A 71331-nucleotide genomic window follows, 5' to 3' on the forward strand; every position below is an offset into this window, starting at 1 on the left:
TAAATTGTTACTTTTGGGTCTTAATTTGTGAGCCACGTGGGGCCAATCCTTACAAATTTGTCCCCCAGCCCACTATTCCATCTCCCTCTCTTCTTTTCCTCTCCTGTGACAAACCACACAACCCTCTCTCTTCAATCTCTCTCTCCCTTGTTGCATCTTTCTTCACCCGAACACCCCACACACATGCATACACACATTCCCTCCGACGAACCATCACCCACCACCATCGTTCGACCTTTCTCTCTCCCTCTCTCTCTCTCTCCTTCTCTGTGAAGCATAGAGACCACCCAAAGTTGCTTAGCACACCCACACGCCAGCAAGTTTCACTGTTCCCGACTAGGTAAGGCTCAAAATGCCATCGCTCATTCTTCCTTTTCAACGTTCTGGGTTATTTTAAGGAATATAAGTATTTTTTGGGGACGTTTGACATAGAAAAAACCAGCTTGGGGATACTTCACCAGATTCCAGCAAAAAACCGAACCTTGCAAGCCATTTTACGGCCGACTCCGGCCATGACTAGCCACGAGATAGATACGTTATTCTTCCTTGTCCCTTGGGCTTTATGTTGGTATATTGTAGGACTCGTTTTAGTTGAGTTTTGGGGTTGAACAGAGCTCGGGAAGCTTCGGCTTTCTTCTTCCTCGAAAATCGGCCAACCCAGCCTGAAATGGGTCAAACCTAATCCACAACCCTAGGCCAGCCCAAACCTTTGGGCCATGGAATCCGACCCAAACTCTTAGCCTAAACTCTGTTACCGAGGCCTAACCTTATTGCCCAAAACCCCCCAGCCCAACCTAGAACCCTGGCCAATGCATGGGTCCGCACATGGGCGCCTGTCTTGGCCGGCGCGCGGAACACACGCCCCTCCACCGGAGGTACTGTGGATGGCGGAGTCGGGGACTTATCTGGCCAACTTTCCGGAGACCTAAATCAGCGCGTGGCAGTCCGGGCCGCTGCCCTATGGCAGTGCGTGAGGGTGCGTGGGGGTACCCGAGGTCCCCCGCTATGTTTTTCGACGTCCTGAATCTCTTTATGACGTCCGTTTTCTGAAATTCAATCGTTATTATAGAGTTTTATTAATTTGTACCTTCATGTGCTTAGGTGCAATTGTTTATGGCGTTTCCATCTTCTCTAGTTTGCACGATTCTTCGACAGCAAAGTGTCTGTGAGTGGACCCCTTCTAAAATGCATATTTTACTATTAGAAATGCATACATAAAAAGCATGATTTTATGGCTACATTTTTTGAAACGTTTATGAGTAAATTGTTTTCACGCTTTATGAATTATCATGCTTTATTGACTTTATGTTCTTTGTGGTATATATGATTGATGACTATATACCTACTTATGAACATGTGTGTGTGTGTGTATTTCAAAATGGAGCTCAGTAACTAAAACGTCATATCGTAAAACCACGTTCATAAGTAGGTATATAGTCATCATATATATATATACACACATATATATACACACACACATTAGAAATATAATGTTAATGTTTTTATGTGTTTATTTAGTAGTTATTCATACGATCTGCCTACGGGCGAATGATACTTATATATTGGCTTCAGTCGGGTGATGTAAGAGCTTACTGGTGAATGATACTACCTACGGGCAAATGATACTTATATATTGGCTTCGGTTGGGTGATGTAGGAGCCTACGAGCGAATGATACTACCTATAGGCGAATGAAGTGTTCTATATGCCTTCGGGCGGGAGATAATACCACTACTTAGCCCACTATATATAATATATGTTTTTGCGAAGGTTTTATGACATGCTAGGGTTTTTGGAAAACCTATTACATATTATGTTATTGAGTTTTCATAAACTTTGGGGGTTAGTACGTTGTTGATTAACTATTTTAGTATTACTTATATATCAACTTGGTTCACTCATGTTTTGTTTTGTGCCCCTTCGGGACTTAGAATCGAGGAGTACAATCCCGGCGTCAAGGCACTCCCACATTGGCATCTTCGAATCCTCTCGGGTGTAGGACCCATCCTTTTGTTCATTCAGTTTTATATTATTCATTTTAATGTCTCGGATTAGTTGTATGCTCTAAACACATTCCACAATTGCATATTCATTATAATTAAATTTACAAGTTTTATTTATGTCGGTTAACTGTTTTTAGTTCTCATGCATCCTAATATGGCTTTGTCACATTCGAGTGTCGGCCAACACATGCCTAACATGGTGTTTGGAGAATATCAGGGTCGGGTGTGTCAAAAGTCATCTCACCTTTTAAGCCCATCTCAACGAGCAATCTCCTTCGTCATGTCTTTCCAGTTTGCCACCACCTCCACTACCGTATCACAAAAAAAACCTCATTTTCATGTCCCACTACATAGCCTAGAAAGCTAATCAAGATTGATTTAGTGACGTCATAAAGCTAGCTATGGCCCAAATTCTCTTTATCTTTGGTCACCATTTGTCTGAAAGGCCAAAACGAAGAGATTTCTTGACAAATGCTTGGATTTGATCAAAAATTAATGCTCTTGTGGGTGTAAAGACACATGTTATAAAATTAGGTTGGAGACATGGAAGGAAGGAGACGGCCACTTGGGACAGCAGATCCGTGCCTGGGTTTTTTATTCCTTATTTTTCTATTTTGCTTTAATACTAGGGGTAGGTTCCATATGGTTATCGAACCAAAACCCTCGTACTAATTACCGTACCAGACTTTTGGTTTGACAAAATCTATTACCATTACTATACCAAATTTTTAGTATACCAAAGTTCGGTATTGCCAAATAGTTCGGTTGGCATGTATGGCAATGGTAATTACCAATTTATTTTGGGACAAAATCTATTTCTATTTTTTTAACCCAATTCAAGGGCAAATTTTTTTTCTTTTTTTTTTTTTTTTTTTTTTTGTACCTTTATCTCATACATTGTAGTTTAAATTCATCTATTATTCATCATTCACAATTCACACATACAATAATTCAAATGATGCATCAAGATTCATGATGAAAATTAAGCTTACAATCCAAATAGAAGTTACGTACCAAAACAAATAGAAGTTAACAATCCAAATAGAAGTTAAAGTTTCAAACCAAATGAAAATTGGAACTAAACTTCAAAAAGTAAAATTCATTGATCAATTCTTCAAGCTTAAGATGTCAAAGCTTTTGGAGGAGGCATTGAATTTGTAGAAGATTGAGCTTGTGTCAAGTCTACATTACAAATAAAGAAAACATATTAGTAGCAAGAAGAATTTAAGTTGAAAACCATATAAAAATTAAAGCATATCTTACTTGTTTCTACTTCTTTCATTTTCTTGTAAAATTGAAGCATATCTTCCTGTGGTTCCGTACAAAAGTTTACTTCATCCATCCTAAACCAATCACTAATACACACTGGTGCCTCTACCATTTTAGGAGTCAAGAATGCCTTAAAAGGGTCCACAACCTTAATCTCTAGGCTAAAAGCATTTTCACTAGCAACGGTAAAAGTGGGGTTTGCAAAGATATCCTTAACTACTTGTGAAAGAATTGAGAACCCTTTTGTGTTTGAATTCCACCACATCAAGAGATCAAAGTCACCAACAACAATATAAGTAGGGTTTTATTTTCAAATTATTGGAATTTTATAAATATATATAAAATATATTATAAATATGCATTATAAAATTATATATTATATAATTTTATAAATGATATATTATATTATATTTTTGGTACGGTATGGTAATACCATGGTAATGGTATCCATTACCAATACCGTACCATGAAATTTCTGTACGGTACAATACTGTACCATTACCGATTGGCACAAAATCGGTATGGCATGGTTGGCAATTCGGCAAAAAAATCCACCCCTATTTAATTCTACTTAGTATTGCAGAGATTTATCCGTGTATCTGAAACACCGGATGATAAATCACATGCCATTATACAAGTGAAATTCTATAATATTCTTTAAAATCAGTTTCGCCCCAACTTTGTCCACTCAAATGGTCATTTTCCATTCCATTTAGTTTTAATTAGTTTTAAAAAAAAAAACTTGCCCCAAAGCGTCCCTAGGTGGTTTTGGAGACGTCAGTAAAATTGCCTCTATTTTGTGGGAGTAATTAGGCTCCATTAAGGCGCACCTGGGTGGCTGAGGTTGTGAAATCCCGTCCCCGGAATTTTAGTATTCATTATGTATCTCGTAATTTAAATTCGTATTTCACATTTATGTTAATTTTATTACTTAATTTTAATTCCGTAAATTTTGGGATTTAAATCGAATAGTTATCGGGTTTGAATTTTCGTAATTAATCTTTAAGATTCATTGACCTTTCGAGGTCACAAGTAACGTTTTCGAATAGATCTCGAAACCACGAGCACATAGGCAGAAACCTTTTGGGAGTCCAGGTTTTAACGGTGTAGTTATGGACATTTGAAGTTGTTACTAAATTATAGATTTTAAGTTTATTTTGAAACTCCCACCTTGTGGGAAAGGGACCAATGAGATAAGAGAGTGAAGGACCAACTAGAAATGGGAGAGAAAAGGAAAAAAAAAAAAAAAAGGGAATGGTTGCTGCCAGGTGGCAACGGGAGAGAAAAGGAAGGGAAGAGTGACCAGTGGGAAGGGAGAGGAAGGAAGGGAAAGGAGAGACCCAAAAATGGTTCATCTTTCACCCTCAAACCACCATTTTTGACTTGGCCATATCTTCTTCATCCAATTCCGTTTTGGGTAATCTTGGTGTCCATGGAAAGCTCTTAATGAGTCTTACATCCCTGCATTGTTAGATTTCCATTTTTCCTTTCCATTTTTCTAGGTCGAAGCCACAAAGTGCCGAGGGTTTTCCGGCGAGTTTTCTCATTTTATGGTGATTTCGACAATGATTACCATCGATCATCACTACTAATAGACTCCCCTCAACCCCTGGAGCAAGGCTCAAGCATTGGATGAGGCGTCGGAGTTCGTTCTGGCGATGAATCGAGGAACACCTATTTCTAGGGTCTCTTGTGGGTTTGGATGAAATTGAGACACTTCCTGGCTAAATTAGACTTGGCCACAGGTATGAAAATTGCTCCCCTAACTGAGATATACTTGCCTGTAAAATTTGGTAATTTTTGGAAATTGTTGAACTTTCCGACAAGTCGGGGTGGCCGACCGCATCCCGCGGCGGCGCGTGACCAGTGGGGCGACGATGTCTTTCCAAGTCCAATTAGATGCCCTGAATTCATAATTGGTATCTGTTTGAATTGGTTTGATTGTTTGAACTTAGTTTCATTATGATAATCACTTGATCAAAATTTGAATTGACGATCCGACCGTTGGATCGTCACCAAACTTTAATGCGTTATAGAATCATTATGATAATCACTTGATCAAAATTTGAATTGACGATCCGACCGTTGGATCGTCACCAAACTTTAATGTGTTATAGAACGTAATATTTGAGGATAGATGGAACTGACGGATTCGGAATCCGACGTACGGATCTTCCCGAATTAGATTTCTAAGTTAGTAAAAGTAAGTGTTAACCGCCGCCTAATTCTAGCAATTGGCTGAGATCCGACCATCGGATTGCGATGAGATTTTAGCATGTTGTTCTTAGAGCATAATTTGGACCTTAGGAAGTTACAGATCTAGATTATGATGTGTGAATCTTACGGATTAAATTGCTAGGGTGTGGACCACACCGTTGATGGTTGGTCAACAGGTTTTGAACCATTTGAATTACTAAAATTAGTATAACTAGAGACTCAGTAAAGCTTTGTGGATTTGTCTCGGTGAGTGACTTTAATATATGTGATATGGTGATTACCCGATTCATTATATTAATATCCTTTGTGGATATGACATGGCTTTATAAATGTGTTTTCTGTTAAAATGTGATTCTTTTATAATTGGCCATCGATCTATTTTTATTAAATGTGATTTGATTCATGGATTGGTAATATTTGTGAAAAAGTGATTTGAATTGCATATTGAATTGTTTTGTAAATTGAGGGCTAGTAGGGGACTATGACCCTGCTTGGTTAATCCACGTTAGGGAGTCACTAATGGTCCTGCTTGGTTAATCCGCATTGGGGGACCATACTACATATGGATCACGCTTGGTTAATCCGCGTTAGGTGATCCTTATGGCCATTTATACTTAAGGGTGATCATGATTGGTTAATCCGCGTTGGGTGATCACTGCCTAACAGTTCTGTAGGTGTGACTCTACTTGGTTAATCCGTGTTGAGGGGTCACTACCTACCTGATTATCTTGACCTTGCTTGGTTAATCTGCATTGGGGGGTCACTAGTGGTCCTGCTTGGTTAATCCGCATTGGGAGACTATACTATATATGGATCGTGTTTGGTTAATCCGCGTTGGGCAATCCTTGTGGCCATGTATGCTTAGGAGTAATCATGCTTGGTTAATCCGCATTGGGTGATCACTTCCTAACAGTTGTATGAGTGACTCTGCTTGGTTAATCTGCATTGGGGGGTCACTGCCTACTTGGTTACTTTCTTAGGGGTAGCTTTGCTTGGTTAATCCACTTTGGGGGGCCACTTCCTGTTTGGTTACTTATGTAGGCTTCGGCCAAACTATGTCCCTCTAACCCTAGTTTTTAATGTACATATGAACGATGGTTTTTTGAGAATCTTGACGGTTTGAATGGGAAAAGTTGTTGGATGTCTGGGTGACTCATTCGAAGTTGATAGAGACTTGACTATGTTTTCATATTTACAAACTTATATTTGAGGTTTATAAACTGTGATCGATGGTCTTTCTTTTTATTGATTATCACATATTTGTATTATTGTCACTCACTCGAGCTCCACAGCTTACCCAAGTTCCGTTTGGCTGATGCACCATTTCCATGATGTAGGCACTGATTTTACATATGACAGGTCTGGATAGATTATGAGAAACTGCTTGATATTTTGGTTCCATTGAGTGGTCCGGAATCTAGGCTCTCGCTCATTCCTATAAGGTTAGTCTAAAACCCTAGATTCGAGTGAATGAGAATTACCCACAATAGACCTTGTTAATATAAAATAGATTTACCATGTTATTGATCATAATCCAAGTAGGAAATTATATAGAGTTCCTTGGTTAAATTTGTGAAATGATATGTTACTGCATTCATTGATTAACATAATTAAATGCTAAGATCATGTATCTTTGATTCATGAATTGATTGATGGGATTGTGGAATGACCTTGGTTATGGTTGTTATTATTCTGATTATTTTAGTTGATCAATGTGGCCTGAGAATAATATGTGCTTCATTGGTTATTTGATATGTTACATACTGTGGATGGAAGTATCGTGCTGAAAACATGGAATTTATATGATGGATGGAATGAGAATCTTGAACGGCATGTTGGTTAGTTTTGTAGCCCTGAACTTGGTAATGTCATGCATGTCAAGTTCTAATAATTGATTACAGAATGCTATGTATTCCAGTTAGAACGCACTAGAATAAATGTCTAAATTAGTGCACGACGAACTACAAATGGCTTGATCCCTAATGAGGGTACGTAAGCAGTCTAACGAGGAGTTTAGATGCAGTCATAAAGTATACAAAAAATTACTATGTGATTCGATTCTCGAGTTGTGATTTGCCATATCCCAGAGGCGAGGTATGTTAAGATACGAGTATTTGGTGATGTCACGTGTCGATCCTGGACGTATGTCGGGATCGGGGCGTGACAGAGGTGTGCCTCAAGGCATTTGATCGGTCATCCTTTTTGTCTAAAAGTTGTCGAAATCTGGAAAGAAAAAAAAAAAGAAATTGAAATCTGGGGTTTTAGTTGCATTCGGAGAAGATGAAGAAGAAGACAAAATTGTTGGCTGATATTTCTTTATTTTAATTTTTTGTTTCTCTAAACTGTCACTTCTGACCAATAGCTATTATCTAGCATATTTCTTTCTGTTTGGTTTTTATTTTTAATACTAGCATATGCTCACACACTTTATGTGTGTGAATGTTTTTTTTATTTTATTTTTGTCTTTAAGATAAGAAAAGGGGAGAAAGAGAGAATGTGAAAATGGGGGGGATGAGTTTTTGTTTTTTTTTTTTTTAAATTAAAGATTTGTTAGGATCACATGTACATTATGTTTTTCAAAAAAATTGTAAAATTTAGTTTGTGCAAAATTATTTTATCTATAATTTTAATTTGTATAGAAGAAAAAAATGCATTTTCATCCTTTTTTAGGTAACGAAAAATTTCATTAATATGTAATTTAGATTATTTTATAAATCTCAAATGACTAAAAGTTGTGCAGAAAGAAAAAAAAAAGACTTTTATACTTTTTAATATTATTTTATAAATACCAATAAACTCAAAAAACTTTTATACTTTTTAATATTATTTTATAGATCCAAAAATTGTGTGGCCAGTTGAAAAAATAAGGCTTGTTTTATTAACACTCCACATTTTGTTGGTTATACCCCACATACTTAATACACCCATATTTACTTTTTAAATTAAAATTTTCTTAACACATCCCACATATTTTCCAATACTAACCTCACACCTCACATCTCATACACCCCACACCTCACATCTCACACACCCCACAATCATCAACTAATTAACCACAATTCAAACTCTTCATCTCTTTCAAACAAAAGAATAATACACATTTAAAAGACAAGAAAGATGAATTAATTGTTGTATAAAATCTCCATCTTGCCGTTTGATTTATAAACCTGTCAAATTTTCTTGAATGATCACGTTGGATTCTAAGAAGCCCAATAGACAAATGATAGGAACTGTTCTTATAAAGTCATGTCAATTCCAACCAGCCAAAAAACATTGAATTTCTTCATTATCAAACAGCCACAAGAATATTACATTTAATTACATCTTAAAATTTTACAACATTCTCCAATTTTCTTCATATTTCTTGGATTCCAATTTGAGCAGGGCTTTACAAAAAGTCAATTTTTTTATTTCATTATTCAAATAATATTTTGAATGTGAAAATCAATTAATGAACAAGGAGCAAAACTTTATTTTTTTTGTTCCGTTCATCAAAAGATATTTTCTTCATCAACATGTGCGTTTTTAGGGGTTTGTTCTATAATGGAGAGTACGAGTAGCTATGAGGGCTCAAATAGTCATTTCATATTTGAGTTACAAGTTGTTTAACATAACATTTTTAAGTGGAATATATTCAAAAACATGTATAGTGTTAATAAATAAAAACCCAAAAAAATAGCATCATTTTGTTTTTATTATTCTTTTGTAACGTTATACATTGTTCTTGTTTTTCTCTTTTAAGACTCTACCTATACCACCAAAATATTATACATAATATATATGAAAAAATTTAGATTCTGTGAGGCTTCACCTCACGCTTCAAGGCTTTCGCCTAGGCCTAGCTATACATGAGACGCCTCGCCTACGCTTTCGCCTTTTAAAATTTTGGTCTCAATTCATTGAACATTTTGTCAAATAGACGTTAAAGTAAAAAGGTGCATGAACATTTCATCTTTGACACCACCTTTCACCCTCATCCTGCCTGTTTAAAAAATTCCAATTCCATTTTTTACAACTGTAGTTCAAACGCTCATTTATCTTCATGCGGAGCAGTTAATATCGGAATGTGAGACTAAATATGGATCATATATCAACGACACGATGGGGATAGACGAGTAATGTGGCTCAATGATGGGGATAGACACTCGGGTGCCAATGCCGACGAAACAAAGCGAGGTACATCACCTACATTTCCCGACACAGACCTCGCCAATACGTAGTTCTCCACATCTTCAATCTCCTTTATTAATCCTTCAACATCGAAACCTAAACAACAGAACACCTTCCGAATCAATCTCTTCACGAAACAGAAACAGAGGGCGGTTTTGGCGATCATTTCTGAAGGTCATCCCATCTTGTTCACTAAAAGATCCATTGCTAGCATTAGTTTCTTCTCGGACACAATCATACACCGTGGTGCCGCCTCAGAGCAGAGAGAACATCCTCGGACCAACCCCACCTCTTAGAAACCTGGCGACTTCGATTCCATACAGACCTATAATTTGATAAGGCAAGTGGTGAAAATACAGCACAAGGGAATCACAATGGCACAATGATGCTTACCCAGGCCATGGCCACTGAGAAAAGGCTAGCTTCCACAGGCACTTATTAACAGACTAAAAAAGAAGAAAGTATTTATATCATCAAGTTACTAGCCGCAGATAGCGATTGGATTCATTGGAGAGATTCCACCAAAAATCTTCCCCATCATTACTATCAGACTAATGCAGACAGCAATTGGAGTCGTTTATCCACACACAAAGCGATTTCCAATTACAAATCTTATCAAAGCCTGATCTTTTGTCCCTTGGAAAATGCAATAATCAGCGACAAGAGCTGCCTTTTCATGTTTAATAACGCAAGCTATGCATAAATTCTTACAAACACAAGGGAACCACAATGACAGTGATACTTTACCCAGCCATTGCCACTGAAAACTAGGATGCTGCTTGTGGAGGAATATCATTAGACATTAGTAGAGCATAACACAGACAACTCGCAGACAATCGATGATATCTGACACAACTGATAATGTGAAAATTCAGACAAGTTGCTTTTGTATTTTTCATCTCCAGAATAGATTATAATGTGTACAATCTACTGAAGGCAGTTCCCAGACGAACAAACTCAAGAACCATCTACAGTTGAAGGCACCACAACCACGGAGCAGCGCATGTCATCATCAAGCTGTTTTCAGATAAGTTAACAAGATAATGCACTGTTAATTTGTTACACCTGGACCTCTACTTTTCCTTGCAGACACTCCCTAATTGAGGTACTTTGTCTATACACTTGGAGTTTCCATCCAAATAGGCCTAGGGAATTGGACAAATTCAGCTGCACATCTCCTAGCTAGTTCCTTACCATGAAATCTAACCCTTGCACATGCCACTTATTTCCCTCCATAGCACAAAGAACTCGAGCGCGCGCGCTGCACACACACACACACACACAACCCTTCCACATGTCACTTATTTTCCTCCAAAACACAAAGAATGCGCGCGCCGCACACACAACCCTTCCGCACGCCACTTATTTTCTTCCAAAGCACAAAGAATGAACGCGCCCACACACACACACACACACTGCATGGAGTTGCAGGTTTTTTCATTCCTTCATTGCTACAATAGATTAGATTGAACCCCAATGAAGCAACATGTGTGTATAATCTATCAAATGCAGTTCCTGTACGAACAAAGTCAAGAACATCAATCTTAAGTTGAAAGCACCACAATCAGGTCAAATCTCAAGTTAATTTCAAATACAACAACAACTACAAAGCCTTTTCCCACTAAGTTAATTCCAAATAAGAAAGTAAATATATAACTAAAGTAGCTAGACAGTGGAACGCTAAGACAAACAAATAATTAACAAATGAATTCATTTCGAGAAAAATATAAAACAGTAGTTAAGTTCACAAACATACAATGCTGAGCCAAAAGTTAGCTCCTACCAATGGAAATGAACAGCGCTGCATCTACGATACTACCACCATCAGATATCCTGGACTTCAACTCTTTTGTCCTACCACCATCATACATCCTGGACTTCAACTCTTCCTTGATACACACTCAATAACTGAGGTACTTCATTTATATTTCTGGCCACAAACCTCTCCAAGAAATACTTCTCCGCAGGCACCAACAAAGAATACAAACTCACATTTTCAATCCCCTTTATCAATCCTTTCAACAATAAAACTTTAACAACTGAACACCTTGGAACCAATCTCTTCTCCAAACTTAAACAGAGGACCAGCGGGCTTTTTGCAATCATTTTTGAAGACCACCCCATCTCGTTCACTAAAAATTCCAGTGCTCGTATTAATTTCTTCTCCGAGACAATCATACAATTAGGCTGACTCCTGAAGGCAGCGAGAACATCATCCTCAGACCACCCCCACCTCTTATAAATTTTGCGACTTCGATTCCATACAGACCTATTCCTAACACACAATGCGTTCATTGCTAACACCGAAGTTGATTTTTGCAGATCAAAACCCATTTCACTAAGCTCATCCACAAGTTGACCAAGATCTTTAGGCTTTAGCTTTAAAGTGCTGGGATGATAAGTAAGCAACAGGGAAATACAGGATTGGGGCATACCTGATTTTTTCAAAACCTCAATATTTGGCGCTACCTTCTTGGAGTGGCCCTCAACGAAAATCCAGGAGCCGCGCTTTAAAACGGAAACGACATTTTTCTGAGAAAGCAGACTCCTAAGGAAATCATAAGTGGGTGCAATCCGTTTCTCCAAGCTCGTAGACAAAAGCTTCGGTCCATATGCCAGAGTTTTTGCAAGGTCCCCCCTTGAAACTCCTAGAGAAGCGAAAAACTCAAGCTTTGGCAAAAGGGTTTTCTCCGTATTGGAGTTAAGAACTGGAGAGTGATTCCTGACGATCCTGGAGATCTGGGTCTCAGATAATCCATGGTTTCTGAGAAAGGACAAAACGGAGTCTGCTCTTTTGGGGGATCGCAACTTGACCCACTTAGACGCTGAAATCGCACCTTCCGGGGACAGCCCACATGAGTTTATGAGGTAATTGACTGTGAAATCATGGTGGGTTTCTGAGATTTCTGAGGTGAAGTGACTGCAGAGTAGCAGATTTTGAAGAGGAAAATGTAAGGGTTTTACATCTCCAACGACAAATCGTTTAAATGTGGAAGCAACTATGCAGGAAGATGGAGAATAACAAAATCTGAGAGTAACGACTTTCAATTTGGAAAGCAATACCATCGTTTCAGTTAATAATAGATGATCAATTTCAAATTTGGAACTGGCAACGGCCCCAAAAACCCCTACCAGGTCTTCCGCTCACTGGGCTTTTGGTTTTAGCATATTTCAATTTCATTTCTTTTCCCTTGGAGTTTAATAGAGGTTAGGTTTTAGTTGTGGAATTTATTTAATTATTATTTCTAACTATTTGTTATTCTATATTTTTTTTATCATTGGTAGATGGCGCATTATCGCAATAATTGAAAAAAATTATGCTTATGTCTCTTTATGCGGGGACGATCCACACCGATTCGTTTTTTTTCTAACAATTAAATATTTAGCCTACTAACACTATCATTCTACTTACAAAAAAGTTGGTCATGTCTTGCATATGATTCAAACTCAATTTCTCTTGCTGGAGTTATACCATGCCGTGCCTATGCCTACATGCTTAGTGTAAAAGTTACTGGTAAATGGGTTCAATGCCGTGCCTATTGTTAAAACCCAAAGAACCACAAGAAACCTGAGCAAGGAGAAAAACTGATGCACACTATTTTCAGGAAGGATTTGCTTATTAATTCAAAGATGATAATGGCCTTTTAAAAGGCTTTACAAGATAAAGGAATGTAAATGCAACAGCCCACGATTTTACAGCTCCTAGAATCGTGGTATTTGACTAAGCTTGAAACTGAAAGTGCAACAAACCTGTTCCTAAGAATCAGGCATTTATTAACAGCTACAAAACCAACTACGTGAGTAGCCTTAGAAACAAAGAAACCTAAGCCAACAACTTTAACATCCTCCCTTAAACTGAATACCAAGTTATTCAGTTTACTGTTGGATAAGAACCAACACCCATCAAACTTCGCAATTTCACGAACACATCAAACTTCAAGGGCTTTGTAAAAATATCTGCAACTTGCTCCTGGGTTGAACACTGAACCAATTCCACAGTTCCCTCCTTCGTAAGATCACGAAGAAAATGAAAGCGAACATCAATGTGTTTGCTACGACCATGCAAGATTGGATTTCTTGAGAGTTTGATGGTTGATACGTTGTCACAGAATAACACCGTAGCCTTGCTTTGATCATAACCTAGTTCCCTTAGAACTCTTCTTAGCCAGATAGCTTGACAAGCACCGGACGCTGCAGCAATGAACTCAGCCTCAGTGGTGGAAAAAGTGACCACTGGCTGTTTCTTCGAGGACCAAGATACAGCACCTGAGCTCATTAAAAACACATACCCCGAAGTGCTCTTCCTGTCATCTTGATCACCTGCATAATCACTATCCATGTATCCCAGAAGCTCTTCATTTCCTCCCTTCTTATAGAACACCCCGAAACCAATAGTCCCTTTCACATATCTCAATACTCTTTTTGCTGCCTGTAAATGCATTTCAGTAGGCCTCTCCATGTACCTACTGATCAAACTCACTACATATGTCATATCCGGACGTGTAGCAGTCAGATACATAAGACTTCCAACAATTTGTTTGTAAAAAGTGCTGTCTACCCTAACTCCACCTTCGTCCTTCACCAGCTTGAATCCAGGAACTACTGGATTATTCACTGGATTGCATTGATCCATTCTGAACCTGTCGAGCACCTCCTGCGCATATTTTCGTTGCCCAATGAAGATACCATCAGATCTCTGCGATACCTCAATGCCAAGAAAGTACTTCATCTTTCCAAGATCCATCATATCAAATTCTATCATCATAGACTGTTTGAAATCTTTGAACATAACTTCATCATTTCCAGTAAATATGAGATCATCAACATATAGACAAATAATCAAAACTTTACCTCCCTCTGCTGTTTTGATGAACAAAGTATGTTCATATGGACACTTCTTGAAACCTTCATTAATAAAGTAAGTCTCTATACGGCTGTACCAAGCTCGTGGAGCTTGTTTAAGACCGTACAAGGCTTTCTTAAGCTTGTACACTTTGTGTTCTTGTCCCGTTTTTTCATAGCCAGGAGGCTGAGCAACAAAGACTTCCTCATTTATCTCTCCATGCAAAAATGCAGACTTGACGTCTAGTTGATAGATCTCCCATCCCTTTTGAGCAGCCATCGAAATCACAACTCGAATCGTGTCTAGTCTCGCTACAGGTGCAAATACCTCATCATAATCTATCCCATACTTTTGGCTGTACCCTTTTGCAACGAGTCGCGCCTTGTATTTGTCGACTTCTCCATTCTCATTGAGTTTCGTCTTGTAGACCCACTTCACCCCGATAACTTTACTGCCAGTTGGTAACTCTGTAAGTTCCCACGTATCGTTTCTTTCTATTGCCTCGATCTCCACGTTCATGGCTGCCCTCCATTTCTCATTTTTTACTGCATCTTCATAAAACATGGGATCACTGTTAATGAACAAAGCCAAGTTGACAAAGTCTTCTTCCTCAGAGAGGCCTTGCCCACTCTCATAATCATTCATCCATGTTGGCGGTCTTCGTGTCCGTGCCTCATGAGGTGAATCTTCTTGAGCACCATGATCCACCTCTTCGACATCTTCACTGTCTTCAGTTTCACCACTGTCCTCATATTCTTCAGTGCTACTGATTTCTGACTCCTCATTTGCATCAACTTCTGTCTCTACTTCTTCATCTGTTTCCCACTCAAGGTTAGCAACAATGGCTTCCTTGTAGCAAGCCTCCCAATCCCAGCTTTGATCTTCTTCGAAAACAACGTCTCGGCTTACAATTATTTTCTGAGAGATTGGATCAAATAATCTGTAAGCTTTTGACTCGTCACTTACCCCAAGAAATATGCATTTCTGACTCTTATAGTCAAGCTTTATCCTTCTATTGTCAGGCACATGAACGTGCGAGATACATCAAAAGATTCTGAAATAGTTCACTGATGGTTTGACTCCACTCCATGCTTCTTCTGGTGTCTTGCTTCTCACGGCAAATGTGGGACTTCTGTTGAGAATATGCACTGTCCAATTAACAGCTTCAGGCCAAAATGTTTTTGGGATATGCTTTCCAGAAAGCATACTGCGAACCATGTTCATAATCGTCCGATTCTTCCTCTCGGCAACTCCGTTTTGCTGGGGAGTATATGCAGCTGTCAGTTGTCTTCGAATTCCATTCACATCACAAAACGTTGTGAATTCTTGTGATGTGAACTCCCCCCCACGATTAGTGCGAAGAGTCCTTATGTATGCTCCTGTTTCCTTTTCAACTCTAGCTTTGTAATTCTTAAAGACAGCAAAAGCTTCAGATTTTTCAACCAAAAAATATACCCAAGTCTTTCGACTAAAGTCATCGATGAAAGTAATAAGATACCGTTTTTTACTGTTTGATGTTGGATTTATAGGCCCGCAAATATCAGCATGTACTAGCTGAAGGATTCCAGAAGCCCTCCATGCTCTTTCCTTTGGAAATGCGTCCCTTCGTTGTTTCCCCACCAAGCAATCTTCACAGACTTTAAAGGGAGTTTTGAATTCTGGCATACCCTCCACCATTTTCTTTTGTTGAAGAACTTTAAGACCACTCCAGCTTAAGTGCCCATATCGACAGTGCCATAGTTGGGATTGGTCTGTGATAAGAGAGACAAGACACCTTTGTTCCTTTATCTGACACCGAGCAATGATAATGAACATCCTGTTGTGTGACATTGACGTTTGAATAATTAAACCCCTCTCAGGATGAAAAATCTTGCAGGTTCCATGTTGCATGAGAACCGCAAGACCCTTCTCTTGGAGTTGCCCAATGCTCAGTAGGTTGTTCCTCAATTCTGGTACGTAAAACACCTCGGTGATCACGTGCATGATGCCATCAATCTCCATTCGAATGCTCCCCTTTCCTTGTACTTCCATGCGTGCATCATTTCCCAGTTTAACTGAGTCCTGGAGGTTTTTATTAAGATCACAGAAAAACTCTTCCCTCCCACACATATGATTACTACACCCTGAGTCCAAGAACCAAAAACAGTCACTTCTAGCCTTGTTGTCATTCACATATGCCATGAGTAGCATTTCTTCACTTGTCTCAGCAATGTTTGCCTGTTTTTCCTTTTTAGGGCACTCCCATTGAAAATGACCAAGCCCATGACAGTAGTAGCATTCAACCGTGGATTTGTCATACCCAGACCGGCCACGTCCTCTTCCTCTTCCTCGATAAGAACCACGACCCCCACTCCGTCCTCCTGGCTGAAATTCATTTGTGACTTGCAATGCTTGTTCATCCATGGTATGCCTACTCATTCGTTGTTCATGGACGAGTAAACTACTTTGAAGTTCGTCAATGGACAGAATGTCAATATCATTGGACTCCTCTATGGAGCACACAACATAATCAAATTTAGGCGTCATGGACCGTAAGATCTTCTCAATGACCACCACATCACCCATCTGTTCTCCATGAAATCTCATCTTGTTGGCAATGGTGAGTGTTCTTGCAAAATAGTCATTCACTGACTCTCCTGTCTTCATGTGAAGTACCTCAAACTCTTTACGAAGAGCTTGCAGTTGTGCACGTTTTACACGAGCCGTGCCTTGATATTTTTGCTTCAAGGAGTCCCAAATGTCCTTCGCTGTGTCCTTCTTCAAGATTGTCTCCAATATCGATCGATCGATAGCTTGAAACAGATAATTCTTCGCCTTTAGATCTTTAAGCCTGTGCTCCTCGATCGCCTTCTTCTGTGTCTCTGTAGGATCCACTCCTTCTGCTGCTGCAGGAATCCCAACTTCCACCAGACCCCAGTACTCTTTGGATCACAGAAAATTCTCCATGAGCATGCTCCAATGATCATAGTGCCCATCAAACTTAGGAATGGCTGGCTGCACGAAACTGCTTTCACCAGCCATATTGTTACTCCTTCTCACTGAACTCGTGTTTGATTTAAGACTTTGATCAGGCCCCGTGGTGGGGCTCTGATACCAGATGTTAAAACCCAAAGAACCACAAGAAACCTGAGCAAGGAGAAAAACTGATGCACACTATTTTCAGGAAGGATTTGCTTATTAATTCAAAGATGATAATGGCCTTTTAAAAGGCTTTACAAGATAAAGGAATGTAAATGCAACAGCCCACGATTTTACAGCTCCTAGAATCGTGGTATTTGACTAAGCTTGAAACTGAAAGTGCAACAAACCTGTTCCTAAGAATCAGGCATTTATTAACAGCTACAAAACCAACTACGTGAGTAGCCTTAGAAACAAAGAAACCTAAGCCAACAACTTTAACACCTATGCCTATGCCTATGCCCACATGCTTAGTGTAAAAGCAAACTCACATTTTCAATCTGCATCAGCCCTTTCAGCAACGAAACTTTAACAACGGAACACCATTGCCAATCATTGCCGACGGCCAAGCCATCCCATCTTTTTCACTAAAACGTCCGACAGTCATACAGCGTGGGTGCCGCCTGAGAGCAGAGAGAACATCGTCCTCAGACCAACCCCACCTCTTATAAACTTGGCGATTTCGATTACATATGGACCTATTGTTACCACACAACGCTCTTATTGTCTCTAACGACATTGATTTCAGCAGATTAAAACCGATTTGCTTAATCTCATCCGCAAGTTGACCAAGATCTTTACGCTTTAGCATAAAAACGCCGGGACTCTGAAGCATCAACGGAGAAACGCATGATTGGGGCATACGTGATTCTCTTAAAACCTCAATATTTGGCGCCACCTTCTTGGAGTGACCTTCCACGAAAATCCACGAGCCCGACTTGAAAACAGAAACGACATTTTTCTGAGAAAGCAGACTCCTAAGGAAATCATAAGCGGATGCAATCCGTTTCTCCAAGCTCCTCGTCAAAATCTGCGGATTATAGGACAGAGTTGCTGCAAGGCCCTTTCTTGAAATTTGCAAAAGACCTGAAAAATACTTGTCAAAAGGGTTTTCTCCGGATCAAATTGAAGTAGTTCTGAGCGATTCCCAACAAGCTTCGAGATCTGGTCTCGAAGAAAGTACAAAAGGAGTCCGCTCTCTTTGGGGACCGCAGCTTGACCCTCTTGAAGGCTAAAATCACATCTTCTTGAGACAGCGCACGCGAGTTTGTGAGGCAATTGACTGAAATCATGGTTGGTTTCTGAGATTTTTGAGGTGAAATGTCTGCAGCGTAGCAGATTTTCCTCTTCATAATCTGCTACTCTGCAATCTCAGAAACCAACCACGATTTCACAGCCAATTACCTCATAAACTCACGTGCGCTGTTCTGAGAAGGTTCGATTTCAGCCTCCAAGAGGATCAAGCAGACCTGCGGTCCTTGAAGCGCATCATTTTGGTTATAATTCTGACCATATTTGTTGCAAATAGACTTAAATACCCTCACAACAAAGTAGAGTGCAATTGTCAACTCAAACGCACAAGTTGCAAGGATTCAAATTTACATTTCTTTCCTTCATCATTTGTTTTCCCCATCATTTTTCTTCAATTTGCCCTTCATTTTTTTCTTGTACCAAACTACCCATTAATTTGGTTGATCAATTAAGTTACGCGAAATTAAATTCACTGATTGGTGCTAAAATGAGTGAAAAGTACATTCTTGCATTTTTGGTTGATGATTCTTTATTTTGGATTCAATACTTTACAACTCGTGTCCAACAATCAATTCAAAAAGGATGATGCCCGGCTAGGACCAGCGCTTGCTTCCCGACTATTGCATCAATTGTAGCGGCTCAAGCTTGTGTCCGACTATCACAACAATTAGTATCTTACTAGAAACTCAACTAGCACACAGTTCTGTCTCCACGCCTTTGCCATTCGATCTCCCTTGATCTCCATTCAGTCTTCAAGTGGAAGTGGCACAACACTTACGCGGCCATCAATCACCTTTTTAACCTTGCAATATACTAATGCGATAACGCATAATGTATGAAATGAAATGATTTTTTAAATCAATCAATTACGAAAACCACAAGGCACATCCATAAATGATTTCTACTTAAGCGTAGGAAAAACCAATGATCAAAAACTAATTTTTTCTCTAAAAACAAACGGCTACAAAACTGGTTTTTCTTCTCTTAAAATACTTTGGAAAATGCTCTCTGCTCAATGGCTGCTCTAAGCTATTATATATATCGGATTCAAAACTAACACATCCTTATCAACGTATTCCGTAGCTAGATGAAAGAACTGGTAATCATCGAAGATATGTTCACTAAAACACAACAGATTTAGAAGTCAAAATGGTTATAAGGAGCAATGCACTTGGAGTCTGGACTCCGGGTCATACAAGCGGCACGCCTGAGGCTACTTCATTTCTGTGCTAATCTAAACTACTCTTGCATTGCAGTCCTTATCTTCCTATGGAATTCCAAGGAAATATATAATTAGAACATGCATCAAATTTAACACAAGTTATCTAAACAGTGTGGCCCAAAACCTGTTTTTCCTTCCTCCAGTAATTTTAATTCAGGCATGGAAACACAATTTCGCCATTCAAACTAAACTATGGACGACTCAATGTTCAGTTTGATGAACTATCTCTAGCTTTAGAAGTCCTATTCCAACCAGTAATCCAGAAAATAAACATGAACTTTTAACAGAACTGCCCGCCATCTAGTTTCTTCCACTTGGTTCTAATGGTGTTTGCAAGGCAAAATCTCTTGCTCTCTTCCTCGTTCACTTTCCTGCAGCACCTTGGCCAGCCTATATGTAGATTGTGACAGCACCAGACAGATGGGGAAACACTTCAAAGTCAACTAGTGAAGCCATTCACAAGAACTGTGGCTTGAGGTCATTTTCCACGATATCATTTGTAGTCTTATTCATAATTTGAAAGGAAAATTAATGAAAAGGCTGGCTAAACCATTGAATCATTATCTCAAATCCAAACTCCTCCACTCAGCATTACAACTCTAACGAATCAGTATAACACATCTTGTCAAAGCTTCATTTTCGTTTTTCAATAAGCAAGCATTACATAAACTGAACGCTAACAAGGCTAACACAAAGACAATGAAAGTAATAGTTTAGGCAGCCATTGCCACTGAAACCAAGGCTGGCTAGCTGTTCTTGGAAGAAAATTACTAAGTTAGCAGAGCTAAACAGCTAAAGCAGCTATGCAGCAGAATGCAAACACAAAACAAACAAGTATTCGTTTTTCTTTGGCCAAGACTAACATCTGAACTTATTTCTACAGAAATATGAAGAGTGTGTTGGCATAAGTAAAACAGTAGTTAACGAACGAACTTACAAAACTGGGCCAAAAGCTAGCTGCTACCATTGACAATGACGAGCACTGCATCTCCTACCAACATCAAACATCCTGGGCTTCCACTTTCCCTTTATACACGCTTAACAATTGAGGTACTTCATCTATATATCTGAACACAAACTTATCCAAGAAGCACTTCTCCGTAGGTGCCAATAATGAACTCAAACTCACATTTTCAATTTCCTTTATCAATCCTTTCAACACCAAAACTTTCACGACCGAACACCTTGGTATAATTCTACTCTCCAAACTGAGACTCATGACAGTCGGGTATTTGACAATTGATCTCTGCGGCCATCCCATCTTGTTCACTAAAAAATCCATTACCGACGCTATTTTTGTCTCCGACTTATTCATACAGAACGGGTACCGTCTGAAAGCAGAGAGAACATCATCCTCAGACCAACCCCACCTCTTATAAACTTCGCAATTTCGATTCCATACCAAGTTACTATCGTTAAAGCGCAATAATAATACACACATTGCATGCACAAAAGTTGATGTTTGCATATTAAAACCCATTTGCTCAACCCTATCCACAACCTCACCAAGCAGTTTAGGCGTCAGCGCAAAAGCAGTGGGTTGACGAGCAAGCAACAGAGAAATGCAGGATGGGGGCATACCTGATTCTCTCAACATCTCAAGATTTGGCACCAAATTCTTGGAATAGATAAACCATGAGCCCCGGCTCAAAACCGAAACGGCATTTTTCTCAGAAATCATACTCCTAAGGAAGTTGTAAGTGGGTACAATCTGTTTCTCCAAGCTCACACTCAAAATCCGCGGATAATTTGCCAGAAGTTTTCCAAGGCCCTCCCTTGAAACTCCATTCGACCTGAAAAACTCAAGCTTTGGCAAAAGGGTTTTCTCCGGATTGGAGTTAAGAAGTTGTGTGCATGACCTGACGATCTTGGAGATCTGGGTTTCGGAGAATCCATGGCTTCTGAGGAGGGACAAGACGCAGTCTGCTCTTTCTGGGGATTGCAACTCGAACCACTTGGATGCTGAAATCGCACCTTTTGGGGACAACCCACATGAGTTTATGAGGTAATTGATTGTGAAATTAGGATGGATTTCTGAGATTTCCGAGCTCAAGTGTCTGCGGAGTATCGGATTTTGAACAAAGAATGTGATTCTGGAAGCAGCAACTATGCTGGAAGATTGCGAATAGCATAATCTGAGTGTTTGCAGCATACTAGCGGTGTTAGTAGAGTGGAAGCAACTGTGCCGATGACGATCAAATTCAATTGGAAAATCCCCAAAACCCTACCGGCTAATACTTCCCCTTTTTTTAAACAATCAGTACTACTACTATGGTTGGTGCTTTTCTCTTTCGCTTACAAGGGATGTTTTAGATTCAATTTTCGATAAAAATGAATTTAAACTACCTTATTTCTCTTTTGAGCAGTGTGAGGTCCTTGTTTATATAAGTTTTTAGATTAATGATGATAGAATAAAAAGAGTGTATTCAATTGGGAGTTTGAGATAATTTAATAGATTTATAAATTTATAGACTTCTAGGGAGTTCAATTGATTTTATGAGATTCCATGTAAGGGGGTGTATTCAAATGAGATTTTGAAGCATTTTAATTCTTTTAATGAATCTAGGGGTCTTTAATTAAGATTTTAAGTGATTATCTGAAATTCAAATCAGAATTTTAAGATAGTTAATTAAAATTCTTAGAAATCTGAATGTATTCAATTAGTATTTTAAAGCAGTTTATAATATTTCAGGTGTATTCAATTAAAAATTGATTTTCAAGAATTTGAAAAAGTCTAGGAATTCGAGGGAATTGAAGAGATTTCAAAGTGTATTTTAAGCATCCACAAATCTCATCCTCCCCATGAGATTTCGAGGGAATTGAATCAAAATTTTAAATGAAATCTCTACAAATCAATTAAACTCTATAATATTCTATGGATTTATAAATCCATTAAAATCTCTCAAATTCTCAATTGAATACAACATTTTGATTCAATTCTCTCAAAATGTCACATCCCGGCCCGGGGCGGACCACTTCCCGGGCCCGCTCCACCACCGTAGCACGATATTGTCCGCTTTGGGCCTCGACCACGCCCTCATGGTTTTGTTTCTGGAAACTCACACGAGAACTTCCCGATGGGTCACCCATCCTAGGAATGCTCTCACGCGCTACTCGCTTAACTTCGGAGTTCTCATGGAATCCGAAGCCAGTGAGCTCCCAAAAGGCCTCATGCTAGGTAGGGATGGGAATATACATATAAGGATCACTCCCTTGGGCGATGTGGGATGTCACAATCCACCCCCCTTAGGGGCCCTACGTCCTTGTCGGCACACCACGACCAAGGTTAGGCTCTGATACCAAATTGTCACATCCCGGCCCGGGGCAGACCACTTCCCGGGCCCGCTCCACCACCATAGCACGATATTGTCCGCTTTGAGCCCCGACCACGCCCTCATGTTTTGTTTCTGGGAACTCACACGAGAACTTCCCGATAGGTCACCCATCATGGGAATGCTCTCACGCGCTACTCGCTTAACTTCGGAATTCTCATGAAACCCGAAGCCAGTGAGCTCCCACAAGGCCTCGTGCTAGGTAGGGATGGGAATATACATATAAGGATCACTCTCCTGGGCGATGTGGGATGTCACACAAAATCTCATGGAAGATGTGAGATTTGTAAATGCTTAAAATACACTACGAAATCTCTCAAATTCCCTCGAATTCCTCAACTTCTTCGAATTCTTTAAAATCAATTTCAAATTGAATATACCTGGAATGTTATAAACTTCATTAAAATCCTAATTGAATACACCTAGATTTCTAAGGTTTTTAATAACCCGTCTTAAAGTCCCAATTGAATACACTTTGAATTTTAGAAAATCATTTAAAATTTTGATTGAATACCTCTAGATTCACACTATGTTTAAATGAGGAAAAAAAACATAGAATTTTGATTAAAGTTAGAATTTGCAAATTGACATGCACGAATTTCTTTGTTTGAATTCATAAACATAGAAATTTAGAATATCCACGTGGAAAAAAAAAACTTGGAATTTGAGACATCCAATTCTCAAGTTCAAATTCCATGTAAATAAGTATCATTTCTCAATTTATATTATAGAGAGTTTTAAAATAAATAAAAAATTCGTATTTAATTATATTGTTCTTTAACCAAATAAGAAAATTCACAAATTCTAGAAAATAAAATTTCGTCATTTCAATTTCTGTTATTTTAAAATTCCTTAGTAATTTTAAATTTCTTCATTCAAATACAGTATAAAAGAATTAAAATCCATCAAAATCGTTTTTTTTTTTCTCGAAATCAATAAGGAGTATGATTCTCTCTTCTCCGTTTTTCCTCTCATCTTCCCTCCATCCCTCTTTGAACGGGTTACGCTAACATCTTATATTAACTTTTTTTAAAAAAAAAGAGAAAGACAAAATAAAGAATGTGAGATGAGAAGACATAAGGAAATGGAAAAAGAAAGGGAAATAATCTTAATCCAATCAATAAACCACCTAACTAAAGTGACAATCCATTGGCTATTTTGTGGCTCCCTAATTCATCCTTAAGTCCTCATCCCATGGCCACCGGCTTCCAGCTAAGGCTGAGGGTCGGTGGCCGCCCCACCTCTCCTCCTCCTAGCCTCCCTTCCTTCTCCCCTTCCCCTTTTTCGTCTCCATCCCCCCTTCTCATCCTCCTAGCCCTTTCACCCCCCCTCTGTTTTCTTTCGTCATTTTCGCCTCCCTATCCCTACTATTCTCAGCCTTCCTCCCACCTCTACTCTCCCGTGCTTCCTCCATAGTTTTTCCTTTCATCTTCCCCCCCTCGGTGTTTTTCTCCTTCGTCCCTCTCTCCCCGCTTCCCCCTCCCCCGCACGCGTCTTTTTTCTCCTTCATCCATCCCTCCCTGCTCCCCCACCCCACAAGGTTTTCCATCGTCGTCCCAGGGGTTCTCTGGTTCCCTTGGATGGCTCTGCCATTTTGTGGCTTTGGAGGGTGTTGTTGGCTGCCGGGTTTGGCGTTGCGGCGACCCGGATCTGGGTTTCGTAGTGTCCCTCCTTCGCTGGGGTGTGATGGGCTTTCGAATATGTAGTGTTCTGTCCGCGGTGGACTTTTTTTTTTTTTTTTTGTGCTCCCGGTGACATGGTTGCTCACGGGTTGTTGTGCAATGCAGGTCTATTGCTCCGGGTGTTTTGGGCTCCCCGAGGGCTTTGCTCTTGGAACTATCATTTCTGTCTCATTTGGGTTCGTTTTTGGGGGGTGTGGTTGGTGGCTTGGAGACTTGGATGGGATAATGCCATCTGCCTTCCTTGTCGGTCGTCACTACCCTTCCCTCTGCTACAACCCACACCAGACGGCGGCTCCGACGGTCATCTCTGCACATGATCCTGCTCAGTCTTCTTCCAATGCTGCACATGTGACTCCACTGTGGACATGTTGGATTTATTTTATTCGTCCTATGCATGTGTTGGTCGCATGCTCTTTCGTTTTTTAGTCTAGCTTTTATGACTGTTCTGTGTTGCTTCAGCAATTGGTTTGTGTCGCGATTTTGTAGCCTCGCTGTTTAGCGTAGGTTTTGGTGAGGGTTCAGTGCTTGGTATGCCACTTATGGGTCTATCAATCTTGGGACTCCTCATTGTAATGATGAGTTTTGAGTGATTGTCGTTTAGGGGTTTTAAAGTTATTTGTAATTTGTGCTCATTACCTCCAGATCAAGAAATTGATCACTGAAGCTTATGTACCCATCTGGCATCCTTGTAAGTGGTTGGTTATTAATGAAATTCTCATTTCTTTCAAAAAAATAAAAAAAAAATCCTATACGAAGTTGTATTGAATATTGAAGCAAAATGGAAAATAAGGAGCCAAGAACCCATCGTTACTCGATCAAACAACCAATCCCAAATACCCCAATGTCCTCGGTTTCAGTTTCGAGAAGAGATTGGTTTGAAGGTGTTCAGTTGTTAAAGTTTTGTTGTTGAAAGGATTGATACACGGGATTGAACATTTGAGTTTGGGTTCTGTGTTGGTGCCTCCGGAGAAGTGCTTCTTGGAGAGGTTGTGGTCAGATATACAAATGAAGTTCCTTAATTATTGGGTGTGTATCAAGGAAGAGTTGAAGTTCACGATGTATGATGTTCGCTGGTCAAATGAGGTTAGATATTGTTATAGTTTTAGACGCCTTGGTGTAGTATCGTAGAAGCAGTGCTGTTCATTTCCATTGGTAGCAGCCAACTTTTGGCTCAGCATTGTAAGTTTGTGTCCTTAACATGTTTCTATAGAATTGAATTCAGCTGTTAATTATTGTTTGTCTTAGGATTTCACTGTCTAGCTACTTTAGTTATATATAGGGTTCCACTGTCTTATCTGAAATTCTTGCCAGTGGTCCTCCATTTCCGCTTCCGTTTCGAGAAGAGATTGATTCCAAAGTGTTCCGTTGTTTAGGTTTTGTTGTTGAAAGGATTGATGAATGAGATTGAAAATGTAGAGGACGTCTTGGCGAGGTTTGTGTCGGGATATGTAGGTGATGTACCTCAAATATATAGTGTATATATAAAGGAAAAGTTGAAGTGTTGGTAATATAACAATTTTAGCCCCCTTGATGTAGATGCAGCACTGCTTTTGGCTCACTATCTTTCATATTATAAGATGACTGGCATCCGCAGATCTTTATCACACTGGAAGCCATACAAACACGTCGTTTGTATTTTAAACTTTGTACCTTACTGCTCGAGTGCAGACTTCAGTGCTTCTTGGCGAGCATTCCTCTTATTTTGTTTGAGTTCATCCAAATTTTGTTCATTCTTTCAAATAGATGTTAAATTTAAGGAGCAAGTGCATTTCGTTTTTGACACAACTCGTTGTGTCATTCATATATGACAATATCTGCTCATCTATCCCCACAAATCATGAAATACGTCTGCAGCATATCCCCATCTATCACTATGGTATTGAGCCACATTACTCATCTATCCTCGTCATGTCGTTCATATGATCAATATCTAGTCGATGCTCCGACATTAACTGCTGTGTACCAATCCACAACAAAGACGGATGGGGATTTGAACTACAGTTGTCAAAAATAAACTTGGGATTGTTTTAGCAGAAAGATTGGGGGCAAAGAGTTGTGTCAAAAATGAAATGCCCATGCGCTCTTTTACTTAAACATCTGTTTGATGGAATGGACGAAAATGGTGCAAATTGAGTCTAAATAAGACGAAAATGCCATATTTAATCTAGGATTAAGCCTGGAAAGCAATGAAATTTGGAAGAAAATGCCATATCACATCTTCTCCAATTGTATCCTGAGAAAACCCTTTTGCCAAAGCTTGAGTTTTTTGCTTCGTTCGGAGTTTCAAAGAAGGACCTTGCAACAATACTGCAATATGAACCGAAGCTTTTGGCTATGAGCTTGGAGAAACGGATTATACCCACTTATGATTTCCTTAGGAGTATGCTTTCTCAGAAAAAGGTCGTTTCCGTTTAAGCCGTGGCTCCTAGATTTTCGCTGAAGGCCTCTCCAAGAAGGTGGCGCCAAATATTAGGCCTCGTTTGGTATATCGTATATAGAACCGGATAGTACTAATAATACGGAATCAGGTGTTTGATGCTCTAACGTATTAAATAGTACCCGGACTAGATATCCGACCCCACCACTTTGGTACTCCTCACACCCGGCTAATTATCCTCCCCAAAATCGATGTATTATTAGTCCGACTCTGCTTGGCCAAGTTCCTTTTCTGTCTCTCTTCTTCTCTCCGTCAGAGCAACTCCCCTTCCTCCCTTCCTGAGATCCGTTACGACCTGCAAGGTCGATCCATCTCAACCACAAACAATCCAAATACTACAAAAAGGTCTCTATATAACTCTCACACAAATCTGCAGAAAAAAATACCAGACTCTCTCTCTTGAAATGAAGGAAAGCAGAACGAGCTTCAACCTTTGAGCCTCTGAGTTTTCTGGATATTCATCCATGTCTTTTTTGAGTTTTAGGGTTGTTCTTCTTAGGATTTATTGGGTTATCAGGTATGCCCCAGCACTGCATTTCTGTGTTGCTTACTTGTCACCTCATCGCTTTAATACTAAAGCCTAAAGATCTTGGTCAACTTGTGGATGAGGTTAAGCAAATGTGTTTTAACCTGCAAAAATCAACTTCTGTGATGGCAATAAACGCATTGTGTGCTGCCATTAGGTCTAATTGGAGTCGAAGTTGCGAAGTTTATAAGAGATGGGGTTGGCTGAGGATGATGTTCTCTCTGCTTTCAAGCGATACCCCCATTGTATGATGGTGTCCGAGAAGAAACTAATTCTAACAATGGAGTTTTTAGTGAAAAAGATGGGATGGCCGTCAGTAATGATTGCGAAATCACCAGTGTCACGTGTTACAGTTTGGAGAAGAGATTTATACCCCGGTGTTCAGTTGTTAAAGTTTTGTTGCTGAAAGGATTGATAAACGGGATTGAAAATGTGAGTTTGTGTTCTGTATTGGTGCCTCCGGAGAAGTGCTTCTTGGAGAGGTTTGTGGTCAGATATATAGATGAAGTTGCTCAGTTACTGAGTGTGTATCATGGAAGAGTTGAAGTCCAGGATGTATGATGTTCGTAGGTCAAAAGAGGTTAGATATTCGTTATAACTTGAGACGCCTTGATGTAGTATCGTAGATGCAGTTCTGTTCAGTTCCATTGGTAGCAGCTAACTTTTGGCTCAGCATTGTAAGTTTGTGTTCTTAACTAGTGTTTTATATTTCTCTAGAAATGAATGGTTTTTTTTACTTTGTTCGTATGGGAATCGCCTTCGATAGAATGTACACATATGTTGCTTCCATTGGCGTTCAATCTTAATCTGTTGTGGCGATGAAGGAATGAAAAAACTTGCAACTCTGTGCAATATGTGTGTGTGTGTGTGTAAGGGGGTAGGGAACTAGCAGTGGCAGTGCAGCTGAAGTTGTCCAGTTTCCTGTGGCATATTTTGACGGAAACTCCAAGTACATAGAATGTACACATATTTTGACGTAATTTGTCCAGTTTCATGATTTGCCTTTGAAACTGTCATTTGGTCTTATTTTATTCTTTGAAACTGTCATTTTGGTCTTGTTCAGTCTTGATTCACACTATTTTCGTCCATTCCATCAAATAGACGTTAAATTAAGTAGCAAGTGCATTACATTTTTGACAAAGACGGACGGGGATTTGAACTACCGTTGTCAAAAATAGAATTGGGATTGTTTACAGATTGTGGGTAAAGAGTTGCGTTAAAAATAGTTCAAATTCATTTTTGGCGAGATTCGAAATTAAGATTTCTTACTTATAAGTGACCTAGCATCAAATGGCACAAAAATGACAAATTAGACAAAACCAACTTCAGAAAATAAATGTGATTAAAAGACAAGAGTGGAGGTGAGATAACAGGAGAGAGAAAGGAGAAGTGACCAATTTGTTCGGTCTGCTACGAAAAGTCTTAGGGAAAAATAGGACAGCCGTGGATTGGATTGAATGGCAATCCAACGGCTCTCAAGCCTCTTCAATTGCGTAGCATCCAATTCGGCGCAGTATTGAAGCAAAATGGAAAATAAGGAGCCGAAAACCCATCTTCCCCGATCAAACCACAAACCACCATCCCAATTAAAATTTGAAATTGGTCAGCTGTTGACATGGTGGGGCTCTATAAATTGAAGGCAGTCACCCTCCTCAGATTGGGTTACCCGCAATCTTCTTCTTCCAGCGTAGTTGCTTCCACATTTGAACGATTGGTTGTTGGAGATGCAAAACCCTCACATTTTCCTCTTCAAAATCTGCTACTCTGCAGACATTTCACCTCAGAAATCTCAGAAATCCACCACGATTTCACAGTCAATTACCTCATAAACTCATGTGGGCTGTCCCCAGAAGGTGCGATTTTATCATCTAAGTGGGTCAAGTTGCGATCCCTCAAAACGGCAGACTCCGTTTTGTCCTTTCTCAGAAATCATGGATTCTCTGAGACCCAGATCTCCAAGATGGTCAGGGCACGCCCAATACTTCTTAAGTCCAGTCCGGAGAAAACCCTTTTGCCAAAGCTCGAGTTTTTCGCTTCTATTGGAGTTTCAAAGGAGCACCTTGCAAAAACTTTGACATTTGAACCGAAGCTTTTGTCTCTGAGCTTGGATAACCGGATTGCACCCACTTATGATTTCCTTAGGAGTCTGCTTTCTCAGAAAAATGTCGTTTTCGTTTTAAGGCGCGGCTCCTGGATTTTCGCAGAAGGCCACTCCAAGAATGTTGCGCCCAAGATTGAGGTTTTGAAAAAATTAGGTATGCCCCAGTCCAGCATTTCTCTGTTGCTTACTTATCATCCCAACACATTACAATTGAAGCTTAAAGAGCTTGGTGAACTTGTGGATGAGGTTAAGCAAATGGGTTTTGATCTACAAAACTCCACTTCGGTGAAGGCAATACACGCATTGGGCGGTAGCAATAGGTCTGTATGGAATCGATGTCGCGAGGTTTATAAGAGGTGGGGTTGGTCTGAGGATGATGTTCTCTCTGCGTTCAAGAGGCAGCCGCAGTGTATGATTGTCTCAGAGAAGAAATTAATGCGAACACTGGAGTTTTTAGTGAAAGAAATGGGGTGGTCTTCGAAAACGATTGTGAAAACCCCACTGGTCCTTTGTTTCAGTTTCGAGAAGAGGTTGGTTCCAAGGTGTTCAGTTGTTAAAGCTTTGTTGCTGAAAGGACTGATAAACGGGATTGAAAATGTGGGTTTGCGTTCTTTGTTGGAGCCTGCGGATAAGTGCTTCTTGGAGAGGTTTGTGGCCAGATACATAGATGAAGTACCTCAGCTATTGAGTGTGTATCAAGGAAGAGTTGCAGTCCAGGATGTATGATGTATGTAGGTCAAACAAGGTTAGATATTGTTCTAATTTGAGAATCCTTGATGCAGTATCGGAGATGCAGTGCTCTTCATTTCCATTGGTAGCAGCTAACTTTTAACTAGTGTTTTATATTTCTCTAGAAATGAATTCAGCTGTTAATTATTTGTTTGTCTTAGCATTTCACTGCCTAGCTACTTTAGTTATATATCTACTTTCTTGTCTGAAATGAACCTGAGATTTGACCTGCTCCTCTCCCTGTGATTGTGGTGCTTTCAACTTAAGATTGATTGTTCGTGACTTTGTTCGTCTGGGAATTGTCTGTACGCATATGTTGCTTCTATTGGCATTCGATCTAATCTATTGTGGCGATGAAGGAATGAAAAAACTTGCAACTCTGTGCAATATACGTGTGGGCGCGCCCGTTCATTCTGTAATTTGTAATTTGGAGGAAAATAAGTAGCCATGTGGAAGGGTTAGATTTCCAGGTCAAGGATTGTTATTTCTGGCTGCAAATGATCTTACTATAAGAGCTTATTGTCATTTCTGGCAATCAAATGTTCTAGAAAAGAGAACAGAACAACCGGCGTTACCTATGTCAGCAGTCTATCCATGTCAAACCTTAATCCACATAAAATAGAGAACAAAACGACCATCATTCTCCTTAACATAATAAAGCAAGGGAACAATGTATGCTTACATGGTGCGACTAACGAGAGTTTGCAGCGTTTACAGGATAACAGCAGGAAAATCATATACAAGCAATTCTTCCCTCATCGCCTGCAGTACCGAATGCAATACATGGTGACATCCGTTTAAAAAGAACCACCAAGGGCTTTCACATGGATTCACTCATCCGCACAGATAACAGTAGCCAAGCGGCTCAACGTTACAAATCAGATCAGCTCAATCCTGTGTCCCCTGAAGAACCCAAACAGTAGCCACAACCACTGCATTGTTTTTTTAATAAGACAAGCGTTACTTAAATTGCCGCCCCCTTCCTTACCCCAAAGTCCGATGAAGGGGAATAATAATGACAGGATGATACTAACCCAGCCATAGCGACTGCAAAAGGCTAGCCGCCTGCGGAGGACACTATACTGCAGACCACCATTGATATCTTAGACACAGACACAATGAGATGTAAAACCAATGCACACAAGCACGCATACTGTTTGCTGTTGCCATTAACCGATCAAAAACTAAATGAAATTTTTAGTTTTATTCACTGCACTTCGTAATAGATTGAATTGAACCACACCACAATCAACGATGGTTGTCAAATGAGAGAAGCTGAATTGCACGTCACACTCATGTAATTAGAACATTGTTTAAGGGAATAGTTTTTAGTATACAAGACATACCCTTAAAATACAATGCCAAAGCTGCTACCAGTTGTAGTGCTGCATCAAGTGGCTGGAATTTGCAATCTCTCCAATTTTCATCTGTACTCATACATCCTGAATTGCAGCTTTCCCTTGGTACACACTCGACAGTTGAGGGACTTCAGTTTGATATCTGGTCACAAATCTCTCCAAAAATTGCTTCTCCGTAAAACACAACACCGAACCTAGATTCCCGTTTTCATCCATTAATCCCTTCAACATCAAAACTTTCACAACCGAAAACCTTGGGATAATTCTCTTCTCCAAACTGTAACCCATGGTCACAGGGGCTTTAAGAATCATTTGCGACGACAATTCCATCTTGTTCACTACAAATTCCATGACTTGCATTATTTTCTTCTCCGACTTGGTCATACAACATGGGTACCGCTTGAAAGCAGAGAGAACATCATCGTCAGACCAACCCCACCTCTTATAAACTTCGCAATTTCGAGTCCATATGGACTTACTATTGGCACTACTCAAAGCTTTTATAGCCATCACAGACATTGATTTTTCCATATCAAAACCCATTTGCTTAACCTCACCCACAACTTGAGCAAACTTTTTACGGTTTTGCATCAAAGCCTGGGTAAAATGAGCTACCAACAGAGAAATACATGATTGGGGCATACCTGATTCTCTTAAGATCCCAATATTTGGCTCAACATTCTTAGAGTGGCCTTCCAAGAAAACCCGCGAGCAGTTCCTGAAAACTGAAGTAATTTTTCCCCCAGAAATCATCCTCCTGAGGAAATTGTAAGTGGGTAGAATCTGTTTCTCCAAGCTTCTTGCCAAAAGCATCGGTTCATGCTCCACAGTTGTTGCAAGGTCCTCCTCTGAAACTCCAAGCGAAGTGAAAAACTCAAGCTTCGGCAAAAGGGTTTTCTCCGCATTGGAGTTAAGAAAGTGTGGGTACGTCCTCACCATCTTGGAGATCTGGGTCTTAGAAAATCCATGGTTTCTGAGAAAGGACAAAACGGAGTCTGCTCTTTTGGAAGATCGCAACTTGACCCACTTAGAAGCTAAAATCGCACCTTCTGGGGACAACCCACATGAGTTTATGAGGTAATTGACTGTGGAATTGTGGTGGGTTTCTGAGAGTTTTGAGGTGAAATGTCTGCACAGTAGCAGATTTTGAAGAGGAAAATGCGAGGGTTTTAGATCCCCAACCCTACCAACAAATCTTTTAGTTTTGGAAAAAAGTGAATAACCCAATCTGCCCGCCTTCAGGTTGAAGAGGGCTGCCATGTTAGACGCCGCCGGCACCGATCAATTTGAGGTGGAAAATCCAAAACCTCGCCGGCTCTTCCGTGCAAAGGGTTTTAGCATTTCATGTTTTTTTTTCCTTACGAGTGCCAAATTCTCTTTTATTCCTTGTGAAATATTTATTTTATTATTTTATTAGATGTTAATGAGACTCATATATTAAAAAATTTAATTAAATATATTTGACTCATTTTTTGTTTGTTGTAAAAAAGACAGTTAGAAAGTAAGGAGTCAAATGATTCACATGTCACATCATATATCGCATGTCTATTGAAGATTACCTAAATATCTTTTAATTCTATTTGACATATTTGACATCTCCATTAAAGATGGTCTTATGTTTTTAACAAGTTATCAATTTGATTCTTTAAGTTTCAAACTCATCAATTTTATCCTACAAAGACAGTCCTCCCTAATTTTCATGCCTTCCAACTTAATTTTCCTATGCCTTGCTGCATATCTATTTTTTGTCTTATTTTTTCTTTTTCGTTAATAAATGCCTTCTTGGTGAGATTATTTGTGAGTATTTCTTAATGAACATTTTAATTTTGAATCGGTGTGTTACTAGCTTCTCCTAGGTCTATTTTGTTGTAACAATATATTTGTTGCTGGAGTCGATATTACTTATTATCGATGAGTGTCATCCCGTTCGCTATATTCAAGATTGTGTACGTAGATTTTCACAAATGTCAATTTTCAAAGTGTTTGACTTTTTCATTACGAATGGAATTCCTTTGACTTTAGAATGTGAGTTTGAGTGTGAAAGATTTTAAGATTTTGATGCATTCCTTTGCTTATTCTCGAACTTGTCTCGTTCTCAAATCTACTATTACGATTATAACTAGTTTAGGCCAATGACCTCTTAGTTTTGTTAGAAACTTCTTTGAATTGAAGACCTCAATAATACAATAAAACCGGTATCATTTTATCCTAAAATGTTCTAGCTCACAAAAAGCGAAAACAAAATCATAAAACAAATAAAATTAAAATTAAAAATCGTAAGAAAAAAAATCACTTCACCAAAACAAACAATCAAAAGAGCAAAAATAAAAAACCTGTTGCAACTTGCAAGTTACACGACGACAAGACACAACCTCCTCTCTCTCTCTCTCTCTCTCTCTCTCTTTCTAGTTTATCATTTTATCCTAAAATGTTCTAGCTCACAAAAAGCGAAAACAAAATCATAAAACAAATAAAATTAAAATTAAAAATCGTAAGAAAAAAAATCACTTCACCAAAACAAACAATCAAAAGAGCAAAAATAAAAAACCTGTTGCAACTTGCAAGTTACATGATACGACAAGACACAACCTCCTCTCTCTCTCTCTAGTTTCTCTCTCTAAAAAGGCTAAAACCCTTTTTTCTTTGTTTGTGTTCTATAATGTGTTATATTCTGACTGATTTGTATATGTCACCGTGCATGTGTGTGTGGAAAGTAATTTAATTTCTTGGTTTGTGTGGTAATTCTGGATTGTTAGTTCATAAGGGTATTTTGCGAGTGTAGGAAACTCTTGTGGATGTCGATTTAGTAGGTAAAGTTATGTGCTTTATGATTCATTAAGTCAAGGATTATGATTTTGTTGAGTGGATGCATATTTTAACAAATGAGCATAGAAGCAGTCCTGCTCACAAGAGCGGAGTCAAGAATTTTCAATTGGGTAGGCTATCCATATTTTTCGTTCTTTTAGGATTGGACTTATACTCTTGAGAGGCTAGAGACTAAATGCACATGAGTTTAATGCTATTAGTTTTAGGTATGGTTTGGGGTTGAGGTAATTTAAAAAAAAGCTGGTATGAAAAAAGCTAGGAAAGTTTTTGGTGTTTGGTAAACTTCCAACTTTAGTTTTTTTTTTCCACAGTTTTGGGTGAAAAAAGCAAAAAAACAGAAGCAGCAAAAGGCATCTTTGAAAAACTAGCTTTTTAGCTTTTGCGCAAACCTAAACGCAGAAGATGATGATGATACTGAGTTGGGAGTCTTGGATTCGGGTCTTTCTCGAGATGTGAAAAGCATTGTCAACATCTTAAGTTTACAGAGCGAGTCGCTGGGCTCTGAGATGAAGAGGAAGCTCGATCAATGCGGCATAGCAGCCTCGTCAGAGCTGGTGGTAGCGGTTCTTTCATGTGTTCGCAATGATTGGGAAAGTTTGACACTATTCACACTCTCTTGATCATGATCAGGAGGTACTCTTGCGTTCATGATATTGGCAAGGCTATCAATACTTTCTATGCTTATAAACGCTTTCACTTTGATATATATAGGGAATTGCTATTAGCACTTCAAAAATCTCATTTAGCACTTCAAACTTTATATAATTAGAAAGAAAAATACACTTATGAGGAGTGTAGAATGAGATTTTTGGAGTGCTAATAACAATTCCCTATATATATATATAGGATGTTAGTTAATGTCTGTAATTTTGGTTAAAATATGTGTAATTTGTATTGGAATTCAAAATGTTAAAAAAAAAAAATTGTTAACGGGTGACTTATTTGATTAACGAGTTGGGTTTGGGTGACTCGTTAGCTTAACTGGTTGGGTTCGGGTGACCCATTAAATTAATGGGTCGGGTTCAACCTGACCCAAACCCATTAAACTCGACCCATTTACACGTCTAATGATAGGGTCCCAAGAGACATTCTTTGGAGGATTTTAGAGAAAAAAAAAGTACGAGTAACATATATCCAAGATATAAAAGATATGTATGATAAAATAAGGACTGTTGTAAGAACTCATGAAGGATAAACCGAAAGCTTCCCTATAAATGTAGGCTTACATCAAGACTCATCTTTAAGTCATTACCCTTTTGCATTGGTAATGGATGAGTTAATAGGACATATTCAAGATGATATTCCTTGGTGTATGCTTTTCGCAGATGATATAGTGTTGATAGATGAAACTTAAGAATGAGTGTTACATCCCAGTCCGCATAACAAGATATTATCTGCTTTGGGCCACGCCCTCACGAATTTGTTCTTGGGTTTTGGCACGAGAACTTCCTAAGGGGTCATCCATCATAGGACTACTCTTGCCCAAACTCACTTAACTTCGGAGTTCTTATGGGATCCGAAACTAGTGAGTTCCCAAAACGTGTCTTGCAATGGGAGCTGAGCATGTATATATAAGGCATAAAGGATTCTCTCCCGTGGGTGATGTTGGACACTACAGTCCACCCCCTTTAGGGGCCCGATGTTCTCATCGGCACACTTCCGGCCAAGGAGTGGCTACGATATCAAATTGTCACATCCCAATCCGCATAGTAAGATATTGTCCGCTTTATGCTATGCCCTTACGGATTTGTTCTTGGGTTTCAGCACGAAAACTTCTCAAGGGGTCACCTATCCTAGGACTGCTCTCGCCCAAACTCATTTAACTTCAGAGTTCTTATGGGATCCGAAGCCAGTGAGTTCCCAAAATGTGTCTTGCAATGAGAGGTGATCATGTACATATAAGGCATAGAGGATCCTTTCTCCTAGGTTATGTGGGACACTACAAGGAGTAAATACGAAGCTTAACCTTTGGAGAGAAGTATTGGAATCTAAAGGTTTTCTCCTAAATTGGTCAAAGATAGAGTATATGGAGTGTAAGTTCAATGCAAGCAGAAGCTCAAATGAGTTAGGAGTGAGGATTGGAGATCAGGAAGTACCAAAGAGCGATAGTTTTCGCTACCTAGGATTTATCTTATAAAAGAACGAAGAGTTAGATGAAGACCTCAGCCATAAAATACAAGCTGGATGGATGAAGTGAAAAGTGCATCCGGTGTGTTGTGTGACCGTCGTATGCCACTAAAGCTCAAGGGAAAATTTTATAGGACGACAATAAGGCCAGTAATTCTTTGTGGCACAGAATGTTGGGTGGTGAAGCATCAACACGTACGTAAAATGGGTGTAGTAGAGATGAGAATGCTTCGTTGGGTGCGCAGGCACACGAGAAAGGATAAGATTAGGAATGAGGATATCCAAGGTAAAGTAGGAGTAGCCGAAATTGAAGAAAATATGAGAGAAAATCGGTTACGGTGGTTTGGACATGTGAAACGAAGGCTTACTGACACTCCGGTTAGAAGATGCGATTACAGGATTGAGGTTTAGGGCCGAAGGAGTAAAGGAAGACCTAGGAAGACTTTGGAAGAGACTTTAATAAAAGACTTAGAATACTTGGACCTAACGGAAGACGTGACACATAACTGAGCGCAATTGGGTTCTAGGATTCATATAGCCGATCCCACTTAGTGGGAAAAGGCTTTATTGTTGTTGTATTTTCAGATGGTGCATTATTGCTATAATTGAAAAAAGTTGTGCTTATGTCTCTTTATGCGGGTAAGATCTACATTGATTCGCTTTTTCTCTAACATTTAACTATTTAGCCTACGAACACCATCATTCTACTAATAAAAAAGTTGGTCATGTATTGCATATGACTCAAGCCAAATTTCTCTTGTTAGAGTTATAATCTTATAAAAATGGAATCAAACTCAACTTTTCGGCCAGTAGTGAATTGCTTAAGGATTTCATGATCGTCCACTATTAAACTTGATATCAATGGTACAAATTAAATAACACGAAAATCACATCCATTTCTCCACCTTTGATATCAAACCCAAAAGTGATGGCTCGTTCATTAACGCTTTAAACACAATTTTTTGTTTTGCAGATACAAAAAACGTGTAAAAAAATATTTGACATATTGTTTTGTAAAAATGAACTCAAAACAATATTTAGCCTAAGTTCTGTATAACATTAAATTGATGTTTCCTCTGTCTTTCAAGAATAATTTTCAAAATAATAGAACATAAAACATACATTATAAAACAAAGTTAGAGTTTAGTAAATAAAATTATGTATACCACCACCACCGCCACCACACAACCTTCTCCACCATCCCACAATCATCATCACCACCACCATGACCATCTTTGACACCACCATCACTGACACCACCATATCCTCCACCGCCATCACCATGCCACAACAACATCCACCGTCTCACCATCACCACAATCAACAACACCACCACCACCGTCTTTCCATGACCGTCGCCACCATCACTGCCACCACTACCATATTTTACATCGTCATCACCACCTATATTGTCTCACCGCTACAACTGCCATTACCACCACCACCACCACAACCACCACCATCAATACATTCTTCAATCCATTACCTTCACCATTGCCACCACCACTCCACCATCTTCACCATCTCCACCCCATTACCCTCACCACTACCACCACTCCAACCACCATTGTTACCAACACCACTCTTTTCTCAACCACCATGACCACCATTACTATCACACAAATTTATATGTATTGACTTTTAGATATTACCAGACACATTTTCACTATTTTTCATTACCAAATTAACTGTCTAAAGCATTATCAAATCATAAAAATCGAAATTCCTATTTTTGGTTTTCATTTACGAAACAGATTTTCCAAAAATTGTTATGCAAGATGGTAATGGGCCTAAATGACCATACATTCTTTGATCAACTGTTAACCAACAAAATTATGATAATGATTTGGTTGGTCGCAGCTTGGTAGGATTTTTACCACCAATAAAAGTAGGGATAAAAACACTTAAAAATACTTGCAAAAGAACAAGGTAGTCGTAGTATAGTAGCTCAAACAAGGTTTTGAAAAAGGTTGATTTTATAACCTAAAATATTAAAAACGAAATTAATTAAAAAGATTAGAAAATATGCAATATCAAAGAAAAGGAAAAGATTTTTTTTTGAAAACCAAATTGTAAAAGCCTAGGGTTTCGCCGTCACCTTAACAATTCTATGTAGTTTTACGGATTACTTCTGAATTACATATGCAACTTTGAAGGTTAGGTTTTCCTAATGCATCTTCTCCTCATGATATTCAAGCAATAACTTATATCTAACATGCAATCCGTCTATGATATTCAGATCAAATATGAACATGCAAGACTCATTAAATTTTGTGAAAACCCTTTGAAAAACCACGCAACCCCTAAGAGCATGATATTCGCCTTAGGTGAAATTACAATTATTAACCACAAGAAGCAATACTCAATCCTACGGTGAAATTCTGATCGAATTGTATCCGATTACTTATCTAAACATCTTAATGATAGTTAAGCATTAAAACATAGGGACAGTTTAAACATAATAATTAATAATTCAAAGTATGCATGAATAATATCATAAGCAATTGAATAAAGACTACATATTCATGTTAAGGCTCATGGCCTCACCCTAGCAAACAAAGATTTAATTATGCGCAACCATAAAATAAAAGGAATTTTAAATTGAAAAAGGATAGAATACACCTTGAAAGAAAAAATACAAAAGTTCTCTAAATTGATGCGTCTCCCTTTTTTTAAAAGCCTAATGGCTAAATATCTTTATTTATACTACTTCAAAATAAAACCCTAAAAGGTCTTAGAATAAAACTATGAAACATAATAAAACAATAAACTAGCAAATAAAAGGTTTCCTATTTAAACTGAAATTCGAACTTCTCAAAAAATAAAACTTTTGACCAACCAAATCAACTACGATTTGGGCCTAAAAGGTCTCTTTTGAAAGCTGAAGACGCCCCTACAAATCCTTAGAAGGAATCTTCCTACAAGTATGCCATTTTGACCTCTAAAATATCTAAAACATCCAAAAAGGTCAATTTGGGAAAGCTACGTCTTGGGCCTTAATTTCATTGCCACGATCAAACGACTAAGTAGAAAAATCTGAAACTTTGATACAATCATCTTGAAGGCTCATGAACATCCTCCAATTGGAATCACTCCAAAATTCATCCATGTAATTACTTTATGCTCAAGAGAAAGTCGAATGTCCTATATTAGAAATATAATTTAAAGAATCAAAATCTCACCTAAATAACCAATAAATTACAACTAAGAATAGGGTCAAATATATAGCATAATATCGACTTATTACAACTCACAAGAAAAATGAAGGTCTATGTGAACGACATGATTGTCAAGTCTTGGGCTTATTCCTTTTTAGCGGCTTACAAATGAATGTAGCCTGTTCAAAATGGATTTGGATCTCAATCGGACTCTCTTCGTAAGAATCTTAGTGATCCTTACATCTTATCCATTACCGTACATTGTGCAGCCACAATCATTTTGAATTTTTTTTAATTTAAAATTAAATACAAACAATACCTAATTAAAATGACCGCACGATGTACGATGAACGGATAAGATGTGAGGATCTGAAGATCCTCACAAAGAAGATCCGAGGAGAATTCTCATATGTCCAAAATATCCTAGATTTCATTCTCCGTCTTCGGTACCGACATATGTTGATTATTTCTTTTCCTTCGCAATAAAAGAAAAGGAAAACTAATGAAAAGAAAGCCAAGAAAGCCACCTCCTAATCGATTCCCATATATCGGCGGACAGATTCTAACATGAAACGGTTGCATTATAGGTGCAGAACGCAATCGGATGCATTTTATCTACGCAAAAAGCAATTTCCAGACGAGTCTGCATCAAGCTCTAATGAATCTGCATTACAAATCTTATGAAAGACTCAGTTTTGTTTTTTCAAAATAACACAAGCGTTAAATAAATTGCACCCTCAATCCTTATGGTCTCACAAAGAAAGCTAACACAAGGGAATCACAATGACACAATGATACTTCACCCGGATACGTTATTAGCAGAGCAGAACAGGGACAAGAGAAGCAGCATACGCGCACATTCTACCGAAGAACGTACTTCATCCATATATCTGGCAACAAAGCTCACCGAGAAGCACTTCCACGCGGGCACCAAAATTTGCTTTTCATAAAAAAAATAACACTTACAACATTCAATGCATCGAAGCGAGCATAACAAGACCAGATCATATTGATGGAGTTGGACGTAATAAGAAAGGTATCAACAAACAACTTCTCCATATAATTCATCTATACAGAGCTGAAGGAATGACTGATACCCTCCCAAGCCATATAAAGGCGAGCAGCCCTCATAGCAATAGCAAACGGCCTACTTATAGCTCTCTTTTTTCCCCGGAAAATACAGTTTTTTCAGGTGTCTCAGAGCGCGATGAACACGGGTTTCTAGAAATGATACAAAATTGCAATTGCAACAAGTGAACAGCTCAAACCTGGTCATCTAAAAGGAAAAGGAAGACACAAAAACAGTAAAAAATGAACACCATTACTAAATCTCTCTTTCTGCAGAATGCATTGCACAGCATCCTGTCGTGTCCTTGGCCAGTGCTTTGTGCCGAAGCCTACCAGATCACGATTTACAACAATCTGAGACTTGCGTGATTCCAGAATGCAGCTCATATGAAATATCAGAATCAGTTTAGATCATCAAGCTTGAAAATCAATGAATATACATATATAGATTAATTCAACACTACGTCGTTGAAAGCAGAAACTTGTCCAGTAGCCATGACATAAGTCTGCATGGCAGAAGTTAGCAATATCGTGAATAAGTAAATACACGACTCTGTGGTATTCAATAATAGGATACCACCCTGTGCCTATGCCTTCGTGCTAAGTGTAAAAGTTACTGGTAAACGGGTATGCTGCAGTCCCTAGCAGTAAGGTATAGGAACGACATATGTGTAAGACCGATCTGCAGATGCCAATCATCCTATGCAAATTAATAAAGATGCGCACGTCCATTATTTCCATCTTAAAATACTAAGCAAAAAGCTATAGATGCCACCACTGACTGCATACACATCAATTGTTCTCTAACCCTTTTAAACTACGTACCAACATCATCATCCTGGACTTCAACTCTTCCTTGATACACACTCAATAACGGAGGTACCACTTCTATGAATCTGGCCACGAACCATTCCAAGAAGAACTTCTCCGACAGCACCAACACAGAAAGCAAACTCACATTTTCAATCTGCATCTGCCCTTTCAGCAACAAAACTTTAACAACGGAACACCATTGCCAATCATTACCGACGGCCAAGCCATCCCATCTTTTTCACTAAAACGTCCAACAGTCATACAGCGTGGGTGCCGCCTGAGAGCAGAGAGAACATCGTCCTCAGACCAACCCCACCTCTTATAAACTTGGCGATTTCGATTACATATGGACCTATTGTTACCACACAATGCTCTTATTGTCTCTACCGACATTGATTTCAGCAGATTAAAACCGATTTGCTTAATCTCATCCACAAGTTGACCAAGATCTTTAGGCTTTAGCATAAAAACGCCGGGACTCTGAAGCATCAACAGAGAAATGCATGATTGGGGCATACCTGATTCTTTTAAACCTCAATATTGGTTCTGAGCGACTCCCGACAAGCTTCGAGATCTGGCTTACAGAGAATGAATCCATGGTTTCTGATCAAGTACAAAAAGGAGTCTGCTCTCTCTGGGGACCTCAGCTTGACCCTCTTCGAGGCTGAAATCACACCTTCTCGGGGACAGCGCACGTGAGTTGATGAGGTAATTGACTGTGAAATCGTGGTTGGTTTCTGAGATTTCTGACTTTAAATATTTGCAGGCATTTTCGTCTTCATAATCTGCTACTCTGCAGATATTTCACCTCAGAAATCTCAGAAACCAACCACCATTTCACAGTCAATTACCTCATAAACTCAAGTACGCTGTCCCGAGAAGGTGCGATTTCAGCCTCCAAGAGGATCAAGCTGAGGACCTGCGGTCCTTGAAGCGCATCGTTGTGGTCATAATTCTAACCATATTTGTTGCGAATAGACTTAAATACCCTCACAACAAAATAGAGTGCAATTGCCTGTTCAAACGCAGAAGTTGCAAGCATTCAAATTTACACTTTTTTCCTTCATCATTTGTTTTCCCGATCATTTTTCTTCAATTTGCTCTTCATTTATTTTTGTACCAAACTACCCATTAATTTGGTTGATCAATTAAATTACGCGAAATTTAATTCACTGATTGGTGCTAAAATGAGTGAAAAGTACATTCTTGAATTTTTGGTTGATGATTCTTTATTTGAATAAATTACGTTTTACCTTTTTAAGTTTAGGATCAATTTCAATTCCTTATAACATCTTTAAATCATTTCAATTTCATATATTTACTTATCATTTTATTTCAATTTCATACATCCGTTAGAAAATCTATTAAGGTAACAGTTAAGTGATGACGTGACAAATATAGAATTCGCACTTGTGCTGACATGACTGCCACATTTATGCCACGTAGCTAAACACTTAATAAAATATTTAAAATATTAAAACAATAATAAAATAAAATAAAAAAACAGAAACCCAGAAATCCCCTTCCCCCTTCGTCTTCCCCACCCCACAGACGGCCTAGCCCAAACCCGCCGCCGTCATCCAACCAGATCGCCATGGCCTATAGCAATATCTCCCTTCTCACCTTCGTTCTTCACCTTCTCGACAACGGAAAGGATGAAGAACTTCCATCGCCATCGGATTTGATAGGAAGATGAACAGCCACAAAAATTTGTTGAAACTGAACTAGGTTAACGTAAAGCTTTTGTGAACACAAAGTGTATTGCACTGATAAAACTCGGGAGTATTCTTATTAAACTCAAAGACAACAACTAGCTATTATATAGCTTTACATCAACAGGAAAGTGAAATAACAACCCACGATAAACAAGCCCTAGAATCGTGGTGATCGACTAAGTCAAAACAGAAAACAAACAAACTTGTCCCTCAAGTGTAGGAGGGTTATTAGCACGTCCAGGAATAAACCCTAGAATAAAGGAACCCTATCATCAAGAATCTCGGATAACTTCAACATCCTCCCTTAAACTAAATATCATTGATATACAGTTTATTCTAGGGCATTTTGCAAACACCCATTAAATCTCGCAGCTTCTGAAATACTTCAAGTTTCAGCGGCTTCGTCATTATGTCTGCTATCTGCTCCTGCGTAGAACACTGCAGCAACTCCACCACCTCATCTTTGACAAGATCTCGAAGGAAATGAAACCGTATATCTATATGTTTACTGCGACCATGCATTACTGGATTCTTTGAAAGCTTAATGGTTGAGACATTATCACAATAAACCACTGTCGGACCAGTTTACCTCAAATTCAAACTACTCAAAATCCTTCTTAACCACACTACTTGACACGCACTTGAAGCTGCAGCAATGAATTCTGCTTCAGTGGTGGAAAAAGTGACCACTGGTTGCTTCTTCGAGGACCATGAGACTGCTCCTGAATTCATCATAAATACATAGCCTGACGTACTCCTTCTGTCATCTTGATCACCAGCATAGTCACTGTCTGTATAGCCGATAATCCCTTCATCTCCTCCCTTCTTGTAGAATACCCCAAACTCAACAGTGCCCTTTATGTACCTTAAAATCTGTTTGGCTGCCATCACATGAGTCTCAGTAGGATACTCCATATACCTGCTGATTAGGCTTACGGTGTACATAAGATCAGGTCGTGTAGCTGTTAAGTACATAAGACTTCCAACCATCTGCTTATAAAATGTGCTATCTACTCTTGCTCCTCCTTCATCACGAGAGCCTGCTTGAGCCTATACAGCGCCTTCTTGAGACGATATACCTTGGCTTCGCTTCCCTTCTGTTCATATCCAGGTGGTTGTTCAACAAAGACTTCTTCATTAATCTCTCCATGCAAGAAAGCTGATTTGACATCGAGTTGATAGATCTTCCAACTCCTTTGTGCAGCAAGGGAAATAACCACTCGAATTGTATCCAATCGTGCCACTGGTGCGAATACTTCAGAAAAATCTACTCCATACTGTTGGCTATACCCCTTGGCAACAAGCCGAGCTTTGTACTTGTCCACCTCTCCATTTTCATTTAGTTTTGTCTTGAAAACCCACTTTACTCCAATGATTTTTCCTCCTGATGGTAGGTCAGTCAACTCCCATGTATTATTCTTCTCTATTGCTTCTATTTCTCGATCCATTGCTTGTTTCCACTTCTCACTCTTCATGGCTTCGCAATAAGTAGTGGGATCGCCGTTAGTAAACAAGGCTAGATGAGCCAGGTTCATATTTTCTTCATCAGAGAAACCTTCACCAGTGTCATAGTCTCTCATCCAAATTGGTGGCCTTCGAGCTCGTCCCTCTTGAGGTGCACTGCCTTCATTTGTGACATCTTCTGATTCAAAGAAGCTATCATCAGCCGACTCATGAGCTTCAGATTCTTCTTTATCTTCTTCTTCATTTCCTTCATCTTCTGTAATTGTTTCTTCATCAAGATCAGCTAATATAGCTTCCTCATGACTTTCATCCCAAATCCATTGTTGATCTTCCTCAAAAACCACATCTCTGCTTATAATAATTTTGTTTGAGACAGGGTTAAACAATCTATAAGCTTTAGACTCTTCACTTACCCCCAACAGTATGCATTTGATGCTTTTGTCATCAAGTTTCACTCTTTTACTATCAGGTACGTGCACATGAGAGATGCAACCAAGGACCCTAAAATGCTCCACCGAGGGTTTGCGCCCACTCCATGCTTCCTCAGGTGTCTTGCTTTTCACAGCAAGGGTTGGACTTCGATTCAACACATGTACTGCCCAGTTCACTGCTTCTGGCCAGAAAGTCTTCGGAATATGCTTCTCTGATAACATACATCGAACCATATTCATGATGGTTCGATTCTTTCGCTCAGCAATGCCGTTTTGTTGAGGCGTGTAGGCAGCTGTCAACTGTCTGTGAATGCCATTCTCATTGCAAAAATCTGTGAATTCATGTGATGTGAACTCACCTCCTCGATCCGTCCTCAAACTTTTTATGAATGCTCCTGTTTCCTTCTCCACTTTGGCTTTATACATCTTAAACACTGCAAAAGCTTCTGATTTCTCCACCAGAAAATAAACCCAAGTTCTTCTACTATAGTCATCAATAAAAGTTATGAGATATCTCTTCTTACTGTTTGAGATTGGGTTTATGGGACCACAAATGTCAGCATGTATCAATTGAAGGATCTTCAAGGCTCTCCACACACTTTCCCTAAGAAAAGAGTCACGATGCTGCTTCCCCACGAGACAGCCTTCACACACTTTCTGAGAAGCTTTGAACTTTGGCAGCCCCTCAACCATATTCTTCTGTTGTAGCACCTTCAATCCGCTCCAACTTAAATGTCCATATCGACAATGCCAGCGATCTGCCTGATCTGTAGTTGTCAAGGAGAGACAACTTTGTGTCTTTACTGGACAGCGAGCAACCAAGGCAAACATCCTATTGTATGTCATATCAGTTTCACGTATGAGACCTTTCTCAGGGTGGAAGATCTTACATTTGCCATGTTGCATTAGCACTGCAAGTCCCCTCTCTTGTAGTTGACCGATGCTCAACAAGTTATTATTTAATTCAGGTACAAAGAAGACTTCTGTAATCACATGCATGGTCCCATGCACTTCCATTCGCACTTTCTCTTTGCCTTGCACACTAGACTGAAGTTGTTTCCCAGCTTGACTGACTCTCGGAAATTGGCATCCATTTCAATAAATGCTTCCTTGATACCACACATATGGTTACTACACCCAGAATCAAGGAACCAAACATGCTCCATCTCAGCTTCCTTGATATCCACCTGCGACATTAGCAGCATTTCTTCCTTTGTTTCTGCAAAATTAGCCTTAGAGTCCTTAGCCTTCTTAGGGCATTCCCACTGAAAATGCCTTAGCTCGTGACAATTGTAGCATTCCAGGATAGACTTGTCGAACCCAAATCTACCTCTTCCTCTTCCTCTTCCACGATAGAAGCCACGACCACCACTTCGTTCTCCTTGTTGGACTCCAGTGGTTACTTGGAGAGCTTGTTCATCCACCACATGCCGACTCATCCTTTGTTCATGCACAAGAAGACTGCTCTGAAGTTCATCAATGGACAAAGTATCCAAGTCATTCGACTCCTCGATCGAACAAACAACATAGTCAAATTTTGAAGTCATAGACCTCAAAATTTTTTCAATGATCACTATATCTTCCATTCTTTCTCCATGCACCCTCATCTTATTAGCTATAATGAGTGTTCTTCCAAAGTAATCATTGACAGTTTCTCCAGTCTTCATATGTAATACTTCGAACTCCTTTCAAAGTGCCTGCAACTGAGCACGTTTCACACGCGCTGTCCCTTGATACTTCTACTTCAAGGAATCCCATATGTCATTCGCCGTGTCCTTCTTCAAGATCATTTCCAGGATTGAACGATCAATGGCCTGAAACAGGTAGTTCTTGGCCTTAAAGTCTTTCAACTTCAGTTCCTTCAGTGCCTTCTTCTGCAAATCACTAGAGTCAGCTCCTTCTGCGACTGTAGTAATTCCTGTCTCCACCAGATTCCAATACTCCTTGGAACGCAGAAAGTTTTCCATAAGCATACTCCAGTGATCATAGTGCCCATCGAGCCTCGGAATGGCAGGTTGCACAAAGCTATTTTCGGATGTCATGTTCTTGTTCTCTTATTCACACAACTGTGTTTGCAGATTTTTGGTCAGGCCCCGTGATGGGGCTCTGATACCAGATGTTGAAACTGAACTAGGTTAACGTAAAGCTTTTGTGAACACAAAGTGTATTGCACTGATAAAACTCGAGAGTATTCTTATTAAACTCAAAGACAACAACTAGCTATTATATAGCTTTACATCAACAGGAAAGTGAAATAACAACCCACGATAAACAAGCCCTAGAATCGTGGTGATCGACTAAGTCAAAACAGAAAACAAACAAACTTGTCCCTCAAGTGTAGGAGGGTTATTAGCACGTCCAGGAATAAACCCTAGAATAAAGGAACCCTATCATCAAGAATCTCGGATAACTTCAACAAAATTCAAATCACCAAATACAAATCAAGTCAAACCAAAATTTGATCAATACATCATCCCCAAATGGCTGGATTAGATGAACTTAGATAAAGCTCACTCCTTTATCAATGCCCAAAAGGGCTTCTCCGCCGACGACTCTTCCTTGGAGCTCGACCCTTGCGATTCCTGCACAGTAAGCACTTTTGGCTTCTTTTTTTTTTTGCAATTCGAATAATCAAATTTTGAATTTTGGGTTTCTGGAAATTGTGGAAATTTGATTTCTGGGTTTTGGGTTAAAGCTATCGATCGGTGGAACGGTGAACTTGCTGGGCAGATCGTTCATGTGAGAAGGTGAAGAAAGAAGGTGAGAAGGGATAGATTGCTGCAGGCCATGGCGACCCGACTGGACGTCAGCAGCGGGCTTGGGCTGGGCCTTCTAGGCCCGGGAATGGTGGCGAAAGGTGAGGTAGAGAGAGAGGAAGAAGAAGGTGATTAGAGAGAGAGAGTGTGTGTGTGTCTTTGGGGTGAGGAAGACGAAGTGGGAAGGGGATTTCTGGGTTCTTTGTTTTTTTTTTTTAGCACAAATGAGGATCTCATATTTGCCACATCATCACTTAACAGTTAACTTAACAGATTTTCTAACGGATGTATGAAATTGAAAAAAAATGATAAGTAAATGTTTGAAATTGAAATGTTTTAAAGATGTTGTAAGGAATTGAAATTGATCCCAAACCTGAGGGGATAAAATGTAATTTACCCTCTTTATTTTGGATTCAATATTTTACAACTTGTGTCCAACAATCAATTCAAAAAGTGCAGTTCTGTCTCCACGACTTTGCCATTTGATCTCCCTTCAATCTTCAAGTGGAAGTGACACAACACTTACGCGGTCATCAATCACCTTTTTAACTTTGCAAGATACTAATACAATCACGCATAATGTATGAAATGAAATGATTTTTTAAATCAATCAATTACGAAAATCACAAGGCACATCCATAAGTGTAGGAAAAACCAATGATCAAAAACTAAGTTTTTCTCTAAAAACAAACGGCTACAAAACAGGTTTTTCTTCTCTTAAAATACTTTGGAAAATGCTCTCTGCTCACTGGCTGCTCTAAGCTATTATATATATCGGATTCAAAACTAACACATCCTTATCAACGTGTTCCGCAGCTAGATGAAAGAACTGGTAATCATCGAAGACATGTTCACAAAACACAACAGATTTGGAAGTCAAAATGGTTATAAGGAGCAATGCACTTGGAGTCCGGACTCCGGGTCATACAAGTGGCACGCCTGAGGCTACTTCATCTCTCTGCTAATCTAAACTACTCTTGCATTGCAGTCCTTATCTTCCTATGGATATGGAATTCCAAGGAAATATATAATTCAAATATGCATCAGATTTAACACAAGTCAACTAAACGGTGTGGCCCAAAACCTGTTTTTCCTTCCCCCAGTAACTTTATTTCAGGCATGGAAACACAATTTCGCCATTCAAACTATGGACGACTCAATGTTTAGTTTGATGAACTATCTCTAGCTTTAGAAGTCCTATTCCAACCAGTAATCCAGAAAATAAACATGAACTTTTAATGGAACTGCCCGCCATCTACTTTCTTCTACTTGGTTTTAATGGTGTTTGTAAGGCAAAATCTCTTGCTCTCTTCCTCGTTCACTTTTCTGCAGCACCTTGGCCAGCCTATATGTAGATTGCGACAGCACCAGACAGATGGGGAATCACTTCAAAGTCAACTAGTGAAGCCAATCACAAGTATTATTTGTAGTCTTATTCATAATTTGAATCATTATCTCAAATCCAAACTCCTCCACTCTGCATTACAACTCTAACGAATCAGTATAACACATCTTGTCAAAGCTTCATTTTTGTTTTTGAATAAGCAAGCATTACATAAACTGAACGCTAACAAGGCTAACACAAAGATAATGACAATGATAGTTTACGCAGCCACTGCCCGCTGAAACCAAGGCTGGCTAGCTGTTCGTGGAAGAAAATTACTAGGTTAGCAGAGCTAAACAGCTAAAGCAGCTATGCAGCAGAATGCAAACACAAAACAAACAAGTATTTGTTTTTCTTTGGCCAAGACTAACAGCTGAATTTATTTCTACAGAAATATGAAGAGTGTGTTGGCATAAGTAAAACAGTAGTTAACGAACGAACTTACAACACTGGGCCAAAAGCTAGCTGCTACCAATGACAATGACCAGTACTGCAGCTCCTACCAACATCATACATCCTGGATTTCCACTTTTCCTTCATACACGCTTAACAATTGAGGTACTTCATCTATATATCTGAACACAAACTTATCCAAGAAACACTTCTCCGCAGGTGCCAACAACGAACTCAAACCCACATTTTCAATTTCCTTTATCAATCCTTTCAACACCAAAACTTTCACGACCAAACACCTTGGTATAATTCTACTCTCCATACTGAGACCCATGACAGTCGGGTATTTGACAATTGATCTCTGCGGCCATCCCATCTTGTTCACTAAAAAATCCATTACTGACGCTATTTTTGTCTCCGACTTATTCATACAGAACGGGTACCGTCTGAAAGCAAAGAGAACATCATCCTCAGACCAACCCCACCTCTTATAAACTTCGCAATTTCGATTCCATACCGAGTTACTATCGTTAAAGCGCACTAATAATACACACATTGCATGCACAGAAGTTGATGTTTGCATATTAAAACCCATTTGCTCAACCCTATCCACAACCTCAACAAGCAGTTTACGCTTCAGTGCAAAAGCAGTGGGTTGACGAGCAAGCAACAGAGAAATGCAGGGTAGGGGCATACCTGATTCTCTCAACATCTCAAGATTTGGCACCAAATTCTTGGAATAGATAAACCATGAGCCCCGGCTCAAAACCGAAACGGCATTTTTCTCAGAAATCATACTCCTAAGGAATTTATAAGTGGGTACAATCTGTTTCTCCAAGCTCACACTCAAAATCCGAGGATAATTTGCCAGAAGTTTTCCAAGGCCCTCCCTTGAAACTCCATTCGACCTGAAAAACTCAAGCTTTGGCAAAAGGGTTTTCTCCGGATTGGAGTTAAGAAGTTGTGTGCATGACCTGAGGATCTTCGAGATCTGGATTTCGGAGAATCCATGGGTTCTGAGGAAGGACAAGACGGAGTCTGCTCTTTCTGGGGATTGCAACTCGAACCACTTGGATGCTGAAATCGCACCTTTTGGGGACAACCCACATGAGTTTATGAGGTAATTGATTGTGAAATTGGGTTGGATTTCTGAGATTTCCGAGCTCAAGTGTCTGCGGAGTATCGGATGTTGAACAAAGAATGTGATTCTGGAAGCAGCAACTATGCTGGAAGATTGCGAATAGCATAATCTGAGTGTTCGCAGCATACTAGCGTGTTAGCAGAGTGGAAGCAACTAAGCCGATGACGATCAAATTCTATCGGGAAATCCCCAAAACCCTACCGGCTAATACTGCCCTTTTTTTTCAACAATCAGTGTATATTGGAAGTTGTCATTTATTACTATGATTTAATAGTTTTATATTCGTTTATATATAAGGGGTTTTAAGTTTCATTTTTATCAAAAACGAATTTAAACTACATTATTCCTCTTTTGAGCAATGTGAGATCTTTGTTTATATGAGTTTTCAAATTAATTTGATGATAGATTACGGAACATGTATTCAATTCGGAGTTTGAGAGAATTTAATGGATTTATAAATTCATGGATTTCTTGGGAGTTCAGTTGATTTTTTGAGATTTCATATAAGGGGGTGTATTCAAATGAGACTTTGAGATATTTTAATTCTTTTAATGAATCTAAGGGTATTCAATTAGGATTTTAAGCGATTCTCTAAAATTCAAAGTGTATCCCATTAGAATTTTAAGATAGTTAATTAAAATCTTTAGAAATCCGGATGTATTCAATTAGAATTTTAAAATAGTTTATAACATTTAAGGTGTATTCAATTAGAAATTGATTTTAAAGAAATTGAAAAAGTTCAGGAATTTGAGAGAATTGATGAGATTTTGAAGTGTATTTTAAGCAACTTTTTTAGAGTTTTTTTTTTTTTCAAGCCACATGGAGTTGCTCTGAGAAAGTCAGAGGTTTGGTTTGGCGATTCACGTTTGGAACCCTAGAGGTGTGATGGCGGCAAGGTGCATAGGAGTTTCGAGAGGTTCACGATCAGGGGCATTTGTAAAGGGTTCTGATAGTGCACAAAAGGGCTAGGTTTTGCTGCAAAGGAGATTCCCTCATGGTAATTATGTGCGTAGGGGGGCGAGTTTAGGAGGGAAGGACGTTGTGCAACATCGTGGTCCTGTTGCTAGCATGGCGTTGGATCGCGAAAGGCAAGAGGTAAAGCAGTTGGGATCCCGGTTTGGGGCTAACCTTCGTTTGACTGATAAGGAACAAAATGGAATTGCAATTGATAAGAAGGCTACTGATGGAGTGTTTTAGGGTTTCAGTATACCATGGTTACAAAGGTTCTGATGTCTAAGGATGTGAATGGTGAAGCCTTCATAGATTGTTTCACGTCGCTTTGGCACAAAAGAGAGGGTGTCTCTATCCGTGATAATGGTGACCGTAGATTTTTTACGAGGTTTGTCGGGCAACATGATTTGGAAAAAGTGGTGGATGCGGATCAGCCTTCGACCTTTAAGAATGACCTAGTGATGGTGGCTGATAGAACGGGAAATGGTCTTAATCGTTGGACTGCATTCTCTTGGGCTTTTTTTGGGTGCAAATTCACAATGTTCCCCCATTGAGTATGACTGTGGTGGTAGCGGAATGTGGGTACTGTCCGTAAGGTGGATACGTCGGTCAGTCGTGATTGCATTGGTTGATTCTTTCGTGTGAAAATTTGATTTAATGTAAGTGAACCTCTCATGCGTGGGATGTTTGTGCATTTTTCGGATGATGGAAGGATTTGGGTAGATTTGAAGTATGAACCACTACCGCGATATTGCCTTATTTGTGGCTTTATGGGGCATACAACGAGAGCTTGTCGGGATAATTTGGAGGACGATAGAGAGGCTGGGATGGATTCGGTGGTTCTGGATGAGACTTTCGAGTATCAGGCTTGGATGCAGAGGTGGACCTTCGTGGTAACTCATTGAGATTCAGTTTTCGAGGCGGTGGATCAGGTGTTTCAAATAGGGGGCGAGTTAGTTTGGCACAGATAAGGATAGTATGAAGTACTGATTGGGGTGGATCGAAAATGAATGGCGAGTCTTCCATAGTATCAGGGACTCCAGCTACTTCTGGGGATAGTGGGGTCCAACCTGGAGTTGCTAGTAGTAGGCGGATGGATGACAGAGTGGTTAACACGGGACGATCCTTAAGCAAGGTTGGAAGTGCTATGCACCATCATGCGCCAAAGGGTATTAACCTTGCTGCACAAATTCGTCGTCAACGAGTGAATGAGGAGGAAGCAAGGAAAAGTCGAGAAAAGGCTTATGATGCAAGATTAATCGGTTCGGGGGGTGTGATTACGGATGAATCAGTGGATGTGGTCTTTCACAGAATGCTGGAGGAGGATGGATGGATTAACTTTGTATGTGTATCGCAGGAGAACGGGAAGGAGATTGACTTAGATATTGCAGCACAAACTGGGAAGGGTGGGAAATGTGACTTAGGAGGCAAGGGAATAGACTTGGTAGTGCATACCGAACGTGTAAAAGTGAAAGGAGGTTTTGAGATTTTTGAGGATGATCCCTTTGATCTAGTTTCTATTATTGAGGCAGTGATGAAGAACCAAAAATGAAGGAAAATGCCTATTCATGATGTCACATCCCGGCCCGGGCCCCACCACATCACGGGCCCTCTCCGCCACTGTAGAACGATATTGTCTGCTTTGGGCCCCAACCACACCCTCACGGTTTTGTTTCTGGGAACTCAAACGAGAACTTCCCAGTGGGTCAACCATCATGGGATTGCTCTCGCGCACAATTCGCTTAACTTTGGAGTTCTGATGGAACCTGAAGCCAGTGAGCTCCCAAAAGGCCTCGTGCTAGGTAGAGATGAGAATATACATATAAGGCTCACAGGATCTACTCCCATGGGCAATGTGGGAAGTTACAATCCCCCTCTTAGGGGCCCGACGTCCTCGTCGGCACACCATAGCTAGGGTTAGGCTCTGATACCAAATTGTCACATCCCAACCCGGGCCAGCTCCACCACCATAGCACGACATTGTCCACTTTGGGCCCGACCACGCCCTCACAATTTTGTTTCTAGGAACTCACACGAGAACTTCCCAGTGGGTCACCCATCATGGGATTGCTCTCGCGCACTACTCGCTTAACTTCATAATTCTAATGGAACCCGAAGCCAGTGAGCTCCTAAAAGGTCTCGTACTAGGTAGAGATGGGGAATATACATATAAGGCTTACAAGATCCACTCCCCTGGGTGATGTGGGATGTTACACATGAGGTGGAATATGTGGAACCTGTTGAGTGTTATGAACCTCAAAGGAACCGACCAAAACAATCATTGTTGTCTGAGGCGGAGAAGACCAGCCTTAAGGGGTCTCCCAAGTCCCCATGAATGGAACTGTCAGGGTATCGGGCGTGACTTGACAATTGACGACCTGTTAGAGCAAAATAAGCTTCATACCCCCGACATAGTGATTCTGTTGGAGACTAAAAATAGAAGTAATCACTATGTTTATTTGAATAGAAGGCTTGGGATGGATTCTATGCATGCTGTTGAACCAAGGGGAATTGCTGGTGGTATGTGCATTTTTTGGAGGAACTATGTTTTACTGGTTAAATATGCAAATTTTTTCCTTGAGGTTGGTATATGTGACGGGGAAATAAATGAGAATTGGAGGTTGTTCGCGATTTACACGAGTACGAATGATAATAAGAGGAAAGACCAATGGCGAATGCTATCTAATCGGATTAAGGCTGCAAGGAACAAATGTTTGCTTATTGGGGATTTCAATGATATCATTGATGATTTAGATAAGGAAAGGGGGAATTACAGGTCTGTGGTAAGTATGAGGAATTTCTGTGACTTTAGTGTAGGTAACAAGCTCCTTGACTTGGGCTTTATGGGGTACCCATTTACTTGGAGGAATCGCAAGGATGAAGGCCCTATACAGCAGCGCTTAGACCATGGGTTGGCGACGAGTGGTTGGGTTGATGTGTATCTCGAGGCAAAAATTATGCATGAAGTCTTAGAGGGGTCTGACCATGCCATGCTTATTTTGGCTACGAAACCTTCGACGTTGATTAGGAAGCGACGGTTTATTTATGATGAACAAGGTGAAAGAGTGTCGCGGGGTTGTGAAACAAAATTGGAGTCGTGGGTTTATGGGCTCGCATGCCTTTAGGGTTGTGGAAAAGTTGAAATGGGTTCGCCGTGGATTGCAAGAATGGAGGAAATCTAATAGGTGGAACTCGAAATCTCGTATTGATGCTTAGAAGAATGATCTAAGGCAGGCTTATAAAACACCGGCATTTGCAAATGATGATGTTCGCCGTAAGGAGGTGGAGCTTAAGTCGATGCTTAAGGAGGAATAGAGGAATTGGAGGATTAAATCATGAACTCAGTGGATTCAGGAATGGGACAAAAATACTAAATTTTTCCATGCTCAAGCGGTGAAATGACGTCGATGTAATAAAATACTGGGTTTGGAAGATGATCAGGGAGTTTGGTGCACCGAACCATCTCAGGTGGATGCGATTGCAGTTGGCTACTTTCAAAACCTTTTCATGTCGTGTAGCTCATGTAGAGTCTTAGAGATTACGGAATGTGTTGAGACTAGGCTTACGGCAGCGGATTAGAGCCAACTTTTGCGACCTATATCGGAAAAGGAGGTGCGGCAAATTGTTTTTCAAATACCAGCTGATAAGTCGCCTGGACCAGATGGCTTTATGGGTAGTTTCTACCATGAATATTGGGATGCTGTGGATATGGTGAAGGCATTTTGGTTCTCTGGGAAACTATTACGGAAATTGAATCATATTCACTTGGTTCTAATTTCGAAAGTGCTTAGTCCGCGAATGATGTCTCAGCTAAGACCGATATCTTTGTGTAATGTGGTCTCTAAGGTGAGTGCAATGCTTTTGATAACTCGTATGAAGATGGCTATGCCATAGCTTATTAGTGCAAATCAGTCGGCTTTTGTGACTGGGAGACAGATTCAAGATAATGTTTTGGTGGTGCATGAGATATTACATTTGCTTAATCCACTTTGAGATGGAGATGAGGTTTCAGTGGCAATGAAATTGGATATGGCGAAGGCTTATGTTCGTGTGGAATGGAGTTACTTATTAGCGATGATGGAAGCTATGGGTTTTCCATTTGAGTTTTTCCATCGAATTGCGGAGTGCATTACTACAGTGTCCTACAATGTGTTGGTTAATGGAGCATTTACTGGGTGCATTTAGCCACAGAGAGGGTTGAGGTAAGGAGATCCTATGTCCCCATTTCTCTTTCTAATTTGTGCTGAGGGGTTCTCGGCATTGTTACATCCGAAGGAGGAGCCAAGAGTTTTACACGGAGTGCAAGTGGCACATGTTGTGTTGCCTCTTTCTCACTTATTCTTTGCAGATGATGAGGTAATTTTCTGTAGGGCTGAGGAGGAAGAGGTTCAGGTATTGCTAAGTTTTGGTGGAGGGGGAATAAGGATAAAGGTGGCATGCACTGGGTTTTATGGCAGAAAATGAAGCAAAGCAAGAAGGCATGTGGGTTAGGGTTTAGGGACTTATTGGCCTTTAACCTAGCTTATCTAGCAAACATTGGGTGGCGAATTATGCTTAATCCAAATACATTACCAGATCAAATTCTTAAAGCTAAATATTTTCCGGATCGACTGTTAGACCTCATAATATTTATTTTCCAAATGTGACCTACCAACTACTATTATTTATTCAAGCCATGTAGTTTGTACATATCCCTCCAATTCTTGTTGACAGCACATAGCTTTACTAAGCTATCCCTACATTACACATGTCAAGTTTCCTATGTGCCCATATGAAATATACGACACTGCATCATGTGAGGTGTCACTCAGCTTTTCATGGCTTTTCGTGCATACCATCCACACATCCCTTTTTACAGTTCAAATGGTTGAAAAAATGAAGACTTAAAGTCAAACGAATTGAATACAAATATGCCCTATAAATTCTCTCGTTAACCATCCCCTTAGATTTTTTTTTTTTTTTAATTTTTTTTTTCCCCCCTTAACCGCCTAATTTTGAGCAATATACTCGAGTCATTTGCAATCAAATTATTGTTCTGGTGGTGAGATACATGCCGCCGGAGATATCAGTTTAACGAAATTCAAGATGCTTAACCAAATACATAACGGGAAACAACAATAAATATCCGAAAGATACTCATCCGGAATGGCCAAAGTCTGACCAACCTTGTGTCGTCGATGATAAAGCAGATTGACCTTATTCTCAAAAACACATGAGCATTACACAAAGAAGCAAAAAATCTTAATGTCTGAGAGAGGCGCTGCTTCAGCTGTGAGATTCAATTGGCTCCTTCTGTACCGCTTTCTGTACAATCTCACTTTGTTCCTTCAAATGAACTGAATAGAAACCAGTGGCTGATGCAGCTGATGGAGCACGGCCAATATATTTGACGTCGTCGATAGTTCCTCTACCCAGGGACTTCATGGCAGTGCTAAGGCGGGGTGCAATATAGCTGTAGGCACCCATGTTCATCGGCTCTTCCTGGACCCAAACTATCTCAGCATCTGCAGGAACCAAATAAAGAATGTGTCAACCTCGTGATGTCAGCAAAATTGAGCTCCCAGAAAAGAAAACAACGCTATCACCCTGAGCCTCATAAACATTATATATATCACCAGAATGTTTCGACATTCCATTAATCCTTATTTACAGACCACATACTTGGATATCGCTTCAGCTCTCGCTGGATGAGGTCATACGGGAAGGGGCAAAGCTGTTCCACTCTACAAATTGCAACATCCTTTGCTTCAACCTTTCTTCGCTCGTCATCAAGCTCATAATAAAGCTGCAAGGGAATACAGGATAGAAGATGGAATTAAAATTTGTCCCTTGAACCAGGTTAATGATACAAAATTACAAATCATAATTATCTACAAGTCAACATATGATATACTTCTGTCAGGTTTTGCATTTCATACTCCAAGGTCTGCTGAATTGATTTATATAATGGTAAAACTATAATGCAATTAGAAGTCAAACAACATGTACACGTATGCATGTGTGTGTTTAAATGTTTATATACGGAGGAAAATTAGGAATAATATACCTTGCCAGAGCACAGAACCAGCCGTCTAATACCCTCCTCAAGATCAGAGTGGTGATTCTGGTCCTTGATGAGTCGCTTAAATCTAGTCCCCTGCTTGTCAAAACCTGGGTGGCCTTGCACATCATCAAACTCAGATAAATTTGATTTGCAGTCCTTGTGCCGTAGCAGGTTTTTAGGAGCCATCACAATAAGAGGCTTGCGGAATTCCCTGTGTATCTGAGAAATGAGACAAGGTTAGAACATCCAGAAACTTTCACAATACTGGATAATATATTTTCTTTTCATCAAAATATTAGAACATGCAGAAACTAGTCAAAATGCTGGAAAATACTGAAACAAAATATTTCCACTCACCTGACGACGCAGAACATGGAAGTAGTTGGCAGGAGTTGTCACATTCACAACCTGCCAATTGCATTCCTGAATTTGCTTTCGAAGTGTGGGATCCATCTCAGGTATGACAAAAGGATTGTCATCACTCATCTGTACAAACATTCGTGAACACATATTAGATCAGGATGCATGCCTGACACTACTATTGTCTAAAGGAAAAGAGAAATAAGGGGGAAGGAGTGAACTATATTTGACAAAGGAATACCTGAAGAAATCGCTCCAGGCGGGCACTAGAATGTTCAGGGCCCTGGCCATCGTAACCATGAGGAAGCAGCACAACAAGCCCAGTTTGACGAAGCCACTTGGACTCCCCACTACTCAAAAACTGATCAAAGATAACTTGAGCTCCATTGGCAAAATCACCAAATTGAGCTTCCCAAATCACTAATGCATTTGGACTCTCCATCGAGTAACCCAATTCAAATCCAAGTACACCAAACTCTGAGAGTGAGCTGTACACACACAAAGACAATTAGATGAAAAATTAAAAACGTATTTTTCAGTGTATCACAAGTCATGGTATGACAAAAAGGTAAAACTATTTGCCTATATTATTCAATGCATCACAAGTCATGGTAGTCCAGCAATCTTAAAATCTTTAGGATGGAGTACAGCAGGTATATATTCTAGCAGGAACAAAAAGGTAAAACTATTTGTCAACATTAATCTCTCATTAGCATAATAAGAGCAAGAAAAATAAACCATAGAGAGATGTGAGAAATGCTCATGAACAAGAGAAGTAAACCATGGCGTAATGAATAAAGCATGTATATCAAATAGATTGCTGGGAACACAAATAGCCCCTAAAGAGGGTCTGTCACAAATGTAGACATCAAAATACAACAAAATTATGGCCAAACGCCACCATTTCTTCTTTAGATTATATGGTAAAAGGGAATGCAGCTGAATCCTAAAATTCTGGGTCACTACGTTACCGCACAAACAAACTCTGGACTAAACCTAACAGACCAAACAAAAAAAAATGGTCAAAATCTTCTATGCATTTATGGAGATTTTAACAAAACTCTGTACTAAACCTAATCAAGCATTACCTGTTGCTAACTGTAAACATTTCCTCATCTTGGCCAGCCGTAATATGGTCAAGAGGACAATACTTTTCCCCAGTTTCCTGGTCGTGAAGAACAGAATGCCGATGACTAAATGTACCTCTTTCAACATCCTGACCACTCAGTCGAACATGGTTACCTTCTACTAGTAGTGTAGCAAAGGCAAGTGCTTCAGCAACTGCCCAATCAATCCCTTCACCAGTCTCAATCATTTTTCCACGTTGTTCATACACCTTGTTTACTGCTCTGTGAGGTTTAAAAGTTTCTGGAAGGGCAGTGACAGCTTTGCCAACACTCTTCAAAATCTCTGGTTTTACCCTGCACAGGAGCATAAGGAATTCACTAAAAAATACAATCAGATATTGCGAATAACAGATGAAACTGATATAAGACAGTGTTATACCCAGTATTCCGGATACGAGAAATCTGCTCAGGTGACTTGAATCCAGACCAATGAGATGAAAGCCAGTCCCTTCTTTGAGGAACATAATCCTTGCTAGACAAGAACTCTTCATTGAGAATTGAATTAACCTTGTTTTGTATCCTTTCTATGTCTTCTTTGGTCACTTGTCCAGACTCTAGAAGTTTGTTCTGGTAGATTGTTAGAGCTGAGGGATGATTCCGAATAACCTGTGTACCCAGAATTAGGTAGAAAAATCAGGAGTCAGCTTTGCACATCTCAGTAGCTGCACTTTATAATAATGCAGGACACAACAAAGAAAGAACTTTGAGACTTATCATGAGAATAAGGTACAAATTTCTTCAATAAATGAACAAAATAAAAATATTAATTAACTGGAAACAAGGTCTAACCTTGTACATTTTGGGCTGTGTGAAAGATGGCTCGTCAATCTCATTATGCCCAAATCGACGATAGCACACTAAATCCACCACAACATCAGAATGGAAAGTCTGGCGCCATTCAGCGGCAAGCTCACAGACATGAACGACTGCCTCCATGTCATCACCATTTACATGGAAAATAGGGGCATTCAATGCTTTGGCAACATCAGTACAATACTGAGAAGATCTTCCCGACATTGGGTCAGTTGTGAAGGCAACTTGGTTGTTCACCACGATGTGTATAGTCCCACCAGTGGTATAGTTCGGAAGAGCACTTAAATGCAGAGTCTCATAGACCACACCTTGTCCAGCAAAGCTACCATCTCCATGAATCAAAATGCCCATATTCTTGGTCCTGTCCGCATCATTTGAATAATACTGCTTTGCTCTAGTTTTTCCGACAACGACAGGGTCCACAGCTTCCAAGTGACTTGGATTTGCAACCAAAGATAAATGAATTCTTTTCCCAGCTCTTGTGGGTCGATCATAAGAGGTTCCCAAGTGATACTTGACATCACCAGTCCCAGTGTAAAGCCCAACTTCATCCACAGGCTTTGTACCACCACTAAATTCACTAAATATCTGACGCAAAGGTTTCCGCACCACATTACCCAATACATTTAGTCTGCCTCTGTGAGGCATTCCAATTACTATGCTCTCAACCCCGAGATCAGCAGCCCTATCAAACATCTCCTTCATGCCAGGAATAAGAGTTTCTCCACCTTCAAGTCCGAACCTCTTTGCTGTTGTCCACTTAGTAGCCAAGAAGTTCTCAAACTGTGTACTCCAAATAAGCCTATCAAGAATAACCTCACGGCGCTGCCTATTGTATTGCATGGGCATAGGAGTCTCAATCTTGTTTCTCAACCAGTTACATCTCTCACGATCTGCAATGTGCATATACTCATACCCAATGTTCCCACAGTAAGCCTGCTCAAGCCGGGTCAAAATGGACCTAAGGGTCTGCACAGGACGGTTCTCAGACAAAAACCCAGCCATCCTCCAGACCCCCAAAAAGAACTCCCTGTCGAGATCAGCCTCAGTGAACCCATATAGAGCAGGGTCCAAATCATCTGGGATATCTCTCTCCTCTAAACCCAAAGGGTCCAATTTAGCCTTCATGTGGCCATTAACCTGGTATGCCCTCACAAGCAACAACAAGCGCATACTCTCTTGAATGGTCTGCCCCGAAATTCCAGGAGAGGTAGAGGCCTGCCCCACAAAATTCCTAAAGAAATTGTCCCACGACTCATCGACGCTATTGGGATCAGCTTCCCAAGCCCTCTGAAGCCCCTCCAGATAAACACTACTGGTTCCATCCAAGAAACTATCGGTTAGCCTAGAGAGGGGTACAGGGCGTGGAACCGGGGCAGCCCTCGATTTAGATATTGTGGTGTGAAAATTTCGGCTTTGGGACGGAAGGACCCGCCTTCTAGCCGCATAGGATCCACTATTCGACAAACTTCTCCTAATGGCAAGCTTTGCCACACTAGACCCAGCTCGAAACCACGACATAGCTACCAACCCAATCTATCAATCACACAAAATTTATCCCAATTCTACACAATTTTTTCTCCCACTGCTCAAACCCCTCAATCATACAAAACCCTGTACAATGCAACAAAAGACAAATAACAAATTAAATAATTATACCAATTATTATACCTTAATCCACTCATAATACGTGTACGAGTTCATGAACTTGGAAGATAAAAAGATCAAAAATTTGATTCCATTAAATAAATAATTAACAAAATCCAATCAAGAACATATAACCAGTTTGATCTACAGAGAAACGAAATTGTTCCTTGAACTCAATGCTTGGTGGACGAAACGTCGCGGTTCGTTTCGTTAGTCTCTACAGAAACGAGATTAAACTACCGAAAGATGCGAGCTTGGAATCGATGGAGATTAGGGATTTACCTGGAAGTGGGAGGGGAACTGAAAGCGAGAGGTGGAAGGAGTAAGAGAACGGAAAAGAACCCTAATCGCAGGGAAAGCGACGGTGACTTTTTTTAGCTTTTCTGGAACGCTACCTTTTATTTTACATTTCCATTTATTTTCTTTCTTTTTTTCGGTCGATTTGTGAACCAAGGCAAATCTTGCTTCCTACTTTTAAAAAAAACAAACAATTATTGTGGGTGGGTCGGGTAGAGGTCCAAATCTGGCCCAACCTAAGAGCAACTGGACGGGGTTCCGGAATTAGGGTTTACGGTGACCGAGAGGGATAACAAAATCTTATGCATAACACTTAATTATTGAATCGAGAGGGCGTAGTACAAGTAAACTCGTTATATGTAAATTTTGATGAAACAATAAATAGATAAGATGTAAAACCAAATGAAGAGGTGCAATAGAACACAGTAAGAGTACGAAGATCAATTTTGCGATAAATATAGGCTGACTATTGTTTTGGCCAGCAAGATATATTCTTGTTTGGTTGTATTTCAAAGATCCATGGTGGTCTCGAAGTAGGTGCATAATTTAATACAACACTGCTTAGCTCCTTACAATTAGGCGAGTCATTTTTTCTTAACTGCAAATTAAAAGTTTACACATACGATATATGTAGTTCGGCCGTAAGGAGGAAAGACAACTTACATGTAACGAGGCAAGTACATTCCATTCGATACTTTGAAACATCTGTGCCAAGGAAAGGTTCTTATTTCTGATCTCTGTTTGCTAAAAGAAGAGAAATTTGTGAAGCATAACCTGTGGTGTGCATCAGCCCTCACATATAAGGAGGCATATTTGATATATAATCGATCTTTTATTAAAATTTGGATCAACAAAAAAAATCAGGAAGGGAGATTTCAGACAGTGTTATATGAGGATCAATAAGCGCGACGGGATTCAGTTGTGAGACTCATTTGGCTCCTACTGCATCGCTTTCTGCAAAATCTCGTTTTATTCCATATCATGAACCTGAGAAAAACCAGTGGCTGTGGCAGCTGATGGATCACGGTCAATGTATTTGACATCGTCAATAGCTCCTCTGCCCAGGGACTTCATGGCAGCAGTAAGACGGGGTGCAACATAGCTGTACGCACCCATGTTCATCGGCTCTTCCTGACACCAAACTATCTCGGCATCTGAAAGAACCAATAACAAGTGTGTCAACCTCATGATGTCAGCCAAATTTATCCCCCAGAACAATAAACAACAAAAACCGTATCACCAGATTTCACAAAGCCACAGCTAGTACAATTCGATCTTTTTCAACATTTCCCACTAACCTGGTATGCCCTCACAAGCCGGGTCAAGCCGGGTCAATATGGACCTAAGGGTCTGCACGAGACGGTTCTCAGCCAAAAACCCAGACATCCTTCAGACCCCTCAAAAGAACTCCCTATCAAGATCAGCCTCTGTGAACCCATATAGAGCAGGGTCTAAATCATCTGGGATATTTCTCTCTTCCAAACCCAAAGGGTCCAACTTAGCTTTCATGTGACCACTAACCTGGTATGCCCTCACAAGCAACAACAAGCGCATACTCTCTTGAATGGTTTGGCCTGAAACTCCAGGCGAGGTAGAGGCCTGACCTACAAAATTCCTAAAGAAATTGTCCCAGGACTCATCAACACTATTTGGGACGGCTTCCCAATCCCTCTGAAGCCCCTCCAAATAAACACTACTGATTCCATCCAAGAAACTATCATTTAGTCTAGAGAGGGGTACAGGGCGTGGAATCGGGGCAGATTGAGCCTTCGAATTACATAATGTGGTGTGAAAGTCCCGATTTTGAGATGGAAGAACCCACCTCCTAGCCATATATGATCCACAATTTGATAGATTTCTCCTAATGGCAAGCTTTGCCACACTAGACACTGCTCTAAACCACGCCATATCTACCAACCCAATCTACCAATCACACAACTTTTATCTAAATTTAACAATATTTACCTCCCCCAGCCGGAATGTTAAACCTCAATCATAATCCTGTGTGTCTTCACCCTTCAGTCCTATGAATCAAAACCCTTTTCTATAAAAAAAATATAAAATAATAATAATAATAAATAAATAACAATCAAATAATTATGCATATTATCATACTTTAATCCATTCATAGTACACACCAGATTATGAATGCATAAACTTGATTAAAGCAAGTTGAAGGTGTCTTCTTCCTCCTATCCAAACTCTTGGTTCAGTTAATGAGAGTCCGTGTAGGATTTCAACACATATTTTTATAACAAAAAAATAACTAAAATTCCTATCCTTTTTCCCCCTTTATTTCCTCTTCCTATTTTTCCTCTCAACGGTTGAAATGGTAGTAAACCGTAAATTTATAATTAAATAAAAAAAATGCACACATTACTGTTATCTCTAAGGCACACATATACATACATACATACATACATACATACATCAGTAAACTGTAAAATTAGAGAGAAGAAAAAGAGAAACAGTTTGCCAGCTAACTGTTCACGAGTTCTATATCCATTAGAATTCTCTCCCCTCAGATTCTGGAAGGTCCTCCGATTGCTCTCCGCCTCGACGCCTTCAGATTCGGAAGGGGAATTTGCGTCCCCCAATCGAATCCATGGCGGTGAGGATGAACGAGGAAGCTCGGGGTCTCGAGGAAGACGTGCATCGCCAAAATCTGCTGTTGCTAGAATCTGATTGGGTGGGAAAAAGAAAAACTGGGAGGATGAAATGCATGGATCGAATCGGAGTAAGTTCGAATTCGAAGAGCGAGTGTGATGACGTCATTGAGTTGGAGTGCAGTTTTTGCTATAACTGCCATGGCGCCAAAGTCATAGAGCTAAAAGATAGCCAACGGGCAAGTGACGAGCCTGAAAATTGAAGCTTAATTTGGAATCTATGGAAAATGTGGTTTTTTTTATTGTGGGTGGGGGTCCGGGGAGAGGCCGAATCCAGACCAAAGGCCCAATCTTATTTTGTTATTTACACTTTTTTTTATTTTTTTTTATTTTAAATATATATAAACAATGTAATATTCCCAGTTACTTTAAATTTAGAAGAGACAGATTGAAATTCCAATTTTAGAGTGTTAATAATAATTTTCAATTTTAATAAAAAACTCATTTAGGACCCTACAAGGATTGTGAAGTGCACGGAAAATGAGACATGTATTTTTTTTTTTTTTCTTTTGAACAAAAGATAGTGCAGTCTAAGGGAAAGGGAGTTGAGCTTAGCCCCACAATAAGCTGATAATAATGTGGTTTAAATTTAGGGATGACAATTCTAACTGTTAAAACCCATAACCGTGGATAATCACTCGAATGGATTGGATTTGAGTATGAAAATTCGGGTATATTTTGGATATGGGAAAAAACCGTGAATAATATTCGGTTATGACTTTGGATGTGGTTATAAGGGTTCTCAATCCATATCCGTCACAGAATCCGAACCGAATTATATATAATATAATAGTATTTATAATATATATATATATATATATATATATATATATATATTATTCACTGAATCTATTACCTTGATAATACAAAAGATGCACTATGTGAGTTACATTTTGTGAGCAAGTTAAAAAGTTATGATATGAATGAAAATCTAGACTAATAGTACTTATGGAAGATATCAAAAATCAGTCAATATTATCAATATTTAGCTTTAATTTTTATGCTCCACAAAATTCATTCATTAAATCATGGATTCGAGTAAATGGGAATTACCAGCACTAGACCTTGTGAATATAAATTAGATTTACCATGGTTATTACTTATAATCCAAGTAGGGAATTATATAGAATTCTTTAATTAAATTCGTAAAATGATATGTTATTGCATTGATTGATTAACGTAGTTAAGTGCTACGATCATGCATCTTTGATTCATGAATTGATTAATTGACGGGATTGTGGAATGACGATAGATATCATTGTTATTATTATGATTAGAGTTGTTGTTCAGTATGGCTAGAGAATATGATTGTATTTCGTCGTTTGTTCTTTGAAATATTGCATGATATGCATTTTGGTAATGTTGAAAAATGGTGATTTATGTGATGAATGTTCGAGCATAATGAATGATGAACTACAAATGGTTTGCTCCATGTTTAGGATACATATGCAATCTAACGAGCATGTTAGATATAGCCATAAAGTATACGAAAAATCTTTACACAATTCCAGGCATGAGTTCAGCTGGGCACATATCCCAAAGGCGGGGTATGTTAGATATATATACACACACACACATATGTGTGTGTGTGTGTAATTGGTGACGTCACGTGTCGATCCTAGATGTATGTCGGGATCGGGACGTGACAACATCAATGCCTTTCTTCCAATCAGTCTTGGAAAATGCTAATTACCCTAAAGATACTGCTTGCTGTTGGCATTAACCGATCGAAAACTACATGAAATTTTTAGTTTTGTTCACTGCATTTCGTAATAGATTAAATTGAACCACGCCACAAGCAATGATGGTTGTTAAATAAGAGAAGATGAATTGCATGTCACGCTCATATGTAGTTAGAACATTATTTAAGGGAATAGTTTTTAGTATACAAGACATACCCTTAAAATACAATGCCAAAGCTGCTACCAGTTGTAGTGCTGCATCAAGTGGCTGGAATTTGCAATCTCACCAATTCTCAAATGTACTCATACATCTTGAATTGTAGTTTTCCCTTGGGACACACTCAACAGTTGAGGGACTTTAGTTCGATATCTGGTCACAAATCTCTCCAAAAATTGCTTCTCCGTAAAACACAACACGGAGCCTAGTTTCCTATTTTCATCCATTAATCCTTTCAACATCAAAATTTTCACAACCAAAAACCATGGGATAATTCTCTTCTCCAAATTGTAACGCATGATCATCGGGGCTTTAACAATCATTTGCGATGACAATCCCATCTTGTTCACTACAAATTCCATGACTTGCATTATCTTCTTCTCTGACTTGGTCATACAATGTGGGTACCGCGTGAAAGCAGAGAGAACATGATCCTCAGACCAACCCCACCTCTTATAAACTTCGCAATTTCGAGTCCATATGAACTTATTATTGGCACTACTCAAAGCCTTTATAGCCATCACAGACATTGATTTTTCCATATCAAAACGCATTTGCTTAACCTTACCCACAACTTGAGCAAACTTTTTAGGGTTTTGCATCAAAACCTGGGTAAAATGAGCTACCAACAGAGAAATACAAGATTGGGGCATACCTGATTCTTTTAGGCCATCTCCAACCAAATGATCTAAAAGGCTAGAGGGTAAAAAATAAGCCGAAAACCGTATCCAACCGAGGGTTAGGCCAAAGGGCCAACCGGCCGACCCAAATGAGCCAGCTAGTCAGCCCCATGCCGAGCTCCATTTGAATCCCCAACGGCTAGCTGATGTTAGTTACCGTTGGTTTTTTAATTTTTTTTTTTTGGGCCAATTTTTCTTTTTTAATTCTAAAAAATTATAATTTTTTTCCTATAAATATCTAAATCATTCCTTCACCATTCCTCACAAAGTTTTCACCATTCCTACACCATTTCAATTCTCATATTTCCTTACCTCTTCCAAAAATATTTCCTTCAATTTTTTCAATAATTTTCATATGGCCTCATCTGCAATGAAAGGTAAGGCTTGGATCCGAAAAGAAGATGAAGCTCATTGCAGGGCTTATAGGGGGATTTCTCAAACAAGTGAAGGTGTTTGGACTTGTGTGTCCAAAAAATACTTAGAGTTCTACGAAGGCACCACTCCACCGAATACCTAAAACCACAAGAGTTGTTCTTCAAGATGGAAGAAACATTTTCAGCCAAGTTTGAACAAATGGCATCAAGCACTGTTAGTAGTGCTTAATGTTAGTAGCTTTCGATTGGAGACTATTCATTAAAATATTAATTACCACCCAGTTTTCAAGATGTTAGCAGCCTTTGGCCAGCCCCGAGGCTGACTGGCTGGCTCATTTGGGCTGCCCGGTTGACCTTTTGGCCTTTTTTGTCCAATGGGGTCCACAAGCCCTTTGACCTGGCCCTCAGTTGGAGACAGTTTTCAGATCATTTTCGGCCCTCTGGACCCTTCGATTGGAGATGGTCTTAAGATTCTAATATTTCGCTCAACATTATTATAGTGGCCTTCCAAGAAAACCATCGAGCAGTTCTTGAAAACTGAAGCAATTTTTCCCCCAAAAATCACCCTCCTGAGGAAATTGTAAGTGGGTAGAATATGTTTCTCCAAGCTTCTTGCCAAAAGCATAGGTTCATATTCCAGAGTTGTTGCAAGGTCCTCCTCTGAAACTCCAAGTGAAGTGAAAAACTCAAGCTTTGGCAAAAGGGTTTTCTCCGAATTGGAGTTAAGAATTTGTGGGTACATCCTCACCATCTTTGAGATTTGGGTCTTAGAGAATCCATGGTTTCTGATAAAGGACAGAATGAAGTCTGGTTTCAATGGGGATCGTAACCCGACCCTCTTGAAGACTAAAATTGCACCTTCTGGGGACAGCCCACATGAGTTTATGAGGTAATTGATTGTAAAATCGTGGTGGATTTCTGAGATTTCTGAGGTGAAATGTCTGCAGAGTAGCAGATTTTGAAGAGGAAAATGCGAGGGTTTTAAATCCCCAACCCTAACAACAAATCTTTTAGTTTTGGAAAAAAAATGGATAACCCAATTTGCTCGCCTTCAGGTTGAAGAGGGCTGTCATGTTAGACGCTGCCGGCACCGATCAATTTCAAGTGGAAAATCTAAAACCTTGTCGGCTCTTCCATAGCCTTACATTAGCAGGAATGTCTGCACTTCGCTGCAGGTTTTCAAACTATAATCAACAACCTACATGAATAATGTCCATAGAAAAATTAATTGAAATTGCTGCAGCAATACAATTGCATTCTTAAATGTAGCAATTTAGACAATGCACATTTTATCTAAGTAACGCTCCAAAACCACAATCAATCCTAGAAAAGATACTAACTTAAAATCAATTCAAGTATATTAGGATCATGTTTGGAATCAATAGAGGGGAACCAATCGAAAGAAAATCCGTAGCTCTTTTAACTTTATTGTTTGGCCTAAAGAGAATTTGTGGGCAATAACCCTAAAAGCTGTCGAAATAAAAATAAAACAAAATTTTACAAATTATCTAAATAAATTTCAGCAACAAATTGCAAATAAAAAAACACACGGTTCATAAACAATCAAAATTAAAAGTAGGAAAGAGTGAGAGTAGTGTACCAGGACGATGTTCAACTCGTCATGGAGAGCTTCAATCACTGATTCTGGCAACTTGGCTGAAAGAGCTTTGAAAGAAAAATAGGTATTATCGCAAATATCTTGGGAAGTGAATTTCACATCCACAACTAAAATTTCAAAATCCACCATAGAAGCAGCATATGAAAACAACAAAGAAATTTAGTCAAAGTTATTTTCTGATCATTAGTATCCTAACCACAGCAATTTCCAACTTCAACATTCAAAACGAAAATGTATAGAGTTTATATTAATCACTCCAAAGTGATGTTTACATTTTGTACTACTACAGCATTACTGATTAACCTTTTCTAGGTCCTTATTAACACTTGAAAACTCTTGGCTGCATAAAGCTGAAAAATGCAAATAAGTAAATTGCTTTGAAAAATATATTGGGATGATGTTACCTTCCCAATCACAACCCATTTGCATCTTGCCGAAACCATCGGACTCGTATTTAAAATTTTTCGACATTGTATTGCTAGGAGGACCCAGTTGGCCTGATTAAAAAGTGCTTCTTTCCCAAAACCTTTGAACTGTTTAGAGTCCAAATTCCAGAAAACAAATGCTAATCAATAGCCAATTAATATTAGGCAATCATTAAAATTAAAGTCCAGAATTTACTAATGTCAAATTTACAGCCAAACGAGCAATCAATTTACCAAACTCCAAAGAAAAATCTTCACATAAAAATATCTAATTTCACAAAATAAATGAAACCATATCAAATGTCTTGATACAAACTAAGAACTCGAAAGCTCAAGCAAAACCCACTCTCAACAATGTTGTAAAAAAATAAAAAAAAAATGCTTATTCATTCATAAATTGAAATAATTCAAAATTGCAAGCAAGAAAACGCTCCAATTCAAAAAAAACTCGGCACGGTCATGTAATTGCCCATGAATATCCCACAAATTGTCACTGACCTTTTCATAGGCATGCAAATAAATAATAATAAGTGTCTACCCATATAATTTGAAAGATCTACACCAGCGTTACCAGTTCAAAATGAAGGACAATAATAATGCTTTTTTTCCCATACAAAATGCAATAACAGTGAAATATGTAATGTAATACAAATATAATAAGAGACTAAAGAAACCAAAATTTCCACCTGAACATTGCTTTCTCCCATTAAAATTTCCTTTGCTTTTTCGCATAATATTTTCACCTACAATGAAGCAATGAAGAAGCGATCATGTACGGATAGACGGTTCTGATACTAAAAGACAAGAGATAACTTTAAAATAAAATAAAAATAGAAAACATAATATAACTTAAAAGGTGCTTAGACAAACCATTCTGGCATATAGCCAAGTTCTATACTGAGGTAAAAGTCCTAGATTATACTTTAGTCCATTTCACATAGTTTTGTATGTGTATAAGATAATTCACTTTGAAAAATACAACTGCCTTATCTTAAAGTGGCAATACAACTACCTTATCTATAGTCAATTGCTAAAATATTTACAGGAATCCAATCCAT

The 71331-nt window shown here is 39.4% G+C and overlaps 8 protein-coding genes across 9 annotated transcripts; 2 read left to right on the top strand and 6 right to left on the bottom strand.

The window, feature by feature from the left end:
• Window positions 1–9219: 9219 nt before the first annotated feature.
• LOC137748705 (transcription termination factor MTERF6, chloroplastic/mitochondrial-like) lies at window positions 9220–12800 on the bottom strand. Its single transcript, XM_068488883.1, has 2 exons — window positions 11415–12800; window positions 9220–11173 (listed from the first exon to the last, which is right to left on the bottom strand). The coding sequence occupies exon 1, from the start codon at window positions 12722–12724 to the stop codon at window positions 11522–11524; it is 1203 nt and encodes a 400-aa protein (XP_068344984.1). The 5' UTR covers window positions 12725–12800; the 3' UTR covers window positions 9220–11173; window positions 11415–11521.
• A 6560-nt stretch (window positions 12801–19360) lies between these two features.
• LOC137748867 (transcription termination factor MTERF6, chloroplastic/mitochondrial-like) lies at window positions 19361–22221 on the bottom strand. Its single transcript, XM_068489053.1, has one exon. The coding sequence runs from the start codon at window positions 22082–22084 to the stop codon at window positions 20933–20935; it is 1152 nt and encodes a 383-aa protein (XP_068345154.1). The 5' UTR covers window positions 22085–22221; the 3' UTR covers window positions 19361–20932.
• A 7243-nt stretch (window positions 22222–29464) lies between these two features.
• Window positions 29465–31017, top strand: LOC137748868 (transcription termination factor MTERF6, chloroplastic/mitochondrial-like). Its single transcript, XM_068489054.1, has one exon. It carries the CDS (start codon window positions 29525–29527, stop codon window positions 30734–30736), a length of 1212 nt encoding a protein of 403 aa, XP_068345155.1. The 5' UTR covers window positions 29465–29524; the 3' UTR covers window positions 30737–31017.
• Window positions 31018–31049: 32 nt separating this feature from the next.
• On the bottom strand, window positions 31050–33427 carry LOC137748869 (transcription termination factor MTERF6, chloroplastic/mitochondrial-like). The gene has a single exon (XM_068489055.1). It carries the CDS (start codon window positions 33355–33357, stop codon window positions 32173–32175), a length of 1185 nt encoding a protein of 394 aa, XP_068345156.1. The 5' UTR covers window positions 33358–33427; the 3' UTR covers window positions 31050–32172.
• Window positions 33428–48769: 15342 nt separating this feature from the next.
• LOC137748424 (transcription termination factor MTERF8, chloroplastic-like) lies at window positions 48770–51600 on the bottom strand. The gene is made up of 2 exons (XM_068488572.1): window positions 50285–51600; window positions 48770–49932 (listed from the first exon to the last, which is right to left on the bottom strand). The coding sequence occupies exon 1, from the start codon at window positions 51497–51499 to the stop codon at window positions 50348–50350; it is 1152 nt and encodes a 383-aa protein (XP_068344673.1). The 5' UTR covers window positions 51500–51600; the 3' UTR covers window positions 48770–49932; window positions 50285–50347.
• A 2940-nt stretch (window positions 51601–54540) lies between these two features.
• LOC137748041 (uncharacterized) lies at window positions 54541–55449 on the top strand. Its single transcript, XM_068488144.1, has one exon. The coding sequence runs from the start codon at window positions 54541–54543 to the stop codon at window positions 55447–55449; it is 909 nt and encodes a 302-aa protein (XP_068344245.1).
• A 1863-nt stretch (window positions 55450–57312) lies between these two features.
• LOC137746627 (uncharacterized) lies at window positions 57313–62754 on the bottom strand. Of its 2 annotated transcripts, none has more exons than XM_068486634.1 (9): window positions 62597–62754; window positions 60644–62281; window positions 60234–60460; window positions 59816–60148; window positions 58969–59215; window positions 58725–58853; window positions 58371–58586; window positions 57986–58109; window positions 57313–57828 (listed from the first exon to the last, which is right to left on the bottom strand). In XM_068486634.1, exons 2-9 carry the CDS (start codon window positions 62186–62188, stop codon window positions 57590–57592), a joined length of 3060 nt encoding a protein of 1019 aa, XP_068342735.1. In that variant the 5' UTR covers window positions 62189–62281; window positions 62597–62754; the 3' UTR covers window positions 57313–57589. The 2 variants fall into 2 exon arrangements, with proteins under 2 accessions (XP_068342735.1, XP_068342736.1); XM_068486635.1 differs by lacking the exon at window positions 62597–62754 and adding an exon at window positions 62450–62577.
• A 4508-nt stretch (window positions 62755–67262) lies between these two features.
• LOC137748043 (transcription termination factor MTERF6, chloroplastic/mitochondrial-like) lies at window positions 67263–70319 on the bottom strand. Its single transcript, XM_068488145.1, has 5 exons — window positions 70253–70319; window positions 69831–69955; window positions 69376–69428; window positions 68702–69225; window positions 67263–67846 (listed from the first exon to the last, which is right to left on the bottom strand). The coding sequence occupies exons 1-5, from the start codon at window positions 70317–70319 to the stop codon at window positions 67263–67265; spliced, it is 1353 nt and encodes a 450-aa protein (XP_068344246.1).
• Window positions 70320–71331: the final 1012 nt, after the last annotated feature.

Source organism: Pyrus communis, chromosome 10, assembly GCF_963583255.1.
Source record: "Pyrus communis chromosome 10, drPyrComm1.1, whole genome shotgun sequence".
NCBI lineage: Eukaryota > Viridiplantae > Streptophyta > Magnoliopsida > Rosales > Rosaceae > Pyrus > Pyrus communis.

Excerpts from the sequence above, each read along its gene's own strand:
- LOC137748041 (XM_068488144.1), top strand. The coding sequence starts at position 54,541 with ATGAGGTGGAATATGTGGAACCTGTTGAGTGTTATGAACCTCAAAGGA.
- LOC137748868 (XM_068489054.1), top strand. The coding sequence starts at position 29,525 with ATGGTGGGGCTCTATAAATTGAAGGCAGTCACCCTCCTCAGATTGGGT.
- LOC137748043 (XM_068488145.1), bottom strand. The coding sequence starts at position 70,319 with ATGTCGAAAAATTTTAAATACGAGTCCGATGGTTTCGGCAAGATGCAA. Across the intron at positions 69,429-69,830 it reads ACGAGTTGAACATCGTCCTG|GTTGTTGATTATAGTTTGAA; the intron begins GTACACTACTCT and ends TTATTCATGTAG. Across the intron at positions 69,226-69,375 it reads GTGCAGACATTCCTGCTAAT|GGTTGGGGATTTAAAACCCT; the intron begins GTAAGGCTATGG and ends ATTTGTTGTTAG.
- LOC137748424 (XM_068488572.1), bottom strand. The coding sequence starts at position 51,499 with ATGCTGCGAACACTCAGATTATGCTATTCGCAATCTTCCAGCATAGTT.
- LOC137748705 (XM_068488883.1), bottom strand. The coding sequence starts at position 12,724 with ATGGTATTGCTTTCCAAATTGAAAGTCGTTACTCTCAGATTTTGTTAT.
- LOC137746627 (XM_068486634.1), bottom strand. The coding sequence starts at position 62,188 with ATGTCGTGGTTTCGAGCTGGGTCTAGTGTGGCAAAGCTTGCCATTAGG. Across the intron at positions 59,216-59,815 it reads ATGTTTACAGTTAGCAACAG|CTCACTCTCAGAGTTTGGTG; the intron begins GTAATGCTTGAT and ends GTGTGTGTACAG. Across the intron at positions 57,829-57,985 it reads AGAGCTGAAGCGATATCCAA|ATGCTGAGATAGTTTGGGTC; the intron begins GTATGTGGTCTG and ends TGGTTCCTGCAG.
- LOC137748867 (XM_068489053.1), bottom strand. The coding sequence starts at position 22,084 with ATGCTGCAAACACTCAGATTATGCTATTCGCAATCTTCCAGCATAGTT.
- LOC137748869 (XM_068489055.1), bottom strand. The coding sequence starts at position 33,357 with ATGGCAGCCCTCTTCAACCTGAAGGCGGGCAGATTGGGTTATTCACTT.